This window comes from Pleurodeles waltl, chromosome 1_1, assembly GCF_031143425.1.
Source record: "Pleurodeles waltl isolate 20211129_DDA chromosome 1_1, aPleWal1.hap1.20221129, whole genome shotgun sequence".
In the NCBI taxonomy this organism is placed as follows: Eukaryota; Metazoa; Chordata; class Amphibia; order Caudata; family Salamandridae; genus Pleurodeles; species Pleurodeles waltl.
Window position 1 is genome coordinate 720,753,086 of NC_090436.1, and position 72,089 is coordinate 720,825,174.

The window sequence follows — 72,089 nt, forward strand, 5'->3', positions numbered from 1 at the left end:
ATTGGGTATTGGTCTATATGCGCAAGATGGGTTCACATACCGGACCAATCAGAACTCTATGGACATTTCTAATTAGGGTGAAACTTTTGAACCAGAGGAAAGCCTGTTTCTTGACACCATCGGAATCAGTCCTTTCCAACCATCCTCGGAGCTGTTGCCATTTTTCCCTCTCATGTTCACCTATCCCAATTGTTCCTATACTTATGCTGTTCAGTATTAATATACCCAACAAACTCTGAACTGCTCTCTTACCCTATGTGCCAAGTGTGTTCTGCACCACCCTGATGCTGCTGTCTTTTGATGCTGTGAAGCTGGGGGCACTCTGGACTGATGAATCCTTCCTGGCTGCTGCCCCATGAGAAGAGACATATAACCTGCAATGTGATGCTTCTTAAGTTCCCTTTAGCTTAGGTGACTTTCACCAGTGTATTTTAGAGTAAGTTACTCTAGTTAGCTGATTTTGCAAATTATTTGGCTCTTCCTTTTTTAATTGCCCGTATGTGTTAGCCCGTCCCTAACATGCAAGTCCAAATTCGTAATAGGAGTAGGGATGGCCCAGACCATATTTTGAGAACTATTGCTTGAACTTGACAATGTCACCATCAACTGCTTTGAAATCTTTTTCTGTTGTGCAAATCATTGTTTTATTAATGTGTGTCATCTTATTGGAGTGTTTAATAGTATTGATGTTTAGCTGGTTAAATTGCTTCAGACATTTCGGTCAGCCTATGGTTTTCATGTATGTTTATAATTTATTTTTGCATGCAATTTACATTTTCTTTATCCTGTGGCTGTAATAAAGCTTTGAAACTAAATTCAGTTTGGAGTTTTGTTCCAGTGGCCACATTGCTCATGGTGTTTAAATTGCTCGCATTTCTCATGTTATTGATTTGTGTTGAATGCATCTGATTACCCACTCTTCCCTGAGTCCAAATATACCATCCACCTCCAGCGTAGGTAGGATAATCTGTTGTGTCATACCACCGAGCATGGTTCTTGAATCCAAATATTGGAGGGAAGGGAAACATGTCTCCAGAAGATAAACAATGATAGTCATGTGAAGACCAACTAAGCACACACCAATGTCCCACACACAATCAGAAGTTTACCATATTGTGTATGTATCAAATAGACTACTGTACTGTACAGGAAGGAAGGAAAAATACCTTGCTGATACTAACATGATTAAATCACTTTGCCACAGAATGAGAAGAATCATCACTACCCTCACATCAGACATGGCAAGCCTGGCATCTGTCTCTGTAGGATTGCCAGAGACAAAGCATAAATGATGCTAACATAACTGAAACAACAACTGCGATGCAAGCCAACAGTCAGGTCACACTTACCAACCTACACACAGGTGTTCATGAATTTCCACCACTTGACCAAATAAGTTTATTGTTAAACATGAAGTTCCCAAATACCCCGGACTCACTTGTCATATCCTTCATAGCTACAACAAGTACACATTATTAATTCCAACAGTGAGGCATGGAATTTTTCTTCAAAATACACATGATGTTGACACAGTTCTGTCTGCGCCATAGCTTTGAGTGGACAACCGTTGCCTATGTATCATACCTGCAAAAGTCTGCCATGGACAAAATATGTGACTAGTTTCTGCTAGGACATCAGCGTGGAAAACACATTCTTATAGCTGATAATAACAGCATATGTGTACCTGTGGAAATGTAGCATATGCACACTGGTAAACAACATACATATTGTCAACTCTGATGGGGCATCACACATGTCAATGTACATTGCTCACTTACCAAGGGGAATTACCTTGCAACAAGTATGAAGATGTTAGCTATGTATGTCATGTGGCTTGTCTGATAAGCACCACTGCATCATATAATGCTGTGACACATCAGAAACAAACAAACACTGGAGATGACTTGTCCCTGCCTGACTTCAATTCACACATATACATACCCTCTGGTACATAGCAGAGGACAGAAAGCAAGAACCGACCCACCTTTCTACTATGACATTAGGGAGGAGTGATCTTTTGGTGGGAACTAACACCCAGCAGGGTAGTAGAAGCAGATTACTGGAACACAAAAACACTATCATTTGTGCTCCATTCTCTACTATAGGACTAAGGGGTCCCCATAGTTGAGAACCATGTCTCAAAACAAAACAAAATAAATGTGCACACCTGTTGCCAGTACATGACTTGTGTACATCAATGTGATCACAGAAGATATGTGACACATTACACTTACCACATTTTCAGATGTAACATCCAACCCCTCACTCAATCACCTGGTAAAGGGGCAAACATGAGTTTGGTATGCACTTACCCCCTTGTGGCTGCTGTGCTGCCCTCAAACCCCCATCCAACTCAGGGTAGGCCACTGCCAAAATCCAGACCATTAAGGAGGTCACGGTCTGACAGGCACCCCATCTCTGTTGGGAGGACAGCCCCAGCTGGGCCTCTGCGATCTTACGGCCCAGCGTCTCAGGTCCTCCCACCTCTTCTGACAGTGGGGGTCTTTGTGCCAGTCCAAACAATTTGCATTATACTTCCAAAACATGTGTGCACACAAAAACTATGTCTAAGAAAGATGCACCTCGCCTTGCATGTGACATGTCCCACAACATGTTCAATACTCTGGGTTAAATGTCATGGAAAATCTGTTCACAACACACTGTTTGCAGAAGTTCAATGCCCAGTAAACTAGGAGTGTACACAGTATGCATTAGAGATGGATAAAGGAACCAACAGGGCGGTATGATCATGGGACCTTTCAAGGAGATGTAACACAAATGGTCAGAGTTGTTATGAGCACATCTGTTACAGCTCTCCACCATGCCCCCAATGCCATAACAATGAAAAACACTGGGCATAGGCTGAAGTCGATACACCTTAGTAGTGAAGCATGATTTTTAACTATCTCAGGCTGTATATGGTTGCAGGGTGTGGCTACAGGCTCACACTTGTAGTGCAAAAGCTATACAATAACAGTCCAGATTGCAATATTTACAGAAAGTGGCAAGTGAAAGGCAATTTACTCTGCAGGCAGACAACACAAATCAACACAAACTACAATGTCCCAAAAAGTTAGATGCATCACAATGCTCCATGTATCCCATAGCTGATTTGGCAAGGGCTGTCACTGTATGGAGCTCAGGGCCACAGAGTGTCATTAGCTGGCTTTCGTACAGCACTAAAACAATGCCAGATGTGGCCACAAATGAATGTGCAGAAACAGTCAGGGCAAAAGTATGGTGAGAAAATGACAAACACCATGCATCAACACCTCCTGTTGTCATGTTAGCAGATATGTTCACACATCATGCACATCTGATGATGGGATTACCTGGTGATGGCTGGCATTACACCTCAGCTAACCATGTGCAACAGTGACAAGGTGGGTCAGGGAACACTCATTGCACACTGTCCACAATGTCTCAGGACTCTAAACCTTTTACTTCACATAGGTACATGCCCAGGAACTCAATCATTTAAGCACAATGATAGTACCTACAGGGCTTTAAGGACACATTCTGACATTTTGCTCATATGCCTAGGCTTACCAAATCAAAGCTTAGTCAAGCTACAGACACATATGTGCACATGTTACTCTTATCTGCTCCTCTTGTGCACCATAGAGCTGCCATACAGAGGTAGGACCTCATCCACCAGCTCCTCCAGCTCTTCAGGTGAGAAGACAGGAGTCCTATCACCTGTAGGACGTGGCATGATTGCTCCCAGAGGCAGTACACAGCAGCTCAGGCTGTGGAATTCTTGCTGGCAGCAGTGTCAGGAGTCAAGTGAGAGATTAATCAGGAGATGGCGATCATGTCCACCACCAGTGGCTGATACTGCCATTGGCCCAAGACTACCATGGACAGCAATGTATTCCAATGGCAATGTCCGCCGTAGTAGCAGCCGCCTACTGTCATGACAACTTCCACTGCTGGTCGCGGTCATTTCCTATTGTCCAGTGTAGTCGGTCATGCAGTTGCCATTTTAAAGCCTTTCAATGGTCAGAAAAGTAAAATATATGATGCGTCACAATGTGGGAAACATTTATACTGCATAATCTTCAGTGCTGGCATTGCCCAAAGATGTATATTTGCCCAGATTGAAGGGACATGGTGTCCTGCTAAGTTTGAGAATGTTTTTGTGGCACAATCACCACCCTCTTGGTAATGGGCAAAATGTTATTTGGGGCTTTTAATTACAGGCATTGTTTGATGTCTGTATCACATAGTCTCAATGATGCATCCATTTATACATACATATCTTAATTGAGGCAAGGGGATGACATGTAAATAATGTGCCACTATTACCATTGGTATGTGCTGTGTATCATGTTTTCACTGATTAAATGGCATGTCACTTTTTTGTGTGGCATATGTAGTGTCACTTACAAGGGATCCAATGAGTGGTAGACATACCTTCTTATTTTCTCTCACATAGTTACCTTGGAATTAGAAGGGTCAGACAACCTCCTGTGTATGGTCCACTAGCAGGTTTGCAGAACATGGAGGAGAGACATGCCATTCAGATCTACCACCTGGATAGGCAGACAATCAAGGATCTCTGTCGTTGGTTGAAGCCAGAACTGATGCCTGACATTTGTCATCCAGACAGCATACCACCCATTGTACAAGTCATGTCAGTGTGGCACTTCCTGGCCACAGGCTCCTTCCAAAATACAGTGACACTAATTGCAGGGATGCCCCAGCCTATGTTCATTCTGTTCTTGAAGGCTGTACTGTCTGTATTGTGTAAAACCCGTGGACAACTACATCCGATTTCCACAAAATGAGGATTTTGCCCATGTGTAGGCAGAGTTCTATGGTTTGGCACACATCCCACATGTAGTGGGAGCATTTGATGGTACCCATGTAGCATTGGCTCCCCCACATACAAATGAACAGGTCTATAAGTACAGGAAGAACTTCCACTCCATAAATGTCCAAGTAGTTTGTTTGGCGGACCTCTACATTTCTCATATTTGTGCACGGCACCCAGGTTCAGTCCATGATGCCTTTGTCATGTGGAACAGCGCTATCCCACAGCTGATGACGCAACAGTATCCAGAGAGGGCCTGGCTGGTTAGTATGTTACATATGTCATGTGTGTTTGTATGCTGTGTCTGTTGGCAAATGTGATGATGCCCTGACGTATATTTACACACGTCATGATTCCGTACAGGGGACTCTGCCTACCCAAACCATTCCTGGTTGTTGACACCAGTGAGCAACCCAACCACGCCAGGGGAAGTTCGCTTCAACGAGGCCAATGGAAGGACACAGCATGTCGTGTGCAGACTTTTGGTGCCCTGAAGGAAAGATTCCTCAGCATCGATAAGTCTGGTGGAGCCCTCCTCTACTCACCTACTAAAGTCTGTCAGATCATTGTGGCCTGCTGCATGTTCCACAACCGTGCCCTGAGGCAACAGATCCCATACATCCCAGATGAGGGAGAGCTAACAGTTCCACTGGGCGAGAATGCAGAAATGCCAAGTGAGGATACAGTCATCAAGGTGAAGGTGGAGACATTTTGGCAGATCTCATCAATTAGTACTTCACCTGAGTGTGAATATGTTATGTTCTGTAATTTCTCTGACTTTTTAGGGTACTGTAGGGGGCAGAATTGGTTGAGAAGGGTCGGTGTGTGACTATCAGACAGGTCATTTTATGCTTTGCAGTATACAGCTCAGGTTTTCAGGCAAGTTTAGACTAGAAGTGAATCTTGTGAGGATCTCCTTTGTTTGGGGCAGTCAAAATGCACAATCGGAGACACTACAATATTTACTACAGATTTGTATAGGTTATGTAAGTCTTTATCTGTTTCAACTCCTTGTATACCACTGTTGCTTCCTTGTCTGTTCACAAGTTGATTTAGTAGGCATGGTATAGGTATGTGATAAGGTTCTAGCTGATGACAATTTCTACCAATCTGTGAGCCTATTCGGAGGGACACAGTCTAACATGTCCCTTACTTCAGTGGTCTGTGGGATGTTACTTACTGACACCACGCAGAAGCAATAAATGTTTTGACATACTTGACTATGACATTCCTGACATTTGGTCAGCCTATGTGCTGCACAGTGTAATAAATACTGATTGGTGATTGCTCACTTGTGTTATTGTGTTGGAATTAATCACCAGCATAACACTACCTGTGGCATGGCCCTCCTCACATTTCCTTCTTCTGCGTCAATAATGAGCATGAAATATATTTCAGATTAAATTACTCACATGGATGAAAAATGACTATCATACTTAGGGGGTTATTCTGACCCCGGCGGGTGGCAGGAGCAGCCCGCCTGGAGGGAACCGCCAGAATACCGCTGCGCGGTCAAAAGACCGCCGCAGGTATTCTGGGCTTCCCACTGGGCTGGCGGGCGACCGCCAAAAGGCCGCCCGCCAGCCCAGTGGGAAACACCCCTCCATGAGGATGCCGGCTCCGAATGGAGCCGGCGGAGTGGAGGATGTGCGACGGGTGCAGTGGCACCCGTCGCGTATTTCAGTGTCTGCAAAGCAGACACTGAAATACAAAGTGGGGCCCTCTTACGGGGGCCCCTGCAGTGCCCATGCCATTGGCATGGGCACTGCAGGGGCCCCCAGGGGCCCCACAACACCCCTCACCGCCATCCTGTTCCTGGCGGGCGGAACCGCCAGGAACAGGATGGCGGTGAGGGGGTCGGAATCCCCATGGCGGCGCAGCAAGCTGCGCCGCCATGGCGGATTCCCATGGGCAGCGGAAAGTCGGCGGTACACCGCCAACTTTCCGTTTCTGGCCGCGGCTGTACCGCCGCGGTCAGAATGCCCGGCGGAGCACCGCCAGCCTGTTGGCGGTGCTACCGCCGACCCCAGCCCCGGCGGTCCATGACCGCCGGGGTCAGAATGACCCCTTAGTGTATTAGTTCTGTCTATTTACAAGTGCACACAAGATTAGGATGAATGTGAGCAAAGAAATAATGTTCAAACAGTGAAGGGATCAGTCATGGTGGATGTTATCATTTGAGTATCTGCCACAACATTTTAAGTCCCAAGTCTAGTGTCCGGCTATCCTGGTAAATTGACAGTGGTTGTAGAAAAGTCACCAAGCTGCATTTGAGTCTCAAAAAAGCAATCTGTCAGTTGGGGGTTATTTCTTGGCAGTGGTTGTTGTCTTGCCATCTGCACCTCCTGGTTGTTTGGGTAGATGCCCACTCTTGCACGGGGGTATTCTCCAGCAATAGAGGTAGGGGTGTCTGAGGCATGACCTTCTTCGTGACAGAGCCTCCATTTCACTGGCTGCCACAGATGTTGAAGGGGTTGGTGTAACTTGGCCAATGGAAGGGGTCTAGTGTTGTGGATGTTCCTTGCTCAGGGTGGTGTTGATGTCTTTCAGCACTCCTGTTATGGCAGCCAGCTGGGCTTTTTGGGCCTTCTACTGTTGCATGACTTCCTGGTGGATGTCCCCCTGCAGCTGCTTGATGTCCCTCATCATGGCAATTACCTGGCCCTACAAACCTTGGGACTATTGGTAGGCTCCCAAGACTTCAGACATGGGCCCATATTTATACTCTGTTTGCGCCGGATTTGCATCATTTTTCTTGACACAAATTCAGCCCAAACTTAACTCCATATTTATACTTTGGCGCTAGACCCGTCTAGCGCCAAAGTTATGGAGTTTGAGTAATTTTTTGTATATGAAAACCTACCTTGCGCTAATGACATGCAAGGTAGGCGTTCCCATGCAGAAAATGACTCTAAGGCATGTGCGCCTTATTTATCCTCTGGCGTCAAAATGACGTACAGGAGGAGGCGGGCCTTAAAACATGACACCCAGCCGGATTTGTGCCTTTTTTAACGCCTGGGTTACGGCAGGTGTTAAGGGGCCTGTGGACTCATTTCCATGGAGGGAGACCATGGAAGCAGTCCACAGGTGCCCTTTCCTGCACCCAGGTGACCCCCTGTCACCCTTGCCCACCCCTGGAGGACACCCATGGATGGGGGGACCCATCCATGGTGAGTGCAGGTAAGTGCAGGTAAGTATATATATATTTTTTTTAAGTGGCATAAGGGGGCCTAACTTGGGCCCCCTTACATACCACTGTGCCCAATGTCCATGCCCAGGGAACACAAGTCCCCTGGGCATGACCATTGGGCAGGGGGCATGACTCCTGTCTTTGCTAAGACAGGAGTCATTTCCATGGGGGTTGTGCATCAAAAAATGGCGTAAATCAGGTTAGAGTCAATATTTTTTACTCTAACCTGACTTGCACCATTCTTTGGCCACAACCCCCAGTCTTCCCTTCTCCTCCGCTGCCCGGTTACCGTAATTTATTATGACGCTAACCAGGCCACAGTGCCAGCTAACATCATTCCATAAATAAGGCACCCGGCTGGTGCGTTGGAATGGCGTTAGCCGGGCGTGAACTTTTTTATGCAAATCTGCCCTAACGCTGATTTGCGTCAAAAAGTATAAATATGGGCCATGGCGTCTTGGCCAGATGTATCCTTAGCAGCCTCATGCCGCTGGCCATTGCACCCTACCTCCACATGCCTGCACCCTTGGCATAGTTTGGCCACTGGCGCCGGGTCCATCATTGTCAGAGATTTCGAGTTGTGACTCTGGTACCTGGACTAAGGGGGCACATGAAGATTGTTACTGTCCTTGGGACACAGGTTTAGGGGCAACAGGTTGCCTAGGATGTAGATGCAACAGGGCTGGGAGGAGTCAATGTGGGCAGGGTAAGGCTGACAGTTGTCGTCTGACCAGGTTGCCCAGATGAGCCAGATCTGTCCTTAACATCCATATATCCAGGAGTGCTCTCCTCACAGAGGGCTTCATCCAGAGGGGAAGTGGCTGTCTCAGGAGTGCTTTCCATGGTCCCAGTGGCAAGTAGACCTGTTGAAGATGTGAAACAAACAGTTACAGGTTGTTGTGTGACATGGAGCACCAAATTTGACAGGTAGATATGATTTGGGCCATGCAGAGACTGGCTTTGCTTGATGCCCTTATATGATAGTGACACCTGCTTTCAATTATGGAGTCCTGACATATGGGGTACAGACAAATCCTTTTTAAGTCACCTTGCTGCAGAATGTCAGAGTATCTTAGCACTTGGATGCCTGTTCATTGACTCATATCTTGGCAGCAGTGTAGCAGTATATGTTTCATGGTACCTCCCAGTTTGCAAGAACTCATTATTGAGCTAACAACTGCACAATGTCATGTGAACACTGACCTGACTATCACAATTGGAGTTACCATTCTAACTGGCCATATGTGATTGATTACAATGAGTACAGCACACATGTGAGATCCCCCCAGGTGAGTAGAGTCCAATAGGTGATAGTAGGTAGGAGGAATAGAGTAGTAGAGGACACAGTTGGAGCTGTGTGTGTGGGGTGTGTCAGTGGCAGCTGTCCTTGGCGTGCCTGTCAATAGCTGTCCTATGGCAACAGAATATACTGTTGTTAACCCCCTGGGTGAATACTGTTATGTAGATAAGGGGATGTAGAAGGTACAGCTTAGTAGAGAACACAGTTGTATCTGTGTGTTAGTGTTCTTATACTAGCAGATGTCCTTAGCATTGCTGCCATTCCGACAGACTGTAAAATTGTGGTGCATTCAAGTGAGCATACTCCATTGTTTAGTTTACATGCAAGGACATTTTCAATATGGTACACTGTTCTGGTTTTCTGAATGGTCGAACAGTGACTGCTGGGAGTTGTAGTGCTGTTATTCCCTGTATTACCCATGCCATACACATTTACTGTGTTCCCAGGTGAGTTAAGTTCACATATGCGATTCCAGACAGGGGTATTCAGACAGTTGTAAACAGGAGTGGTGAGTGGGTTAGCTGTTAAGGTAGCAAAGGTGATCAATGAGTATGCATGACAAAACATTTTAGTGGCATTATTAGTGTAGTGACTTACCCAACTCAACTCCCCCAGGTACTCCTGTCAAGCCCTCAGGATGCAGAATGGCCAAGACCTTCTCCTCCCATGATGTGAACTGTGGGGGTGGAGGGTGGGGACCACTGCCAGTCTTGAGTACCACCTGTTGGTACCCGACTGACATGGGATTCATTTTCTCCCTGAAGTCAATCCACATCTTCCTGATATCCTCCTGTGAGCGCGGATAGCTGCCTATGGAATTCAACCTGTTGACTATTCATTGCCACATTTCCATTTTCCTCGCAGTTGTGGTCTGCTGAACTTGGGCTCCAAATAAGTGTGGCTCTACTCTGATAATTTCATCCACATTGACTTATAACTCATCATCTGTGAAATGGAGATGTTTTTGTGGTGACATTGCGGTGGTGGATAACACTGAAAAAGGGTGATGGGATGTACGTTCTGTGTGGTGAGGGTGAGATTGTTCATAAATGTAGAGGTGTTATTTTGTGTGGTGGGTGTGTTGTACGGTGTGGGATAGCTGCTGTGTGAAAGCTGGAGGGAGGCCTAATCTATGGTACAGTCTCTGATTTTGGGCTCTGGCTTCCATGTGTGGCATTGTAGATGCAAAGGATTGTGGTGTGTGAAGGAGTATGTTTTAAAGTGCAGTTTGTGGGTGTGTCGGGTGTGTAGATGTGTGTTAGCTGTGTGGATTTTGATCCATCCAATGTGGTGTTTTGTATTACTGTGGTGACCGCCGCAGTTTGTGCCACCATTGGATGTCCATCATGGAAGAACTGCCATTGTGATGTGTGAGTCGTAATAGGTTCAGTGGGTGGTTGATGGGCTGGGGGTGCTGGTGGTTGGATCACCTCTTTCCTGCCCTCCAGAGCCCTGGCGGTGTCTGGATATTTGCTGTCTTATGTCGGTCTTGGCTGTGCAACTCATAATATGGCAGTCTGTATGACTGCAAACATGGCAGTAATTTGGCGGCCGCCACAGTAGTGGTCTGGCAGACCGCCAAACTTGTAATGAGGCCCTTGGTGTTTGGACAAAATATTGATTAAAAAATATGGAGTTACAGAAATATCGAGTTTTTAATATTGTGACACAGAAATGTTGTGTTCAAAAAAATCGTTGACAGAAATATCTGTGTTTTAAGGTAAGGAATATAGGGGGTCATTCCGACAGGCTGGCGGTGCTTCATGGGCCACTCTGACCGCAGCAGTAAAGCCGCGGTCAGAAAAGGGGAACCGGCGGTTTCCTGACGGTTTTCCCCTGGCCCAGGGAATCCTCCATGGTGGTGCTGCTTGCAGGGCCGCCAAGGGGATTCCGACCCCCTTCCCGCCACCCTGTTTCTGGCGGTTGTTACTGCCAGGAACAGGATGGCGGGAACGGGTGTCCTGGGGCCCCTGGGGGCCCCTGCACTGCCCATGCCACTGGCATGGGCAGTGCAAGAGCCCCCTAACAGGGCCCCATAATGATTTTCAGTTTCTGCTTTGCAGACACTGAAAATCGCGACTGGTGCCACTGCACCCGTCGCATCCCAGCAACTCCGCCAGCTCCATTCGGAGCCGGCTTCATCGTTGCTGGGTCGTTCCCGCTGGGCCGGCGGGCGGCCTTTTGGCGGTCGCCCGCCGGCCCAGCGGGAAAGCCAGAATGGCCGCCACGGTCTTTTGACCGCGGTGCGGTCATTCGGCGGTTCCGCCAGGCGGACGGCTACCTCCGCCCGCCGCGGTTGGAATGACCGCCATAATTTGTTGAGTTTCTTTATGTGTTTAAATTATATTTTAATATGTTTTACATTATTTGTGTAATTGTTGTTAATGCTTTTTAAATATAGTTACTAGTTTTAAGTTATTTATAGTTTTCCTTTAATTGTAAAATAGTAATTTGTAGTTTTCTAGTGGGTTGTGAGATTTGTAGGGGTACATGGAGGGAAGTTAATTAAGTATAATTAATTTATATATTTTTTAAGTTAATGTTAATTCATTATTTAATTATCAGTATATAAATTGTGTAAAGAACTTTTTTTAAAGCTATATTTTAGTTGCAGGTTGTTAGGTTTGTAGGGGCATATGGGTGGAAGTTAATTAAATAATGACTGATTAATTATCATTATCAATAAATTATAAAGTAATTGTTATATAATTATGTAAATTGATTATTATAATTTTGCAATTTATATTTTAGGTGCCGGTTGTTGCATCTGCAGGGGTATGGCATGGGAAGGTAATTAAATATTAATTATTAATTATTCATAAATTATTAATCATGTGCATGTTAATTAATTATGTAAATTGTGTAATTAATTCAATTTGTAATTTACATTTTGGTTGCAGGTTGTTGGATTTGTCTGGGTATAGGGTGGGAAGTTAATTAAATTATAATTAATTAACATTATTTATTTATAACTCATTAAATAATTGTTAATGTATTATTTGAATTGTGTAAATATTATAATTTTGTAATTTAGATATATATTTAAAATGCGACTATTGTGTGGGAATTTAATGAAATAATTAATTCTTACATTAATTATTTAAACAATGTATAATCATTTCAATTGTTTAATTGTTGTTTTTATGTTTATATTTAATTTTACAGTATGTTAATAGTTTTATAATGTTAAGGAATTAATATGTGTATTAAAATAAGGGATGTATCTGGCATACTTTCCCTACTGTTGCAGCGACTGAAATTGGAATAGTAAATTTCACCCCTCCTGAGTCCAACGCATGCCCTACCGTTGCACTGAATGGAGAGGCAATAGTAAATGTTATCTCTCCTGGGTCCTATGCTTTCCAACCTGTGGTACAGAATAGAGTGGGAATAGCAAATGTTATCCCTCCTACGTCCCTCCTACACCAAATGCTTTCCCTAATGTTGCACTGACTGGCGTGGGAATAGTAAATTTTACCCCTCATAAGTCCAACGTTTTCTCTACTGTTGCACAGACTGGAGTGGGAATAGTAAATTTTCTTCCTCCTGAGACCAGCGTTTTCCCCACTATTGCAGCAAATGGAGAGGGAATAATACATTTTACCCCTCTTGAGTCTGATGCTTTCCTTATTGTTGTACAGCCTGGAGTGGGAATAGTAAATTGCACCCCTCTTGAGTCCAACACCTTATTCCCTATTGTAGCACTTACTGGAGCTGGTAGAGTAAACTTTACCCCTCCTGAGTTCAATGCTTTCCCTACTGTTACACAGACTGGAGTGGGAATAGTAAATCTTTCCCCTCCTGAGTCCAATGCTTTCCCTACTGTTGGACAAAGTGGAGTAGGAATATTGCATTTTACCACTCTTGAGTCCAATGCTTTCCCTACTATTGTACTGACTGGAGTGGGAATGTTAAATTTGACCCCTCTTGAATCCAATGGTTTCCCTATGGTTGCACCGACTGGAATGGGTATAGTATATTTTACCACTCTTGAGTTCAATGCTAACCCTTACTGTTTCACAGACTTGAGTGGGAATAGTAAATATTACCCCTTCTGAGTCCAACTCTTTCCCTACTGTTGCGCAGAATGGAGTGGGAATATTATATGTATTATTCATAGAAATGTATAGTTTTTTTAAAAATATAGTTTAACATTACATTACTATGATTAATATATTTCTGTGTAGTTTAATCTATTTTTTAATTAGTAATGTTTGTGAAGTATAATATATAATATATTTTTAGTAAAATGTATTTTTATATATTTGTAACTTTTTTATGTGTAATTAAATTGTTGTTGTTTTAACATTTTTTTTAAATTTATTGTTAAGTTTTTTTTCTTCTGTATTGTATATAATAATATATATACTCAGCCCAGCCACCCTTACCGTAATAAATGTGTAGAAGGAAAGGACCGGTAAGCACTTAACTGTTCCACAGGTCAGTGTTTGGTAATTTGAAGGATTTGATTCAGCCGAGGCACTGGATTCATAAAGGAAAGAAACAGAACTGTGCTTCCTCATAGTAATAGTGTTGGTTTGAATACCTCTCTAAGTTCAATAGTGTGGATTTGAAGATCAACCATTGATATTTCATTGTTACGGATGTAAAATATTAGAATAAGTGTCAAGGTTATGAAAATACCATCAGATCGAGGGCCCATTAGTAGTTAATGTTTCAATTATCATCTTTGATTGCAAGGACTCTGAGAAAGGAAATGAAATAGAAGTTGACATAGGAAATATGATATATCTGAAAGAACTTGTAACTTATAAATCTTTTAAATTGTATACACTTTAATTATTAACATGGGGGATCATAGAGTCCTGTGGTAGAGAGCAGCAGCAGATGTATTTGAGAAAAAAAATGGACAACAAGATACAAGACAAGTGAAGGGTTCTGGCTTAAGAACAGCAACTAATATGATGAGAGAACTAGAAAAAATGCACATCTCTAAGTTAACAAAAATGGTGGAAAATTACATCACCTACTAAATATTGAATGTGAAGGGCACCATGGGGTCTACACATTTTAATATTGCCAACATTTGGAGACATGGATCCTAATTTATTAGAGGAGTGGCAATCATACACTGCTAAATGCTCATTGAAACTCATGGGAACACTAGCCACACATGTGAGATGCCATAGGGAACAACAGACCTGAGTCATTGAAGAACTGATGAAAGAGTTGGAAATGGTGTCCAATCAGGAAGAAGTAAAATGTATTAATGAAGATGGAAGAACACATCTCGAAACAAGAAGAAGAAACAAGAACATGAAAGGCACACACATTTAAGCGAGATAGACTTGATTATGAGTAGGGTAGGATCTACACTTTAGCTCACAAATATGACACCTCATGAGCCAAAGAGAAATTTAACACTGTGCACAGATCAGATGTCACCCTTAGTAATACATATGTAAGCTCAGATCCAGTATGCTCAGCTGATGAAGTGCCACGACACAAGCTGGATTTTCAAGGGGAAATGAAATGAATGCAAATGACCATGCCAAAATCAACCAGAGGCAGAGAGCGAGCCCACAGTGGCACAAAATGAGGAGGGGAAAGAGGAAAAGGAAAAGATACCAAGGAATGGATGGATATTCTGCTTTGCAGGCAGATTCCCCGGTGAATGCAAGAGTAGTAAACATTTCTAAGACAATATTAACTAATAACCATGAGTGAATCTTAAAACTTAGTCTCAGTTTCTGCCCTACTACAGATTGGGACTGTGGTAAATCTTGCATTGAAACATACATTTGTGAGGAAACTTCATCTGAGCAAATGTTATGCTATGAAACCTCCTCCAATCAAGCAAACACAAGGAACATGAGATAGCCAATACTTTGGTTAGAAAATAAGAGACATTCTGGATCTTATTGTCTTTAAAGATTTAGGTGGTCATTACAACCCTGGCGGACGGTGTAAAAGGTGGGGTAATACCGCAAACAGGCCGGCGGACAAAAAAAGGGAATTACGACCCTGGCGGTAACCGCCAACAAAGACAGCCACTTTAACACTTCGCCCGCCACGGCGGTACAGACAAACAGCGTGGCGGTCACCGCCAACAGACAGGCGGGAGACAAAGTACCGCCCACACTATTATAACACACCAATCCTTCACCTTTTCCGGGGCGGATTCACCGTGGATAAAAAAACGGCGGAAACAGCCTTTGCTATGGGAAAACGCTCACCTCAACACACTCCACGAGGAACGACGACTCCATGGAGCCGGAACTCCAAATACTACCTGCCCTTGTCTTTCTGCTCCTCTACGAACAACAGCGATGTAGGAGCAGAACATACCGGTGAGTACTGCATCTATGACACGGGGGAGGCAAAAGTCAGGGGGACACCCACCAAACACCCCCACCCTCGCATATTAAAACATACACACCAATGCAGTCAAAAATATCACATTAACAACCCACAATCCCCCCGGAAGAATGCAAAGACAAAGCGAGATCCGTTCAAATATTGTAATGTGCCAATATACATGTCATATAAAAATATACTGAATCATATCTCGAAATCTGTCATATTTATATATACAATACAAGAAGTAGTGCAGATATGTACACAACAATGTTGGTGCAACAACAGTCCAAAAATGCATGGGCAAGGCCCACAATAGATACCTGACCAAAATCCGAGAGAACACTGCCGGGGCATCAGATTGAAACACTACAGGCACCTCAGGGGGAAGGGAAGGGGGGCACCTCAGCCACATGACTGCAAAGCCAGATCCACGACGGGGCTCCATGCCCATTGATGTATCCTGGGGAGTGCAAAGCCACAGTCTCTCAAGCCTTTACAGTGGGTGTGTTGCCCACTGGACCATCCTGGGGAGTGCAAAGCCACAGTTTCTCAAGTCTCCCAAGTAGGTGGGTTGCCCACTGTACCATCCTGGGGAGTGCAAAGCCACAGTCTCTCAAGTCTCTACAGTGGGTGGCTTGCCCACTGTGCCATCATGGGGAGTGCAAAGCCACATTGACGCAAGTAGATGCAGTTCTCAACTGGTACTGGGTGGGACTGGTGGCCAGACTGGATGAGTCTCCCCGTGAAAGTTCCTGTCCTGGCACTGTCCCAGCTTCACATGGGAGAAGGATGCCTGATGTGGCGGCCTATTCATACCCACACGGTGTTTGCCCTGATCAGCGATCTTCACCATGGCGGTCTTGGCCTTGTTCAGCGGTGCTTTGCCATGGCTGGCTATGGACTGTTCAGCGGTGCTTTGCCATGGCGGTCCTGGCCTTGTTCAGCAGTGATTTGCCATGGCTGGCTATGGACTGTTCAGCGGTCTTCACCATGGCTGGCTATGGACTGTTCAGCGGTGCTTTGCCATGGCGGTCTTGGCCTTGTTCAGCAGTGCTTTGCCATGGCTGGCTATGGACTGTTCAGCGGTCTTCACCATGGCGGTCTTGCCCTTGTTCAGCGGTGCTTTGCCATGGCTGGCTATGGACTGTTCAGCGGTGCTTTGCCATGGCTGCCTATGGACTGTTCAGCGGTCTTCACCATGGCGGTCTTGGCCTTGTTCAGCGGTGCTTTGCCATGGCTGGCTATGGACTGTTCAGCGGTCTTCACCATGGCGGTCTTGGCCTTGTTCAGCGGTGCTTTGCCATGGCTGGCTATGGACTGTTCAGCGGTGCTTTGCCATGGCTGGCTATGGACTGTTCAGCGGTCTTCACCATGGCGGTCTTGCCCTTGTTCAGTGGTGCTTTGCCATGGCTGGCTATGGACTGTTCAGCGGTGCTTTGCCATGGCTGGCTATGGACTGTTCAGCGGTCTTCACCATGGCGGTCTTGGCCTTGTTCAGCGGTGCTTTGACATGGCTGGCTATGGACTATTCAGCGGTAGCCTGAGATGGCGGTTCAGATACTGACATTGGTGTGTGGCATGACGAACTCCACACTGGACATTGGTGTGTGGCATGACGAACTCCACACTGGACATTGGGGTGTGGCATGACGAACTCCACACTGGACATTGGGGTGTGGCATGACGAACTCCACACTGGACATTGGGGTGTGGCATGACGTTCCATCATCGCCCAGCGTGGCTGTGGGATCCTGGTCCCTCCTGGGCACTGACTCCGGCGGTGGTCTCCTGACCAGTGACGATACTCAGGCCCTCCTGGGCACTGACACCGGCGGTGGTCTCCTGACCAGTAACGATACTTGGGCCCTCCTGGGCACTGACTCTGCCGGTGGTCTCCTGACCAGTAACGACACTTGTGCCCTCCTGGGCACTGACTCCGGCGGTGGTCTCCTGACCAGTGACGATACTTGTGCCCTCCTGGGCACTGACTCCGGCGGTGGTCTCCTGACCAGTAACGATACCTGGGCCCTTCTGGGCACTGAATCCGGCTGTGGTCTCCTGACCAGTGACGATACTTGGGCCCTCCTGGGCACTGACTCCGGTGGTGGTCTCCTGACCAGTGACGATACTTGGGCCCTCCTGGGCACTGACTCTGGCGGTGGTCTCCTGACCAATGACGATACTTGGGCCCTCCTGGGCAATGACTCTGGCGGTGGTCTCCTGACCAGTAACGATACTTGGGCCCTCCTGGGCACTGACTCCGGCGGTGGTCTCCTGACCATTGATGATACTTGGGCCCTCCTGGGCAATGACTCTGGCGGTGGTCTCCTGACCAGTGACGATACTCGGGCCCTCCTGGGCAATGACTCTGGCGGTGGTCTCTGGACCAGTAACGACGGTGCTGGCGGTTGTGTCTGGACCACCGGAAATGATGGCACACTTCTCCGCCGTGACACTCACAACAGGCTGGGCAGACTTCCTCTGAACCTTCCCCACCTTCTTTGGAGTTACAGCTGACTCACCAATCACCTTCGATCCCATTTCACTTGTTGTCCCACCAGGAGTCTTGACACGGTCCCGTCGTCCACTGTCCAATTTCGGTGCCTTTACAGGGGGTGGGCTGACAGTGCCTTGGCTCCGGGTCCTACTGCCTGCCCTGGTGGACGGTGCACTCCAAAAACCTGGAACACGCACCACTGGTACTGGAGGCTTTTTGGTTGAGGCGCTACGACGGGACTGATGAACTGGAGGGGTGGGGTGGGGGCAAACAGGTCAATTTGACAGAGGGACAGTTTCTGACGGACACTGGGATGGGTAGTTGGAGGGGGTCTGGGAGTGGAGGTAAAGGAGGTGGTTGTAGGAGGTGTCACTTTAGGTGTTTTGGGTGCAGGTGCAGGTACTGGAGGCTGTCGAGAGGTGGATGGATGTTGGGTGAGTGATTGCCGGCGTTTGTGTACTTTGGGAGGGGGCATCACAGACACACTGGGAGAGGACACAGGAGACGTGTAAATGGCAGTGGAGGTGGTGAGTGCAGGTGAGCGGCTTGTGGTGCTGGGTGTTCTGGTGCGAGTCCTAGTGCCTGTAGAAGTGGTGCATGCAGGTGTGTGTGTAGACGAGACTGGGAGGGAGGAGGGAGAAGAGGAGGAGGGGGACACAGTGGAGACAGTGGATGTTGCTGTGTCTGTATGGGTGTGATGCTTGTGTGAGTGCCTGTGGTGTGTGTGGTGCTTATGTTTGCTTGAGCTACTTTTGGGTGTTGACTTTTGTGCCTGCTGGTCTGTAGGTGTGCTTGGGATGGGCTGGGGTACAGGGGATTGGGTCTGGGTGGAGGAGGTTGGAGGGGGAGGCTGGACACAGGGACAATGGCTGCCATCAGTGCTGAAGCCAGAGATTGCAGGGTTCGCTGAAGGACAGCCTGACCAGAATGAATGCCTTCCAGGAATGCATTACTGTGTTTCAACTCTCATTCTACACCCTGGATGGCATTCAGAATGGTAGACTGCCCAACAGTGAGTGACCTGAGGAGGCCAATGGCCTCCTCACTGAGGGCAGCAGGGGTGACTGGGGCAGGGCCTGAGGTGCCTGGGGCGAAGGTGATGACCACCCTCCTGGGTGAGCGGGCATGGGACACACGCTGAGGGGCTGCTGGGAGGGCGGTGCTGGTAGGGGAGGTGGCGGCTGTACCTGTAGAAGTGGGGAGCACAGATGGTGCCGCCACCACAGGGGAGCTCCCATCGGCGGATGAGTCTGTGTCGCTGGTTGGTGATCTGGTGGCCGACGTGAAGCTCCCCTCGCCCTCCGTCCCACTGGTGAATTCAGAGTCTGTGGAGTGGCCCTCCATGGCCATGTGGGATGCAGCTCCCTCGTGCTCCAGTGCCACTGTACCTCCGCCTGTTGATGCTGATGTACAAAAGGACAGGGAGAGCAGGAAAAGGGGGGAGACAGAAGAAAGAGAGTTTTAGTGGATGGCATACCGCTACAGTTGGCGGACAAGACAGACGCAGCAGCCCCATGCATTACGCCGTGCTCCTGACCTCTGCACATGCTACTTCTGGGATATGGCCTACATGGCAATGGTAGTAATTTGCCCACATGGATGGCAAAGGGGCAACTATACATCAACTTCCCTCTGTTTTGGGCTGGGGTAGAGTGCCACATGGCCTACATAACGGAGGGGCCTTGACTACCTAACTCGCCCTGGCCTAGGGACACCCACAACTCACCACCCCCACCCAGACACCTCCACTGCACACAAAGTCTATATGATGAGGTAGTACTCACCCCCTTGTGTCTGCTGTGATGTCTTTAAGCGCCCATCCAACTCCGGGTAGGCCACCGCCAGGATCTGGAACATCAGGGGGGTCATGGTGTGACGGGCACCCCTCCCACATTGGGAGGCCATCCCCAGCTGAGCCTCCGCCGTCTTCTTGCTGCAGTGGCGAATGTGCTCCCATCTCTTACAGCAGTGGGTGCCCCGTCTCTGGTGGGCACCCAGGGTCCGGACTTCCTTGGCGATGGCACACCAAATGTCCCTCTTCTGGTGGGCGCTGACCTACATGATATGCACAAGGAAAGAGGACAGTCATTACCTACTGCACCGTCGTTGTGATTGGCCCCCTCCCAACTCTATCCGTGTGGCCCATTCATCCCCATGCACAACTGTTCTATGTACTCTGCCCCCTTCCCTCATCCACCCAGCCCTCTCCACCCAAGCCTAGCCCATACAACGTGCTCCCTGTGTACTAACCTGTTGGTCTGGAGGACCGTAGAGTAGCGTGTACTGGGGGAGGACCCCATCCACAGGTTTCTCCAACTCCTGTGCAGTGAAGGCAGGGGCCCTTTCCCCATGCGCAGCAGCCATCGTCGCTTCCCGACCGAGGTCACAGCAGCACTAGCAGTGTAGGTCCTCTCCTGTCGAAGGTCAGGTATCTAGTGATTGAAGAGATAGAAAATGGTGGTGACGTCCGCGGCGGGCGCATCATCACCGCCAGCGCACCTGTTCATTGGCTCCTGGGACCCATAGGGTCCAATGTTAACCAATGCTGCATTGCGCCGCGCTCTACGAATGCCTACCGCGACGGTGTCCAACGCCAGCGCAGTTACCCCACAATCCCATTGTCCCAGTTTAGAGGTCAGGCAGCCGCCATTTCAGGGGCCCACATGGCTTCAATTACTACTGCGTCACACATACCGAGGCCTACACTCAAAACCTTTCCCGGATGGCTTAATTGTCTTTTGTAGTCTTGTGTGTGACTGTGGGTACATACCTGGAGGAATGCTGACAGTTTCTTCGCTGTTGTCCTTCTTAGGCACCGTCAGTTGGGACATATTGGAAGATGGCGGAAACCTGCATGTGTACCGACCGCTGGTGGGCCTGTTGACAATGGAAGAGCGACATGTCATCGTGACCTACCGGTTTGACCGTGCCACAATCCAGGAACTATGTACCCAGTTGGAGCCAGACCTGATGTCACCAATCCGCCATCCGACTGGAATCCCCCCTGACGTGCAGGTGCTGTCAGTGCTGCATTTCCTTGCAAGTGGGTCTTTTCAGACAACAGTGGCTATGGCATCAGGGATGTCCCAGCCTATGTTTTCCAACGTCTTGTCCAGAGTGTTGTCTGCACTGCTGAAACACGTAAGGAGATACATCATTTTCCCTGAGGTGGAGGATTTGCCTACAGTGAAAGGTGATTTCTATGCCCTTGGACATATCCCCAACGTCATAGGTGCCATTGATGGGACACATGTAGCTCTGGTCCCCCCCGCAGGAATGAACAGGTGTACAGGAACAGGAAGAGTTATCATTCGATGAATGTCCAGATGGTCTGTTTGGCAGACCAGTACATCTCGCAGGTAAATGCTATGTTCCCTGGCTCTGTGCATGACGCCTACATCCTGCGCAATAGCAGCATCCCTGATATGATGGGTCAACTCCAGAGGCACCGTGTATGGCTATTGGGGGACTCTGGTTACCCCAACCTGTCCTGGCTATTGACCCCAGTGAGGAATCCCAGGACCAGGGCAGAGGAACGGTACAATGTGGCCCATGGGCGGACTAGGAGGGTGATCGAGCGGACCTTCGGCCTCCTGAAGGCCAGGTTCAGGTGCCTCCATATGACTGGTGGATCCCTATTCTACTCACCAAAGAAGGTGTGCGACATCATCATCGCCTGCTCCATGCTCCATAACTTGGCATTGCGACGCCAGGTGCCTTTTCTGCAGGAGGATGATTCAGATGACGGTGTTGTTGCAGCAGGGGAGCCTGGGGAGCCTGTGGACAGTGATGATGGAGGAAGCTGATGAAGATGAAAACAACAGGGAGTCAGTCATACAGCAATATTTTCAGTGAGACACAGGTGAGTACATTTTCATGTTTCACATATTATTAACTTTCACACGTCTACCTCTGTCGTGTACCTACATTTCACTCCCTATTTGTTAGCTGGGTTGGCCCCTTCCATTTCAGTTTCACTATTGTCGTAACCTACATGTCAACAGCTTGCACCCTAGAAAGGCTTGTGATGTGTGACATTGGTATGTTGGCCTTCCAATGGGTAACCTTTTTTAACACTGTAATTGACAATACAAAGTTCACAATCATTGACTGACTCCAGTTTTATTAGTGTTTCAAGGGTGTTTATTTAAGTGCATAACAATGAAGGGGGGTTGTGAAATGGGGATGGGTGATGGTGGAGGAATGTCCATGGCAGAGTCCAGTCTATTCGTCTCACAGGTACATTGCACATCTGGCCATTGGAAGTGGAGCTGGGGCAGTTCCGATTTGGACAGGGTAACAAAGTGGGACAGTGGGAGGACGATCAGGGTGGTCTTATTTCCTGGCGGGGGTCTTGCCATCTTGCTCTGTCCTGTTCCTGGATCTCAGGGCCCGCTTGTGTGGTGGTGGTCCGTCTGCAGGGGATGGGGTGCTGGTGTGTTGGTCCTGTGGCGGTGCCTCCTGTCCACTAGCGCCGGCAGAGGTGGTGGGCATTTCATCGTCTTGGCTAGTGTCAGGGGCCCCTTGGAGTTCCACGGTGTCCCTCAAGGTCTTTTGAATGTCAGTCAGCACCCCTACAATGGTGCCCAGGGCGGAGCCAATGGTCCTGAGCTCCTCCCTGAACCCCAAATACTGTTCCTCCTGCAGACGCAGGGTCTCCTGCAACTTGGCCAGTACCGTTGCCATCGTCTCCTGGGAGTGGTGGTATGCTCCCATGATGGAGGAGAGGGCATCGTTGAGAGTAGGTTCCATTGGCCTGTCCTCCCTCTGTCGCACAGCAGCCCACCCAGTTCCCCTGTGTTCCTGTGCCTCCATCCCTTGGACCGTGTGCCCACTACCACTGCCCCCAGGTCCCTGTTGTTGTTGGGGTGGTGGGTTCGCCTGGGTGCCCTGTAGTGGTGGACACACCGCTGATTGACCTGTCCTGGGTAGGGAGGTTTGGGCCCGCTGGGTGGGTGCTGTGCTGGTGTTCCCAGAGGGTGACAGTTCGGTGTTGGGCTGTGGCTGGGCAAGGGGAACCGACTGTCCTGAGGCCCACGATGGTCCGGGCTGGTCATCAAGATCCAGTGGGGCAGAGCTGCTGTTGTCACTGTGGGCCTCTTCTGGGGGTGGAGTGGTGTTGTCTGGACCCTCTGGTGTGGTGACGTTCCTTCGGGTTCCTGCGGGGGTATGAGTACATGATTATTGCATGTGTGTGTTTCATGATGTGCAATGTTTGGGTGTGCGTGTACCCCAGTGCAGGCATTCCTGTGTGGGGGCTTGTGTGGTGATAGTTGGGGGGTGTTGTGGGTCTGTGCAGTGGGCATGCTTTAGTGATGGGTATCCATGCTTAGTTAGGTCATGCAGGTTTTGGGGTTGGGATGGGTGGTTGGTGTCATGGGTAGATAGGTGAGGATTTGGAGTGATAGGGGAGGGTGTGAGGGTGGGGGTGTGTGATAGCATGCAGGTAGGGTGGGGGATATGATAGTTGAAATTTGATTTACCAGTGTCCGTTCCTCCAACGACTCCTGCGAGGCCCTCAGGATGCAAGATGGACAAGACTTGCTCCTCCCATGTTGTTAGTTGTGGGGGAGGAAGTGAGGGTCCGCCGCCAGTCCGCTGTACCGCGATGTGGTGCCTGGATACCGTGGAATGCACCTTCCCCCGTAGGGCGTTCCACCTCTTCCTGATGTCCTCCCTATTTCTTGGGTGCTGTCCCACAGCGTTGACCCTGTCGACTATTCTTTACCATAGCTCCATCTTCCTGGCTATTGATGTGTGCTGTACCTGTGATCCAAATAGCTGTGGCTCTACCCGTAGGATATCCTCGATCATGACCCTGAGCTTCTCCTCGGAGAAGTGGGGGTGTCTTTGGCGTGCCATGGGGTGGTGTGTGTGATGTGTGGGGTGGTGTATGTGTTGATGAGTGTGGTGAGTGTAGTGGTATGTGGTGTTTTGTGCGTAGGTGTTGTGTGGGTGATGGTGTAGTGTGCCTCTGTGTGATGGGGTTCTCTATTCTGTGCTGTCTCTCTCTGGCCTTCTCTCAGAAATTGTGGTCGTAGGGGTTTGTGGGTGATGTGAGTGTGTGTTTTATATTGTATTGGGTGTGTGGGAGTGGTGTGTGTATGTGTATCAGGTGTGTGTATTTCGAAATGTCCAATGTGGCGGTGTTTTGGAGATGTGTGTGTATTTTGAGCGCGGCGGTGTGTACCACCAATGGAATACCGTGGTTGAAAGACCGCCGCGTGGATTCGTGGGTCGTAATAGCATGGGCGTGTTTCTGTTGGCGTGGAGGTGGAGGATTTGTTTCTGCATGTTTATCGCTGACCTTTGGTGTGGCGGTGTTGTGTGGGTGTCTGAATTTCTGCGGATTCCGAGATGTGTGTCATAATAGCTGTGGCGGTCTACCGCAGCCGCGGCGGTGTATTGGCGGTCTTCTGCACGGCGGTAAGCACCTTATACCGCCAAGGTCGTAATGACACCCTTAGTGGATGAAAGTAACAAAGGTGTCCCATCTGGAACTGAAAGTAATGAATCTGTTGTGGAAAGACTGAGATATATGGGTTTTGTCATGGATCACTCCACTGTAAGCCATTTGAAGCTATCCAGTAGATTTAATATCCAACTATAGAGTGGTAATTTAGCTGACATTTTTTATTAACTAGTCATTGGAGATAGCAATAAACTACAGACAAAGACAAAAATCGAAGAATGTGGCAATTTCATTCAAAATGACTGGAAGGAAACTATGTTTTGAAGAAAAATGCCTCCATCATTATGAAGCCCTCAGATAAGGGTGGGAACATTGTGATTATGGGCACTGCTCAATTTGTCAGGGAATCTCAGAAGCAATTACATAACTGTGATCACTATGACAGTCTCAAAGGAGACCCTACCAATGTCCATCAAAAATGTTATCATGAGATGTTGAAAGATTGGATTCATAAAGTGTGAGGACTATGTATATCTGAAAGTGGACTTCCCAAGGATTGCCTGTGTTTATTTTCCACCGAAGATCCATGAAGATAAATGTCTTCTTCCCGGCAATCCTATTGTTAGTATGATGGGCTCCCTCTTATAAAATACATCCAGATAGTTAGATCTTTTCTTGTGTCCCTATGTCACATAACTTCCATCATATTTACATGACATCAAATACTTTTTATCTAAAATTGACAACGTTCCTTAGCAGAGCACTTATCTTTTAGTGACTACAGATGTAACATCTCTACATACGTCCATTAAACGTCAATTTGCTATGGAAGCATTTAGATATTTTCTAAAGACGTGCTCCATAGAGAATGCACAACATACTGAAATGTTGATGACCATGTTGTCATTTTGTCTGACACCCAATGTATTTCTGTTCAATAATGAATATCACCTCCAGAAAAAAGTTACAGCGATGGGATCTTCATTTCCACCAATGCATGCCAACCTCTACAAGGGATGGTGGGAGCAGGAGGTAGCATGGTCAGACAAATTGAGGGCATCCATGGAGAAAGTGGTGCTATGGGTGCACTTAATTCTCATATGGGATATGAAAGAGTGGATGCTACAAGATTATATTAATACACTGAACAAAAACAATTTGAACATATAACTTGTAGCAACCTGGAGTAACACCAGAATTTAGTTTCTGGATGTCCTGCTTGAAGTGAAAAGTTAACAATTGGAAACATGTATTTATCATAAATCAACAGCATGCAATTCGATTCTGCATGGTAATAGTGGACATCCAAGATCTCTAAAATGGAATATCCCCTACAGTCAATTTCTGCGAGCCCGTAGGATATGTTCATGTGAACTGACATTTGAAAAATAAATATCTGTGATGAGAGAGAGATTTTCTGAGAGAGGATGTTGGCATAAGGTCCTCATGGATGCATACAAAAAGTTAAAAAGTAAGAAAAGAGAGGATTTGCTTTTCAAACATCAACATCCTAGAGAACAGGGAAATGTGGAGCCGAGCCTTCCCAACTCAGATGCTTTCTGGAGTTCGATAAAGTTCACAAGGCACTCAAAACTATCCTGACTCATAATTGGCATGTCTTGCAACAGGATGAACATATTAGGACAAGGATTGGCATGCAACCTCAGATTACATATTGAAAGACGAGATCATTGAGAGAATTGTTAACCAGAAGTTTGTTTATGAAAAAGGATAATTCAAAGTGGTATGCAGTGAATACAAGGTCCATGGCGACATTTAAGGGGAGGCAGTGCCACATTACAGAGAGGATTATATGTGAAACCTAATTTGTAGTGTATGCCATCCAGTTTGCTTGTCAGAAAAAATATATTGGGATACCGTTTACAAGGTTAAGATTCAATTCTTGCAATACCTTAAAGCCATCACAAAACAAGATAGATCATATCCCATGGCGAAACATTTTTGGGATGTTCACGAAGGAGATTGCAAGAGTCTGACTTTTTATGGTATTAAACATGTAACAATAGACACTAGGAAGGGAGCTGGAGCACTGGAATTAAGAAGAATGGAGTCCAGGATGATTCTGTTGTTGGTGCAGAGAAACCATGGGGGCACAATTTAGATGCAGAATTACATGGGTTCAAATAGGGGACACAATGTGAATCTGTTAGTACTGGATAAGGCTATGACACTGAGATATTGAAATTTCCATCTGGAGGTTTCCTTATCCAATTACAACCAATTATTTGAACAAATTGCCTCCTATGGGTTCAACTAACAATTACTTGTGATTCTTGACAATGTGAAATGCAATATACATTTAGAGAAATAGTAGCAATTAGTATTGCAATGAGGCATTCACACATGTGTGCATCAATGTATCACGTACGCGGCGGGCGCATCATCACCGCCAGCGCACCTGTTCATTGGCTCCTGGGACCCATAGGGTCCAATGTTAACCAATGCTGCATTGCGCCGCGCTCTACGAATGCCTACCGCGACGGTGTCCAACGCCAGCGCAGTTACCCCACAATCCCATTGTCCCAGTTTAGAGGTCAGGCAGCCGCCATTTCAGGGGCCCACATGGCTTCAATTACTACTGCGTCACACATACCGAGGCCTACACTCAAAACCTTTCCCGGATGGCTTAATTGTCTTTTGTAGTCTTGTGTGTGACTGTGGGTACATACCTGGAGGAATGCTGACAGTTTCTTCGCTGTTGTCCTTCTTAGGCACCGTCAGTTGGGACATATTGGAAGATGGCGGAAACCTGCCGGTGTACCGACTGCTGGTGGGCCTGTTGACAATGGAAGAGCGACATGTCATTGTGACCTACCGGTTTGACCGTGCCACAATCCAGGAACTATGTACCCAGTTGGAGCCAGACCTGATGTCACCAATCCGCCATCCGACTGGAATCCCCCCTGACGTGCAGGTGCTGTCAGTGCTGCATTTCCTTGCAAGTGGGTCTTTTCAGACAACAGTGGCTATGGCATCAGGGATGTCCCAGCCTATGTTTTCCAACGTCTTGTCCAGAGTGTTGTCTGCACTGCTGAAACACGTAAGGAGATACATCATTTTCCCTGAGGAGGAGGATTTGCCTACAGTGAAAGGTGATTTCTATGCCCTTGGACATATCCCCAATGTCATAGGTGCCATTGATGGGACACATGTAGCTCTGGTCCCCCCCGCAGGAATGAACAGGTGTACCGGAACAGGAAGAGTTATCATTCGATGAATGTCCAGATGGTCTGTTTGGCAGACCAGTACATCTCGCAGGTAAATGCTATGTTCCCTGGCTCTGTGCATGACGCCTACATCCTGCGCAATAGCAGCATCCCTGATATGATGGGTCAACTCCAGAGGCACCGTGTATGGCTATTGGGGGACTCTGGTTACCCCAACCTGTCCTGGCTATTGACCCCAGTGAGGAATCCCAGGACCAGGGCAGAGGAACGGTACAATGTGGCCCATGGGCGGACTAGGAGTGTGATCGAGCGGACCTTCGGCCTCCTGAAGGCCAGGTTCAGGTGCCTCCATATGACTGGTGGATCCCTATTCTACTCACCAAAGAAGGTGTGCGACATCATCATCGCCTGCTCCATGCTCCATAACTTGGCATTGCGACGCCAGGTGCCTTTTCTGCAGGAGGATGATCCAGATGACGGTGTTGTTGCAGCAGGGGAGCCTGGGGAGCCTGTGGACAGTGATGATGGAGGAAGCTGATGAAGATGAAAACAACAGGGAGTCAGTCATACAGCAATATTTTCAGTGAGACACAGGTGAGTACATTTTCATGTTTCACATATTATTAACTTTCACACGTCTACCTCTGTCGTGTACCTACATTTCACTCCCTATTTGTTAACTGGGTTGGCCCCTTCCATTTCAGTTTCACTATTGTGGTAACCTACGTGTCAACAGCTTGCACCCTTGAAAGGCTTGTGATGTGTGACATTGGTATGTTGGCCTTCCAATGGGTAACCTTTTTTAACACTGTAATTGACAATACAAAGTTCACAATCATTGACTGACTCCAGTTTTATTAGTGTTTCAAGGGTGTTTATTTAAGTGCATAACAATGAAGGGGGGTTGTGAAATGGGGATGGGTGATGGTGGAGGAATGTCCATGGCAGAGTCCAGTCTATTCGTCTCACAGGTACATTGCACATCTGGCCATTGGAAGTGGAGCTGGGGCAGTTCCGATTTGGACAGGGTAACAAAGTGGGACAGTGGGAGGACGATCAGGGTGGTCTTATTTCCTGGCGGGGTCTTGCCATCTTGCTCTGTCCTGTTCCTGGATCTCAGGGCCCACTTGTGTTGGTGGTGGTCCGTCTGCAGGGGATGGGGTGCTGGTGTGTTGGTCCTGTGGCGGTGCCTCCTGTCCACTAGCGCCGGCAGAGGTGGTGGGCATTTCATCGTCTTGGCTAGTGTCAGGGGCCCCTTGGAGTTCCACGGTGTCCCTCAAGGTCTTTTGAATGTCAGTCAGCACCCCTACAATGGTGCCCAGGGCGGAGCCAATGGTCCTGAGCTCCTCCCTGAACCCCAAATACTGTTCCTCCTGCAGACGCAGGGTCTCCTGCAACTTGGCCAGTACCGTTGCCATCGTCTCCTGGGAGTGGTGGTATGCTCCCATGATGGAGGAGAGGGCATCGTTGAGAGTAGGTTCCATTGGCCTGTCCTCCCTCTGTCGCACAGCAGCCCACCCAGTTCCCCTGTGTTCCTGTGCCTCCATCCCCTGGACCGTGTGCCCACTACCACTGCCCCCAGGTCCCTGTTGTTGTTGGGGTGGTGGGTTCGCCTGGGTGCCCTGTAGTGGTGGACACACCGCTGATTGACCTGTCCTGGGTAGGGAGGTTTGGGCCCGCTGGGTGGGTGCTGTGCTGGTGTTCCTAGAGGGTGACAGTTCGGTGTTGGGCTGTGGCTGGGCAAGGGGAACCGACTGTCCTGAGGCCCACGATGGTCCGGGCTGGTCATCAAGATCCAGTGGGGCAGAGCTGCTGTTGTCACTGTGGGCCTCTTCTGGGGGTGGAGTGGTGTTGTCTGGACCCTCTGGTGTGGTGACGTTCCTTCGGGTTCCTGCGGGGGTATGAGTACATGATTATTGCATGTGTGTGTTTCATGATGTGCAATGTTTGGGTGTGCGTGTACCCCAGTGCAGGCATTCCTGTGTGGGGGCTTGTGTGGTGATAGTTGGGGGGTGTTGTGGGTCTGTGCAGTGGGCATGCTTTAGTGATGGGTATCCATGCTTAGTTAGGTCATGCAGGTTTTGGGGTTGGGATGGGTGGTTGGTGTCATGGGTAGATAGGTGAGGATTTGGAGTGATAGGGGAGGGTGTGAGGGTGGGGGTGTGTGATAGCATGCAGGTAGGGTGGGGGATATGATAGTTGAAATTTGATTTACCAGTGTCCGTTCCTCCAACGACTCCTGCGAGGCCCTCAGGATGCAAGATGGACAAGACTTGCTCCTCCCATGTTGTTAGTTGTGGGGGAGGAAGTGAGGGTCCGCCGCCAGTCCGCTGTACCGCGATGTGGTGCCTGGATACCGTGGAATGCACCTTCCCCCGTAGGGCGTTCCACCTCTTCCTGATGTCCTCCCTATTTCTTGGGTGCTGTCCCACAGCGTTGACCCTGTCGACTATTCTTTACCATAGCTCCATCTTCCTGGCTATTGATGTGTGCTGTACCTGTGATCCAAATAGCTGTGGCTCTACCCGTAGGATATCCTCGATCATGACCCTGAGCTTCTCCTCGGAGAAGTGGGGGTGTCTTTGGCGTGCCATGGGGTGGTGTGTGTGATGTGTGGGGTGGTGTATGTGTTGATGAGTGTGGTGAGTGTAGTGGTATGTGGTGTTTTGTGCGTAGGTGTTGTGTGGGTGATGGTGTAGTGTGCCTCTGTGTGATGGGGTTCTCTATTCTGTGCTGTCTCTCTCTGGCCTTCTCTCAGAAATTGTGGTCGTAGGGGTTTGTGGGTGATGTGGGTGTGTGTTTTATGTTGTATTGGGTGTGTGGGAGTGGTGTGTGTATGTGTATCAGGTGTGTGTATTTCGAAATGTCCAATGTGGCGGTGTTTTGGAGATGTGTGTGTATTTTGAGCGCGGCGGTGTGTACCGCCAATGGAATACCGTGGTTGAAAGACCGCCGCGTGGATTCGTGGGTCGTAATAGCATGGGCGTGTTTCTGTTGGCGTGGAGGTGGAGGATTTGTTTCTGCATGTTTATCGCTGACCTTTGGTGTGGCGGTGTTGTGTGGGTGTCTGAATTTCTGCGGATTCCGAGATGTGTGTCATAATAGCTGTGGCGGTCTACCGCAGCCGCGGCGGTGTATTGGCGGTCTTCTGCACGGCGGTAAGCACCTTATACCGCCAAGGTCGTAATGACCCCCTTAGTGGATGAAAGTAACAAAGGTGTCCCATCTGGAACTGAAAGTAATGAATCTGTTGTGGAAAGACTGAGATATATGGGTTTTGTCATGGATCACTCCACTGTAAGCCATTTGAAGCTATCCAGTAGATTTAATATCCAACTATAGAGTGGTAATTTAGCTGACATTTTTTATTAACTAGTCATTGGAGATAGCAATAAACTACAGACAAAGACAAAAATCGAAGAATGTGGCAATTTCATTCAAAATGACTGGAAGGAAACTATGTTTTGAAGAAAAATGCCTCCATCATTATGAAGCCCTCAGATAAGGGTGGGAACATTGTGATTATGGGCACTGCTCAATTTGTCAGGGAATCTCAGAAGCAATTACATAACTGTGATCACTATGACAGTCTCAAAGGAGACCCTACCAATGTCCATCAAAAATGTTATCATGAGATGTTGAAAGATTGGATTCATAAAGTGTGAGGACTATGTATATCTGAAAGTGGACTTCCCAAGGATTGCCTGTGTTTATTTTCCACCGAAGATCCATGAAGATAAATGTCTTCTTCCCGGCAATCCTATTGTTAGTATGATGGGCTCCCTCTTATAAAATACATCCAGATAGTTAGATCTTTTCTTGTGTCCCTATGTCACATAACTTCCATCATATTTACATGACATCAAAGACTTTTTATCTAAAATTGACAACGTTCCTTAGCAGAGCACTTATCTTTTAGTGACTACGGATGTAACATCTCTACATACGTCCATTAAACGTCAATTTGCTATGGAAGCATTTAGATATTTTCTAAAGACGTGCTCCATAGAGAATGCACAACATACTGAAATGTTGATGACCATGTTGTCATTTTGTCTGACACCCAATGTATTTCTGTTCAATAATGAATATCACCTCCAGAAAAAAGTTACAGCGATGGGATCTTCATTTCCACCAATGAATGCCAACCTCTACAAGGGATGGTGGGAGCAGGAGGTAGCATGGTCAGAGAAATTGAGGGCATCCATGGAGAAAGTGGTGCTATGGGTGCACTTAATTCTCATATGGGATATGAAAGAGTGGATACTACAAGATTATATTAATACACTGAACAAAAACAATTTGAACATATAACTTGTAGCAACCTGGAGTAACACCAGAATTTAGTTTCTGGATGTCCTGCTTGAAGTGAAAAGTTAACAATTGGAAACATGTATTTATCATAAATCAACAGCATGCAATTCGATTCTGCATGGTAATAGTGGACATCCAAGATCTCTAAAATGGAATATCCCCTACAGTCAATTTCTGCGAGCCCGTAGGATATGTTCATGTGAACTGACATTTGAAAAATAAATATCTGTGATGAGAGAGAGATTTTCTGAGAGAGGATGTTGGCATAAGGTCCTCATGGATGCATACAAAAAGTTAAAAAGTAAGAAAAGAGAGGATTTGCTTTTCAAACATCAACATCCTAGAGAACAGGGAAATGTGGAGCCGAGCCTTCCCAACTCAGATGCTTTCTGGAGTTCGATAAAGTTCACAAGGCACTCAAAACTATCCTGACTCATAATTGGCATGTCTTGCAACAGGATGAACATATTAGGACAAGGATTGGCATGCAACCTCAGATTACATATTGAAAGACGAGATCATTGAGAGAATTGTTAACCAGAAGTTTGTTTATGAAAAAGGATAATTCAAAGTGGTATGCAGTGAATACAAGGTCCATGGCGACATTTAAGGGGAGGCAGTGCCACATTACAGAGAGGATTATATGTGAAACCTAATTTGTAGTGTATGCCATCCAGTTTGCTTGTCAGAAAAAATATATTGGGATACCGTTTACAAGGTTAAGATTCAATTCTTGCAATACCTTAAAGCCATCACAAAACAAGATAGATCATATCCCATGGCGAAACATTTTTGGGATGTTCACGAAGGAGATTGCAAGAGTCTGACTTTTTATGGTATTAAACATGTAACAATAGACACTAGGAAGGGAGCTGGAGCACTGGAATTAAGAAGAATGGAGTCCAGGATGATTCTGTTGTTGGTGCAGAGAAACCATGGGGGCACAATTCAGATGCAGAATTACATGGGTTCAAATAGGGGACACAATGTGAATCTGTTAGTACTGGATAAGGCTATGACACTGAGATATTGAAATTTCCATCTGGAGGTTTCCTTATCCAATTACAACCAATTATTTGAACAAATTGCCTCCTATGTGTTCAACTAACAATTACTTGTGATTCTTGACAATGTGAAATGCAATATACATTTAGAGAAATAGTAGCAATTAGTATTGCAATGAGGCATTCACACATGTGTGCATCAATGTATTGTAAGTTTTGCACTTTGCTGGTAAAATCATATAAACAGTTATCCTCGAAAAATATCCCCACTATACTTTAATTAATGATCACAGCTATGTAATTTCCTTGGTATTGGACTATGCCATTTAGAGATGTCAAGAATTTGTAGAGTACCATATGTAGCATTTTGGTATTTTTATTGTACAGCACTTGCCACTTTATATAACAGGCAATGGGGTATGGTTATGTGCAATTCAGGAATAATGGCAACTGTTATAATGTTGCAGTCTGCACAATATATGTCACTTTAATATCTGTTAACATAGAGGTGCCATATAGAGATGATGACTAGTTGTTCAGTACTCTACTTGATACATGTACTGGCTGATTGCACATGAACTGTGAGAAAACTGTGCTGATTGCAGAGGCTACTTAATTTTTTGCCCTCGTTGTTCACTTTTTGCTGGTATTTTCCTGACACAGATGGCATCCTGAGTACTGCTAACCAGTCCATGGGCCTGTGCTCTGCGTAAAATGAATATGCAAATTAGGATAATTATAATTGGCTATATCAACCTACCTATAGGTCCCAAGTCTATGGTTGGGCATGTAGGTTTAGAGATCCCAGCATAGGTGATGCACCCATAGGTGCACCGCTGAGGTGCCCAGGGTCATTTTAAAGGCAGGCCTGCTTTGCTGGCTGCTTTTAAATTAATGGCACATGCTAATTTGACTTTGGAATTCAAAGTACTTCCAAATCCTTAAACTACCTTATTTTTACATATGTCACCCCGAAGGTGTGCCCTATGTGCCCCCAGGGTTGCGTGCAGTGTAACTATCAGCAGGGAACTTATAAAATACATTTTATAAGCCCTGATGAGGAAAAATAGCCACATTTGTTTTTCCCTCAGTTTAGTGAATAGGCTCCTTAGGCTAAAATGGGGAGACTTTATTTTTATTAACAAAGACTCCAAAGGAGCTAGATGTGGCAAGTTTGGTCTCAAACTGATTGTTATAATAGGTGAAACAACTTACCATTGTTGGGTTTAATATAACTAATTCAGTGAAAGAGTTTTAGAACTCTTCCTCAAAGTTATCATTTTTAGCTATGTAGTGCCCTTCTCTGATTGACCAGCCTCTGGCAGCTCAGGCTGTCTTGATGAGGTGTGAGGTGGACTGGGCTGAACACAAAGGAAGTGCCTGGGGGAGGAGATCTGCCTCAGCAGATGGAGGAACAGTATGGGGTAAAGCAGTCAAGCTGGTCTTCAAAGGAGGAAAGGACATTTGGAGCAGCTCAGGACCTCTTCCATTTCCTGCAAACCCAGAAAAAACAGGTGCCCTCTTGTTTAGATTAGGAGAGGGCAGGGGAAGGGTGTGTTAATGATTTTTAGCCACACCAGTGGGTGGGGTCAGCCATACCTAACCTCCAAAATTCAGTTTCTGTCATTTTGGATTTTAAAGGAATGTTACTCCCTGGGATTGACTGTTGCCCCACTTTCCAGGAAGTGTTCAGCCAAGAGGCTAGTGGCCTTCCTGTGATTTGACAGTTGCCCCCCACCTGCTTTTCACCCCAGGAACAAGAATAATTTTGGCAGAGCGGCACCCACAACTCAGATCCCTATTGGAAGAAGATACCTGAGAAGAAGGACTGCCTTGCTGTACCCCTAGCCTACACCTGGACACTGCTCTATCAAGGACTGCACCAGCTTCACACTTTGGGGTTCAACAAGAAAAGGACTTTGCCTTGCTTCTGCAATTCCAGGTGTGGACTCCCTGTAAGTTACAGGTACAGAAAGGAGCAACTCAGAGTCCCCTGCATCAAGTCCTGCGGGAAGAGCCCAGCACCCAGTGGCCATTTGAGGATTCTGTCCAGGTGCCTTCTGGGAATTGTAGTCCCAATTCCCAAGGAGCAATTCAGAGCTTCTGGAACCTTGGATCAAGCTGTGGACACTTCAAGGACCCAAAAAGGACGTCTGGAAGAAGACACAGACATTTGGGGACATTTGGAACAACTGTTGTTAATACCTTCATAAGTTGAAGAGGTGCATTGTGGGAGTCATAGTCGCAGACCCCAAGAGGCAAACCAAATCCTCTGAACCCTTGGCTGGTGCTGTGGACAACTTTCATGTATGTATTAAAGTGAAAGTAAGTATAACAGTGTTACATCGTGGGTGGCCTGAGCTCTGGACTTTGTCCCTGTCCAGTGTGGCCTTTTTTAACCCTTGCAGTGCTATTTGAATCTAAGCACTTGAATTACTTTTAATCTTTAAAAAGTCACATCTCTGGCTCCCTACATTGGATTTTTGTTGTTTTAGTGTCATTTCAAAGATAACAATATAATCCATTGTTGTAAATTATTGTTGGATTTTTATTGTGTTTTGTGTTTTACTTATTTTCTACTTTGTGATATTTGAAAGCTTTACACACTTTGGGGGTCATTACGAGTTTGGTGGTCTTTGGGCAACACCGTTGCAGTGGCGGGTGCCGAAAGACTGCCATGTTGATGGTCATCCAACCGCCGTATTAAGAGTCACACTGTGAAGACTGCCAAAAATAACAGTGAAAAATCTGAAACCGCCAGGACACTGGAGGGTAGAAAAGAGGTGGTACCATCACCAGCACTGCTAGCCTGACAAAAATCCACCCACCAGATTACGAGCCACAAATCACCACATTTGTTCTTCCATGGCGGTAAACCATTGGCAGTGCAAACCGCCGTGGCGGGTGGTCAAATCACACTGAACAAATCACAATGGATAGTTTGAATACCCTACACCTGACACACATCCACACACCTGACACACTGCACCATAAAACACACCCCCACGCAACCCACAACCTTTTACAACAAAAACACCATTCAGAGACACCAAGAACAGGCAAATAAATTGAGTAAGCACCCTAACACTATAGACACACATTTACATCACACTCAGCACACACCCCACAACAGCACAACTAACACATTACACACATAATGAGCATACACAATCGACAACAAGCGTCTCACCCTCACAACGCACCACCGACACCTCACCAGTCACTCAAGCCTGCACACTTACGTTCACAACACTCTCACACACCATCTATGCAACCACTACCATGTCTACACAAAACCACCCAGGTTTCACTGATTAGTTGAGGGTCATGGTGGTTGAAATTGTCTCTGTAGAGCCACAACTGTTTGGAGCACAGGTCCAACAAAGATTGATTGCCAGGTAAATGGAGTTGTGGCAAAGGATAGTCGACGGGGTCAATTCAGTAGGCAGCTATAAACGCACAACGGATGACATCAGGAAGAGGTGGAACGATCTACGAGGGAAAGTGAATTCCATGGCATTATGCCATCAGATCACCGTGAACAAGACTGGTGTTGGGCCCCCACCTCCTGCCCCACAGTTCACATCTTGGGAGGAGAAGGACTTGGACATACTGCATCCAGAGGGCCTGACTGGAGTACTTGGGGGCTGGAGTCTGGAGTCTGGTAAGTACCAATGACATCCATGTCATACATTTGCCTTGTCCTGCATGCTACCTCAACACCCAAATACTCCCTAATTAACTGAATGTCCCTACACCTACCACCTATCCACACAATGGCCTTCACCTGCATGCCCCCACCCTATTCATCCCAACTGCCGACACAGCCCCGGGCAAAGGCACGTCAACTACTGGCTAATCATGGCATTACAACATGTAATGCATGTACATCTAAAGTACCAGCCACACCATCTAGATTATTCTAGTGAGGACCAGTAATAGGAAATAACAGCAATGCAAAGGCACACTCACAATAGCAACAAAAGCAAAGCACAGCTCCAGCTCACTTACCATTCCTAATGGGCCACTGATCTATATCCCCATGCCTGAAATAGACTGACCATGGGTTGGAAAGTAAGATGGCAGACTCCATGCACAGGCACACTATTACCCTAGCATACTCACATACTGTGTTCCCAGTAGGACACTTTTGGGCAATGTGCTGTAATAATGTGTGACATCTAGCAAGCCGATTGATCACTAGCTAACAGAGCTGAACAGTCATGTCAAGTATCAGACAAACCCATAAACCATCCCAGTGCAATATGTACCATACTTGAATGACAGCTCCCAACATGGGATTTGGAAATCAAGTCAGAGGCCCTCATTATGAACATGGTGGCAATCACCGCTCCGCTGGCAGTAACTACCACCAACAGGCTGGTGGTCCGAACTGCCAAATAATGAAGCACACACATGAGAAACAAGTAGCGGTCCATCCACACACTGCCATGATTGTAGTGACGATGGAAGAGGCCGCCCACAGGCCGACCAGAAAGGCCCCACCCGCCCAACAAATAATGAAGCACAAGACCAAATAAAAGGAAACACTCACCATGAGCACACACAACACGCTGAAGCAGACATGTAGAGAGAGTTACAAATAATGCCAGTCCTGCTCCTTGCAATATACCTCCACAACCGTGACAGCCGTTGAAGACGACATTGGTAAGTACCACAGCCTATTAAACATGGGAAGAAAGGGCACAGTTACACACCGACACACCCCACCCACCCTACAACGCACTCCCAACCCCTCCCACTTTCTCAAGCCATACACACCAGAATAAGAGGTACTTACCCGACACAAGGCAACAAAGACCTGCACCAAAGTACACACATGTGCACACCACAGCCCCACAATGAAACGATTAACCACGTCTCCATACTGTGCCAACAGCACCACTGGGCACACAAACTGTAATAACAAATAAGGCCATTGGCCAGTCCATGCAGAATACCCTGAAGGGCCCAAATAGGCTGGAATTGACTCCCACATGTGCACAAGGTACTCCACTGTAAAGGGATATCAATGTTGCAGCGAGGCACCTCAGGGAACAGGGGCCGGGGATGGCAGGGGTGGGGACATACACCTGGAAGGGGGGGCTTGGGCTTACGCTTGGGAGGTGGAGGGGGTTTGGGCTTGCCCTTGGAAGGTGGGGGAGTGGGCTAGGACCGGGGGGGGTGGTAGATGGACCTGGGGGACACACTTCCTCTCTAGTGAATGGGCACAGGAAGGGGAAGGGTGGATTGGGGCAGACTTGGACGAGGAAGGAGTGGACAGGGTAAGGAGGGGGGCACGTTTTGGGAGGAGATGGGGTGGGCCAGTGGGTTCACACAGCTCAGCACCGGAGAGGAAAAGTTTATTTGGGGCAGTTGGGTTGGATATGGAGTAAGGTATGGGAATGGAGGTAGAGGGGTTGCTTGTACCAGGTGTAGGTGTGCTGGACGTGGATGCAGGTGCCTGTACAGTATGATGATGTGTGGTAGATGTGTGTTGAGTAGGTGTCTGGGAACATTTGAGTGTCTTGGGAGAAGGGGGGTGGACACAGTGGGATAAGACAGGCTGCCAGTGTAAATGGATGTTGTCTGGGTATCTGTAGTTTGGTGAGTGTGCTGCATGTGTCAGTCACTGTAGTTGTGGTGAGTGCAGGTGTGGTGTCTGGGGTGGATGACTGGATGTCAGATGTTGTGGTGACTGCAAGAATGGGGCAGCAGCAGTGACGGAGGGTACAGTGCTTGTGGGTGTGCATGTTGAGGTAACAAACAGGGAGGCGGGAGAGGTGGACACACTAGGGAAAGTGGATGTTGTTGAGTGTGCCTTTGTATGTTGGGTGTGTGTATGCCTGTGGTGGTAAGTGTGGTGCTTGTGTTTCTCTGTGTGCTTCTTGTGTGTTGAGGTGTGTGCACGGCTGTCTGAATGTGCACTTTGGATGGGTGAAGAGAGTGGGGTGCTGGAAGGGGTAGAGGTGCTGCGAGGTGGAACGGAAAGGCCAGGGACCCTGGCTGCCATCAAAGAGGAGGCCAGATCCTGAAAAGATCTCTGTAGGCCAGAAATGGCACAATGAATGCCTTCCAGGGATGCATTGCATTCCTGCGTCAGGGATGCTAGCCCCGGGATGGCATTCACGATGGTTGTCTGCCCTACAGAGATGGTCCTCAGGAGGTCAATAGCCTCCTCTGTGAGGGCAGCAGGGCTGACTGAGGCAGGGGATGAGGTCCTGGGGTGAAGGAGATGCCCCCCCTTCTGGGTGAGCGAGCACTGGCAACTGGGTGGGGAGCAACTGGGAGGGCAGAGATGGCATGGGGGTGGTGGAAGATGACAAAGAATGGGTGGGCCCACTAGGGTCTACCACCGCCAGGGAGCTGCCTTCGGAGGAGGTATCAGAGTCACTACTGCCAATGGTAGTTGCCTCTCCCGTGGTACTCCCCTCGCCCTCTAACCCACTGGTCCCCTTGGGCTCCGCTGACTCTGCCTCCTTGGAACCGTGGGCCTCTGCATCCCCACTCGCCAGTGCCACTGCTCCCTCACCAGATGATGCTGATTAACACAAACAACACAAGAGCACAGGGGTGGGGAGACAAAGCATGTGAAAAATCTGTAAATACCTGTATGAATGTACATACTTGGTGCACACACACCCACATCCAGCTTACACACCTACAGGCAGCACCTACAACAATAGTCATGACTATGCCCCTGAATAGTGGCCACTACCCCAGAATGCAACTAATTTTCTACATGAAACATGGACCTTATGAACTGTGTGAACTACACACATGGGGGACCATGGCCAGCCAATGCACCCACTAGTCCATGGTCCCACAAAGAATCCTGCAGTATGGGAAGATCAACCCCATGGGCCTATTTGGACCACCAACACCATTTCTGTGCCTATTGGGGGCAGGACTGCAGGAACACACCTGTCAGAGTGCCAGGCACTATACAGCATACATACCACAGAACCCAAACACATCCATCAAAGTAGCATTAAACAGTATTGGTACTCAACCCCTTGTGGCTGCTGTGCTGCCTTCAAGCGCCCATCCAAATCCAGATATGCCACCTCCAGAATGCGGGCCATTAGGGGGGTCAGGGTCTGATGGGCACCCCTTCCTCGTTGGGAGGCCTTCCCCATCTGGGCCTTGCAGGTCTTCCTGGCCCAGCGCTGCAGGTCCACCCACTGCTCCTGCAATGGGTGCTCAGCCAGTTGTACACCCCCAGGTTCCGCACCTCCTTAGCGATGGCTTGCCAGAGTCTCCTCCTCTGATGGGCGTTGACCTGAATGGGACACACAGAGAAGAAAAACAGATGTCAGGATATGCCCATCTGATACAGCTGACATGTCGTCCCATATGGGACAGAAACTTCATAGGATCATTTTACCAACTCACTAACAGTACATACCACACAATCTACACCTGTGCAGTTACAAATCGAGCACACATGCATATAGGCATCCACCACCATCACACACATCCATGCAAGGCTAGCACCGACTCACCTGCTCCTCTGGTCACCCATATAACTTGGCATACAGGGGTATGACCCCGTCCACCAGCTTCTTGAGCTCCTCCATGGTGAAGGTTGGGGCACGTTCCCCTGTGACTCGTGCCATTGGAGTAACCAGAGTCAGGACACAGCAGTACACTCAGTGGAGTACTTGCATGCACGGGAATTGGGAGTCAAATGAAATTGAGGTGATGACATGGCGTACGCTCCGCGGCGGTGTGCACCATCACCGCCGGCAAAGATCATGATAGGCCCAGTTTCCCCATTGACAACCATGTAAACCCATGAATGGGTACATGGCGGTAAACAACGTCTTCTGCCATAACAACTAATGCCAGCAGAACTATGTCACTTCCACTCCTTCATATCTAGATGGCAGGAGGTTGCCATTTTGCTAGCACCATGTACATATTTCCTGGTCACAGACCCATTCAGGGCCTACAGATCCCAGCCCTTAGTCGCCTGCCCACATGAGTGTCTGTTCCTCACATTCACCCATCTCATCTAATGTATCCACACTGGCATGCCATTAGACCAGAGGTATCTCTGCATACATATGCCTAACGTTGTACATCATATATCACATGTGTGTGTGTAACCTACGTATTGCACACAAGTTATTCATTCACAACATGTTTTGCATGTGTATGTGTGTCCCTCATACGAGTTCTTTCTTCCATGTGGCGAGGAAGGCCCTATCTGTGTACAGACCTCTTGTTGATTTGGATACCATGGAGGAACGTAACATCATTGTCACCTACAGACTCAATCGTTCAACAATCCAGGTCCTATGTGCTTTACTGGATCCTATACTGAGACTGGCTAATCGAAATCAGCATACCATCCCTACTGAAGTGCAAGTTCTATCTGTACAGCATTTTTGTGCTACAGGTTCATTTCAGGTGACAGTGGACATGGGTGCAGGGTTCTCACAGCCAATGTTTAGCCTCACCCTGTCCAAATTCCTGGATGCATTTGTACAACACATGCAGACATATATACAGTTTCCCCAAAGGGCTGAACTCCCTGCAATCAACTCTGGATTTTATGCCTTTGCTAACATACCTCATGTGATAGGTGCCATTGATGCAACCCACATAGCTCTCAACAGGTGTACAGAAACAGAAAGAACTTTCACTCAATGAACAAACAATTGGTGTGTTCTGCTGACCAGTACATATCACATGTCAATGTCAGGTTTCCAGGTTCAGTTCATGATTCCTTTGTCCTGAGGAACAGGAGTGTGCCACACATGATGGAACAACTACAAGGGGACAGAGGTTGGCTCATAGGTGAGTGTGTATGATACTGGATCAGTACATAGCTGACAGCCAGGCTATATGCAAATAATGGCAGTTTGTTAAAGTCCTCTTTCACCCACACTTTTGCAGGTGATTCTGGCTACCCCAACTTGCAATGGCTCCTGACACCTGTGAGGAATCCAAGGACAGATGCAAAGAGGAATTATAATGAGGCCCATGGATGTACTAGGAGGGTGATTGAGCTCAATATAGACCTTCTGAAGGCTAGATTTTGTTGCCTCTATCTCTCTGGTGGATCCCTGTGATATTGCCCTGAGTAGGTGTGTAGAATAGTGGTGGCCTGCTGCATGCTGCACAACTTGGCTGTGAGGAGAGCTATCCCCCTTCTAGAGGAGGAGGGTGCTGTACATCCAGACTCGCAACCTCTGAGAGGGGATGAGAGTGATGGTGAGGGTGAAGATTGGGAAGATGTCAACTCCAGGAACCAGCTGATCTGCCTATACTTCTAGTGACTATGAGGCACTGTTCACTGATGCTGTTGTTGTCTGCACTGCATAATGTTTGTGTGACTCATTAGATTGGGGATGTGGCGTCTGTAGTCATTTACAATGTTACCTGAAGGCTGAGTTGGCATGTGCTTGGAAACAAACATGGTGTTCATTTTGACTTACTCCAGACACTGTTGTGCGTGGGGTACCATTCCTGCAATAAAGGCATGATTATGGAATTGACTGGCTAATGCATTCACACTAACTATTGACTACTCATAATGACAGAGGACATACAAATTGGTATAGATTTGTTTTATTACGTGTCACAATTTCATAGGTGCCCTGTACAGTGATAGGGAGTGGGCTCATGGTGCATATCCATCCCATGTACATGGGCTCAGCGATTGGTGGCAGTGGGTATTGGTCCATATGTCTCTTGCAAGTTGGTATGTTGGTATTGGTGGGTCAAGATGGTAGTATAGTGGCACACAAGGGGGACAGTTCAGGGCAGGGTCACTTCTTAGTGGGGGCTTTGGCCTTGGCAGTTGTTCCAGTGCCATATCTGGGTCTGAGGGCACGTTTGAGTGACAGGTGCTGGGCTGCGGGGCTAGGGGTGCTGGTCTCCTGTGTGTCCTCTGCCAGTGCCACCAGTCCAGGTTGCTGCAGATGTGGATGGCAGGTCTGTGTCCTGGTTAGTGGTGGGGACTTCGAGGTGCGTTGGGGTCTCATGCTGGCTAAGGTAGTGGTGCTGCAGCACCCCTGCAATGGTGGCCATGGGGGCATTGAGCTGCTTCCATTGCTCCATGGCCTCTTGGTGTTGTGCTATCTGCAGCCTTTGATTCTGCTTCAGGGTGGCCAGGATCTGGCCCATCCTGTCTTGGGTATGGTGGTATGCTTCCAGGACCTCAGATAACACCTCCTGGGCTGCAGCATATATCCTTTGGCCTCCCCCCCTGGGCCACTGATGCCCTCCCACTGGGCCTGGCCCTCTGTGCCTGTGTCCACCTGAACCGGTCTCTCAGTCCTATTGGCACTGGGGCCATCATCATCCTGCCTGTTGGTTGGTGGATACTCTGTCCTCTGTATATGTGGCCTGCCAGTCTGCGGCCTGGAGACACTGGTGTGGGGTCATTTGGGCAGAGCTGATGTTGGTGGCTGGGTGGTAGAGGTGTCAGTGGTATCCTGGGTGGGGCTGCTGGAGGGTGACAGTCTAGGACTGTGTGACGGGCCAGGGTATTCCTCACTGTCCATACATCCCTCTGCAGTTTCCTGAGTGGGGCCTCTGTCTTTGTGTGGGGTGCTGGCACTCCTTGGACTTTCCGTCCAGGTGGCATAGGTGGTGGTGCCTGTGGGGGGAGTGGACATGTATGTTACATGTACAAAATCAGATACAGATGCCCAGCCCTGCCCTATTTTGTGCTGTTTATTCCCCTGTTGGGCCATGCAGGGACCTTTTGCAGGATTATCCTTTCATTTTGCATGGGATGTGGAGGTGCATTGTGGGTGGTAGTGCCATTGTGAATCCTTGCAGGGGTAGGTGACGGTGCACAGGGGGAGGGATGTGGGCCTGTTAGTGGGTTTATGGGCATGCAGGGTGACTGTATGTGGATGTTGTGGCCTGGGTGGGGATGTGGTCCTGGTGCTAGTGGGAGGGGTGGGGTGGGGTGGTACATGCATTACAGGTGCAGTGGATATGAAGTAATTTTAGATGACTTACCCGAGTCCATTCCTCCAGTGAGCCCATCACCATGGTGGTCGGTGGTGTTTCCCGCCATGTTCGTAATGACCACCACAGAGTTGTATTTACAACAAAGGTAAAGCTGGGCAGTGTCTGTCAATGTCATTTCAGGGAATCATGTAAAGGCACTGTCTGCATCTCACAAAAAGCTAACCAAACACACTATCTAAACTGAACTCTGTGTCCCATATCTTCGCAGGTAACCTTGCCTTTGCCACCATGGAGAGGATACCAGAGACTACCATTCTCCCTCAGGATGAAGGCCCCATTGAGGAGAATAAGCTTGGATGTCTGGACAGTGATGAACACCCTGGCCCATCTGGGCTATCTGGTCAGTCAATGACTCCCTGCCTCACCCTGCCCACATCAATCCCTCCCACCCCTGGGGCACCCACATCACAGCCAACTATTCGCCCCCAAACCTTTATTCCAAGGCCTGTTCAATCAATTGTGTGCTCCCACAGTACAGGGACCTGAGTCAAACCTTGACACCCCAGACTATGATGGTCCTGCTACCACTGGAAGTGGACACACCATGCCAGGGACACAGACACCTGCGGGCCGGGTGTTTGGAAGGGATACTGTGGGCAAGGGATGGGGCTTCCAAGGGACTCAACTGACCAGGAAACCATCTCCCAAGTATTGGGAGCATACCAAAGTTCCCCAGACAGGATGGGCCAAATTATCACTATGTTGGGGGAAAATCAAAGGCTGTAGAGGGAGTACTACCAGGCAGTCATGCAGCAGTGGCAGGCACATAATGCCACCATGGCTTCCATTTCAGGGGTGCTGAGGGACATCAACACACAATCAGACCCCTTTCACTAGCAATGTTACATCTGCCCCATCTACCTCAGCTGCAGCTAGTGGAATGGATGCCCTGCCAGAGGAATCACGTCTCAGACACCCCAACCTGTACAACTAAAATCCCCCCCAACAAACATGGACATCCGCCCAGACATCCGGCTGGAGCAAATGCCAAGACCAAACCCACTGTCAGGAAGTGAACCTCTCCTGATTTGTCACCCTTGTGTGCCACTGAGACACCCTGTTGACTGTTCAGAGACATTGCTCCATTTTCCCATGGTACAAGGACACATGACCTGTGTAACTTAGTGTTGTATTAAATACTCTGACTAATCCATCTACCATGACTTCACTCATCACCTTTTTATTTCTGTGTTCACATTTAATTTGACTATTTCTAAAATGCACGGTAAATCACATTTGGGCACAGATACTGTATTTGTGTTTTCAATGATACAACATCATTTGTCATGCTTGTCAACTGTGGTCCGGTAATGCCCCACTGAATCGAACAGACAGTTTAATGGCCATCACATTGAGGCTCCCTCAGCAGGGGACACATGACAACAGAAATGTCATTGGACAGATGTCAAAGAGGTTGAAATCCAGAAAAACAGCAGGGTATAGTTTATATTCCAAACTGCAATTAGAGCATGAAAGAGGGTACATTCAGGAAGGAAGGCATGGTGGTACACTAAGCACATTTACATCTAATAGAAGTCATGCCCATGGTAGACTACCTACAAAGCAGGGGCATCCAGATTGGACCAATACATCACCAGGTACAGGCTTTTCACATAACCATACCATAGCTACACAATCACACATCCCATGGAACACACAAAGATCAACACAGAGGAACGCAGTACTAAAACCATACACAAACATAGGCCCCATACCTGTAGGATTGTCAGTTGCCTTTGTCAGCATTCAGTTACCTGTACCTTGGACAACAATGTCAATGTACAAACACTACTAGGTGCCAAGTTCATCACTAAGTACCCCATCCATTGTGAAGACACAGGCCATCATGTAAACATCACACATGGCTCACTAACTACAACTGACACATAATAGACCATTTCACAAGCCCCCCAACCCTACTGGTAATAGGAAAGGATTAAGCTGCCACAACCCCAGGTTCATGGAGGAAGTACTAACAAGGTACCAGCCACTGTACCTGCATCCATATTATCACCCGTCTGTCTGGTGCACCTCTCATGGCTGTCAGCAATTAACAATGCCTAATGACAATGAAAACCCCAAGCCTAGTTTTCATGGCCAAACAAAACATGGCCATAACCTTGAGTGGAAGGAAAAAGGCATAGGGGAATGCCAGACACATAGCTTTGTACTGAGTAGTCCAGTACAGAAGTGTGTGTTAAGATCTGATGTAACTGTATATGACAAAGCTGAACAAAATGTACTGTACACATTAAAATCTATCAGTCAGCATCCACAACTCACACTTAGGCATGGGAACTCATGACTACCCTACTGATGAAGCAAGTCAGGAGGAGTATTTGCTGACATCTACTTCAAGTTGTGAACATACAACACATCAATAGGTCCACTTCACATACCTGTATATCAGTTGAACTACTGATTGATGAGATCTGCCCTAGAGTCACCTGCTCCTTCTTCCTCTGGCTCTTCATCACTTGTCATCTCTTCATTTTCACCCACAGCTCCAGCTGCCTCACCCTCATCTGCAATCAATGGTATCTGACATCTCAGGGCTAGATTGTGGAGCATGCAGCAGGCAATGATTATTTAACATACCTTTTGGGATGAATAGAGGAGGGCTCCAAATGTTCATTCGATTACGCACCTTGACCTTCCATGGGCCTTATTGTAACTGAGTTCCCCTGGCATGGCTGAGTACCTCATTGGTGTCAACAGCTAAGGACAATTTGGATAGCCGGAGTCATCTGTGTACACAATGGTCAACAAATAAATGTTTTGTATATGGGACTGGCTCGATTGTGATGACAGGAGACATAACTCACAGATACATACCACAAAGCAAACTTACCAAGCAGCCATGCCCTCTCTGTTTGTAGTCATGCCATTTGATGTGGGACATTGCTGCTCCATATGAGGTGGGAATCATGCACAGATCCAGGAAACTTGGCTGTTACTTGTGAGATGTATTGGTCTGCCAGACCCACCAACTGCACGTTGATTGAGTGGTAGTTCCTCATGTTCCTATACACCTGGCACTGGGAGGGATGAGGACTACATGAGTGTCATCTTCCACCCCCCCCAACTTTCTCTTCCCAATCCCCTCTCCCCCGACCCAGCCAAAGCACACAGACAGGCAAGCATGTATCCACCTTAACATCCAAGGCCCTCCACTGGCACACACATAACACACACCTGCAGACACATCAACAGTCACTTCCTGCCCTGACACCCCATTACACCCAGCATCACAGATGCTACACCTGACATACCTGCAGTCACCACACCAACATTCACCAATACAGCCACAACACCTATGTTACCCACAGTCATCATGACAGCAGACCCTCAGACATCCATCCCAGGCACCACATCTGCAACGACCACAACTACCAACACATCTACATGCAGCACATCCACCATGCCTGTAGTCACCTCCCCAACAGACAGTCACTCATCCACCACGGCATCTCCCTGTACATCCACCCTGCTCTTTCCAAGGAAAAACAAACACCCACATTCACCCATCCAACAGACACACATCCATCCACAAGCCTACCTCGCACACATTTGCACCCAAGACATCCCTCAAGACACCTCTTAGAACTACTCCCTCTCAGTTCACTCCCAATCCCTTTTGCCATGACTATCCCCATGTGAGTAAAAGGTTTTTCCTCTCAGAGTTGTGCCTTTTTCCTACTCCTCTCCCATCCTGTGATATCCCTAAATGTTCTGTGTCCCTCCCCAAGTCCTGCCCTTCCACCTCCAAGACATCTGCCACCTTGCAAATTCCCACGCTCCGCTCTCTGCCAAGAAATCAACCACTTCTAAGAATTCCCAGCTGTCTCCTAAGCCTCGACCTAAGACCCCCCTCTATATCCCAAGCCCGAATATGTGTGGGGATAGGTATCAGATCCGGTGTGATGTGTGTTTGCTGGGCAAATGGTATGGCTCATTGTTTGGATGGGTGATTGTGTGTGTTTGTTCTCTGGTATTGTTACATTGTGTTGTATGTATGATTTATCAAGTGGAGGTGTGTATAATGGGTGCTTGATGGTGTTTTGTGGTGTTGCGGTCTAGTTGTGTCATTTGGTGGTGTTGTGTGTTGTTTTCTGTGACTGTGCCGGTGCTGTGTATCTGGGGTTTGGTGTTTGCTTTTGGTGTGTATGATGGCCGTATTGTGTGTGTATTGTGTATGTGCGTGTGTGTATGTGGCTGTGTGTGTAGGTGTGAGGTCACATGCTTGTGTGTCGCCCTCGCCAGCCATCCTGGATGTGTATGTTGTGTGTGCATAGGTACATTGGCACTTTCCAACAGTGACAGGTAAGTGTGTCTCATTGGGCGAGAAGGAGCAGAGGGAAGACATGCCGTTCAGTTCCCATGGCAGCTATAGACTGGTATGTGTTTCTGAAGGTGAGTGTCTCCTTTTATAGAGTTAATTTCCACAAGGGTTTCCGCGGCATAAACCTGAAACCTTGGCAGTGTGCAGCCTCCTAATATGTCCAGCGGGAACATGCTCGCCACAGGCTTGAAGGTGGCTGCCGTCATCTGGGGTAACCTGACTGCACTGTATTCTGTTATGGTCATAATTTGTTAGTCTTCTCCGCCAGCCTGTTTGTGGTACGACTGCCACCGCTAACATGGCGGCACTGCGACTGTCAAACTCATAATGAGGCCCTTTGTCTCCCAAGTAAAGCCTTGCCGCTTGTTTTTAATCTACCAAGGGTTGAACAGAGATTAATTTATTGAGACCTGACTGGACCTAGTGTTTTTTTTTTGCCTATTCCTAAGTAAAGGTCATTACCTGCCCTTACCAATAATCCACTTTCCAACATGAAGAAATTACAAAGAAAGGGAGTGTTGCTTAGTGCATATTACTGTGAAATTTGTCAATACATTATTGGAACTTATTGCTCAATACATGCCAGATGTTTTGTACTTTACTTTCCAGTATTGTAATTTGTACAGCATAAGCCACTTCAATTTTTGATCCTGGATGGGTGTCATCTAGAGATATTGATGAGTTGCACAGCAATTCCATACGCATTTCATGTGCAATTTAGAAACATTGACTATTGTCATAATCTTGAAGTTTGCACAACATATGTCATTTTGGTATCTGGTAACATGTAGATGTCATATTGAGATATTGAAAAGCTGTACAGTAGTCTGCTTGATACATGTGCTGGCTGATGCATACGGACAAATTGCATAGCAATGGAATTTTGCACAGTGCATATTACCGTGATAATTGCCAATAGAGAATTGGAACTCAGTTCTCAATATATGCCAGATGTTATACACTTTAATTTCCAGTACTGTAGTTTGTATGGCATAAATCTCTTTAATCTCTGGTCCTGGATGAATGTCATCTAAAGCAATATCCGATGTAGGATATTGGTTTATCGAAAAATATTAATGATTTGCAGAATAACAGATTTTGAACAATAGATTTCACGCACAGCATTTGTCACTTTATAATTTAATATTAATTTATGAGCTGGGCATTTGCATTGATTACAATATAAGTTTAATGGTGGTTACTCAAAACTTTTTGGCTCCGCATTTGGGCGTCCAAGAGGTATTGTTCATTTGCGAAGTAACACTACTGATATAGTACGACCTTTCCTTATCTGGCACCCGTACACATTGTATAACATAGACCACATGGACAATTAAGCACCGTTAGGGTGCTCGCAATGTATACGTTATGTCAGTTGCCACTACTAAATTTAAACAATAGATCATCACTGAGATAGAGCCGTTAGATGGTAGCTGCTTAGCAATAGAAGATATAAATTATGTGCACGTAAAAGATGGTGTTTATTTAACAATATGTGATATATTTATGTATTCGTATAAATATGAATTTTAAGCATCAATATGAATGATTTTGAATATCACACAGGTATTTAACACTCATCTGCAGGAAGAAATGTGCCCTTATTGAAGTTCATGGCTCTGTGAATGAAGTTAAATTATGAAAATTATCCAGTGCTGAATAATGATGTTCATATTAGATGAATGACTGGATTTAGAGAAAATCTAAATGAGATTTTGAGCACTGAAGCAGTTTTTTATGCATTGTATTTTAAATGCTACTGCATGATTGTAGCAATTCAAGTTTCCAAGATGGTGTACACGATGTCCTTGGTGGAAAAAAGACGACAAATAAGGTAGTAAGGGGGTGTAAAAAGAAACGATGGACAAAAGGCTCATATTGGGAAGTTGATTGTCAGTGTGGGCACTGTCCTGTGGAAGGCGCTAAGCCAAAACGCTTTGAGGTGTTTTTTGAGGGGAGCACTTTGGAAAATAAATGAAAAGAATCGATCTTTTGCTGCCCAACTGCCTGTTTGGTTAAAGAGTGGCGCTGTGAACTGTTGCTGTGTTCCGGCTGACTGTGGTGGAAAGAAACTCACAAATATATATATACTTGTTATATTATTAACTTTTGAAAATTATTAAATTATTATATAAATTAAAATTATTATTTTAATAATAGTTTTACACTATATGTGTGTAAATAAACATACACATATATATATATGTGTGTGTTTGTATGTTTGTTTAAATAATATTCATGTATATTTTTTATATTGTTTAAATATATTTAATTTACATTCTATCACTGTTCCATGTTAATACTTTTAAAGTCTGCTATTTTTAACTATATCTATTTTTAAAACAATTTTTGTCTATTTTTTTATATCAGTGTTAACAATTTTTTTTTCTATATTATTGTATTTTCAGTTATAATTATAGGAAAATAATATTTTCATGCACAATATTTTTGACACAATATTATTGTATCCTGATATTTAGTTTTCCAATATTTTGTCAGTAAACCACCAGATGTCTCATCATTTTTTAGAAGAGAAACTGAATGCAGGGATTCAGATGCTGGGCAAAATTAAAGCTTGCTTAGTGTAAATTCAGGACGAGTCAGGAAACTTCATGGACCTTGACAAATGAGGAAATAGCCTGACTTTGCCTGACTTCATGGGCAAAGTGATATCATAAGACACACCAACAGCTAATGTGTGTCTTGGTGGTATTCCTTAATTGCAGGGCTTTTTTCTTATTGACAATAGGTTTTCAGAAGGTAATTAGGTACTTAATAAAATATACTAATTATTAGTTCCTGTACAGCTCTTTCCAGGAGACAAAGGGCCTGATTAGGAGCTCGGCGGACGGAATTCCATACTGGCTGCCTCCCCGCCAGATCCATTAGGACTTTCCCGCTGTTCTGACTGGCAGAAACGGAGGTTTCTGCCAGTCAGCCTAGTGGGAAAGTGGAGGCAGCATTGTCTCTGGCTCATAATCAAGCACAGCAGGCACTGAACATTGTGAGGGTGTTAGGCAGGGGGACCCCTGCACTGCCCATGCCCCGCTGTGGTCCCCTGCACCCGTTCTCCACCATGAAAAGGCTGGCTAAGAACCAGGTTGTAATCAGCAGGGTGGCACCGCATGTATTTCTGCCACTGTCAGCCTGTCGGGATCACTGATCCCAGTGGAGTTGGCGGTACCCGGGTAGTCTTACTGCCAGAGTCTTAATGTGGTGGTCCGACTGCCACAGCAGCAGTGGTCCTGACTGTCACTGCAAAGCTGGTGGTCTCAAGACCACCAGCCACATAATGAGGCCCAATATGTTTGAATGGCTTTATATTCTTCATTAAAGGCATTCTGTCAAATTTACTGTGTGTTTTGGATGTGAAACCTTTATTTCAATTGGTTTGAAGTTTTAGTGTATGGCACTGATCTTCATCTCATGAGACAAAGGGAAAATCTCTGTAAAGGGAATACATATGATGAGGAGCATACAAAACTATCAAATGGCATGCTTAATTAAAGGTAAACAATGAATTAAAATGGTTTGTAGAACCGGTAAAAGATGAACACCTAAGGAAGAATATAAGAATGAGCTTCTCTGTGCCGGCTGCATAGAGTCTTAGGGCACAATCACGACTTTGGAGATCGGACTGCCAGACTGCCATGTTGGCTTACCCACAAAGACCGCTGTGCTGGGGGTCCCCAGACCACCATAGTATGATGCAAACAGGCAGGACCCCCGCCCGCCAAGCAAAAAAGCCAGACCACCAGCAGAGCAGTGGCTGGTATCTAGATGGGCTGACCTCTAGTGCCGTCAACACAGGTGGCAACCAAAAGTTTATTACAAACACACAGAAGCTGTACTGATTTTCTCGCAGCAGTTAGCCAATGGCGGTCGACCACTGTGGTACACGTACAGCAAAATAGCAGACAAGAGCACATTGGATGAATTCAAAAACAACACAGCTACCATATATCGCTCCAGTGGATACACCTGCAAATCACACTATAAAACACACTCCTTCACAGACCACAATCCTTAGCATTTCCACAGGGAGGCAAATAACTACATCCACCATTTATTGAATTTTTCATAGTTTAGACACCCCTTTTTCAACCATCCCATAGAATACCCTGTATGTACTTTTGTATATTCACTCCATATTGCATTTCAATTGTTAAGTGAATCCTTGTCAACCCACTTTTTTTAATTCACCATGTCATTATTCAGCTGATGAGTTGAGAGTCATGGTGGATGAAATCATAAAAGTAGAACCACAATTGTTCGGAGCTCTGGTCCAGCACATTCCTCACAGTAGGAAAATGGAAATGCGGGACAAGATATTCGACAAAGTGAATACTGGAGACACCACACTGCGCACAAAGGAGGACATTAGGAAGAATTGGAACAACCTTAGGGGCAAGGTCCATTCCCTGGTTTCCAGGCAGCAACTGGAGGCCAAGTTGGCTGGTGGTGGCCCTCCCAGTGCCCCGTTAAGACTCTTTCCCTGGGAGGAGAAGGTCCTGGCCATCCTGCATTCTGAGGGCTTGACAGGAATACCTGGAGGAGTGGAGTCTGTTAAGTTAAAACACAAAAACTGTCACTAACCTGCAATGTCATGCATGACCACAGCTCAGCTTTTGCTTCTGTCTTGTTCATGTACCTCACCAACATTCATTACCCGGAGTATCTGAGTTTGAACACTGTCAATGTGTATTAATTGAACCAACATCACGGTTACCAAGAACTATTAGATGCCATTTGTCTAAATGGTACCTGTAAATCTCACAATACCAAAAACAAATTCCAGAATTCATGGTATGTCCCAAAATGTGAATGTATACTCAAAGCTAAATACACCCAACATACAGATATGTAATAAACAACGTTTGTTAAGTGCTGGGGAGTAGACGGAGTGACCTGACTGCAACTCCTAGAAGGCATTGTTTCACTACCTCCAAAAAACAGCCCAGTGTCACTGGGCCAAATAAATCTGTAAGTGAACTCCCAAATAACGTTTAAACACCTGGAAGGATACCATTTGCATATTGTGTGTAGTAGAGGGAGTGATCTGACTGCAACTCCCAGGAGGCCTTGTGTATGTAACTCCAAACACCAGCCCAGTGTGCACTTGGCCCAATACACCTGTTTGTAATCTCTCTAATGCTCTTCACTCACCTGGGAGGATACCATTTCTAAAGTGTGTGTAGTGGAGGGAGTGACCTGACTTCAACTCCGAGAAGGCCCTGTTTCTCCAACTCCATACACCAGCCCAGTGGTCACTCGGCCCAAAACGAAAATGAAGGGTACTCACCATTTGTATAGTGTGCTTAGTAGAGGGAATTATTTGATTGCAACTCCCGGGGTCCACCGTTTCACTAACTCCAAACAGCATCCCAGTGTGCACTTGGCCCAATACACCTGTTGGTAATCTCTCTAATGCTCTCCACTCATCTGGGAGTATGCTATGTGTCAAGTGTTGGGAAGTAGAGGGAGTTACCTGACTACAACTTCCAGGAAAAATTGTTCCTCTAACTCCAAACACCAGCCAAGTGGTCACTTTGTCCAATACATCTGTTTGTAAACTCGCACATGAAGAGTACTCACCTAGGATGATACCATTTATATAGTGTGTGTAGTAGAGGGAGTGACCTGACTGTAACTCCCAGCAAGCCTTGTGTCTGTAACTCCAAACACCAGCCCAATGGTCACTTGGCCCAATTTATCTGTTATTGAACTCCCGCATGAGGTTTACTCATCTGGAAGGATATCAGTTGTATAGTGTGTATAGCAGAAAGAGTGGCCTGACTGCATATCATGCTTAACTCAGAGATGTGTCTGTCTACCTAGCTCCATCTTGACCTGTTAACCCAAGATGAAACTATTGAGGACAGGAATGATACCTTACCCAGTGTGAACAATAAATATTCATAAGGCCTCAATCTGCATCATATGATTGATATCGGTTGTAGATACATTGACACAGCATTGTGCACATGATGACTCCAGGCACATATACGACAAAGGCTTGAGTTTGGCAGCATCTCACTCAACTAGGCCTCCAAATGTTGAAAGCCATATGTTGCCTATCCACTATGTTGGCTTCACTGGTGGTAAGAAGTCATTTTCAGGCCATCTTCCTAAATGCAACTGATATGCACATATCATTAGCTGTTTGAGTCAAATAGGTTTGGCAGGCTTCACACGTGTCAGGTCAAATACCCCATTACCATGGTAACTTTGCACAATTGAATTGCCTACAACTTAACTATGTCCAAAGTCTCTGCTTATTGTGACACAAAACCTCTGAAGGTAGATGTCACAATTGAACCAGCAACAATGTAAATCTTTCATCAACAGGTGGATCTGCCTCTGGGCACATTGAGGCCTCAGAACAGATGACCCCTACCCCCCTGTATGAAGCCCTTAGTGACGACAACACTCCTGACTTGTGAATGTGAAGGAAAGTCTGGCCCATCTGCGCAACCTGGTCAGATGGCAACAGTGAGCCTCAGTGTGGCCACAATGTCACCTCCAAGCCCTGTTACTTCTACATCACAGGCAACCATGTGCCACCCAACCTGTGTACTTAGCACAGTTTCCACCATCTTGTGCTGCCAAGTCCTGTATCCTGAGGTGCAACTCAAGTCTTTGGCCACAGAGAGTCCAGGACCCAGTTGGAGAGGGCACCAAGGTCACCAGCTCATGGGGGTATGTGGGTATGTGGGAGGGATCCTGTGGGCAGCAGATGGAAGCCACGGGAGCTGCTGTTGACCGGGACACCATCAGCCACATCTTGGAGGTCTATCAGGAGTCCCAAGGCATGATGGTCTAGGTTTTTACGAAACTTCAAGAAACCGAGCAGTTACAGAGAGACATGCGTAGGGACGTGTGTCAACAAATGGAGGCCCACAATTCCAATATGGTTTCCCTAACAAGGGGCCTGAGGGACATTCACAAAACCCTGTGCAGTGCTTTTCAAATCTTCCCCTTCCTTAGGTTCATCAAACATTTACATTGGTACCATCCACAGGAAGGGAGGCCCTGGCACAGGAACAACCAGCCACAGACACCCCTACCTCTGCAGCAGTTGATCCCCTCCCCCTCACAAGTGGGGATGTCTAGCAAAGAATGAAGGAGGTGCAAATGGAAAGACACCCACTACTGCCAGCAATAGTCCTCTTCTTTAAGGTCCTCCTTTGTGTGCCACACATTCACTCTGTGGACTGATCCTGTACCACCTTCCATTTCGAATAGGAGGGAGAACTCTAGACTTTGGAGTTCCAATGGTGTGGCATCTACTCCAATGATTTTATCCTCCATGACTGACACCTTCACTTCACTTTTATTCACATTTCTGTCCCAATTTTATTTTATGCTTATGCTCTGAAATAAATACACATCTCACAAACTCATTGTCTGCTGTCTCTGCGACAATGATCCAAGGTACTTGTTCAAGATGAGGTATGTTGCATGTACACAGTGTCCAGCTCAGTATTACAACTATCCCACACAAATACATAAATACAAGTGTTTGGTCAAACTAAAAATGTTATTACAGTGTTCAGCACATAGGCTATCAATATGTTTGAACTATTGGAAATCATCAATGATTGACTCATTCTCAGCAAATGTACATATTTACAGATACAGACCGCCAGACTACAGAAGGAAGGGATTTGCCAGACACACTCCTGTAGAATAGGCAAACATTCAAGAGGTTGATGTCATCAGCTTGAGCAACGTCACATACCATTCCAAAATAATCCAACGCCACATAATCCAAAATTCAGACAGATGGCAGTACAAACGTTTCTGATCATAAGGTCCTTATATTCCAGTGCTCATGCATTCGTCTGACATTACTCATGCATGCATATGTCAGTGTTTTGATACAGGCACTGTGACCTACAATGATGAAATATTACAGCTACATACAGGTTATTCAAAAAGAGTATTTAGCCAATGTGAAGGGGAACTGACATGGTCGTCACCTAGGACTAGTTATTTTCTGAACACATGATGACACACATGTTGCATCAGGCCCACCACAGGACACAAAACAAGTCCAATGTACACTTCTAAACTTCCATCAAAACACTGGGTAAGCTGTTTTGGCACAGGTCTCCTACACCCAAACTCTGTGATCTACATTACATGGAACAATCCATGTCCACTTCTTAGCTCAGAACAGCATCCCATACCTGCCAATGTCATAACTCTGAAATGCCCACAGAAAGATGTCATGGTCAAGGAATACAGGCATGAAACCATACATATGGTACAAGAGACATAGCAAGCATCTGGAAAACAAAGTACATTGCAAGAAATCTGGCACAAACAAAGCAACGTCATCAAGGTGGGGATGTATCAAAAGCTCTCTTATGAATCAGCATTTAGCTCATTTTATCAGAGTATCAACTCCCTGTTTCAAATAACTCAACTTCACATATTCTCACAACTACAGTACATTGGACAGTCACAGTCATGACATCACATGACATACTTACATTCATGAGAAGAAGCCGTGGATGAGATCTACTTGCAAGTCGCTCCTTCCTCTTCACACTGTCATCTTCATTTGGCATTTCAGGATTCTCACCTGGGGGCACTGCAGGCTCCTCTTCCTCTGGTATGTATGGGATATTCCTCAGCCGGGCGATGTTGTGGAGCATGCAGTGATCTGACACACTTTTGCGGGTGAGTAGGCGAGGGCTCCATCAATCCTGTCCAGACAGAGAAATCTGGCCTTCAGGAGCCCAAAATCCTGCTCTTCTGCTTGCTGTTTTTCTTCCATGGGCCTCATTGAAGCTGACTTCCCCAGGCGTAGTTGGATTCCTCAGAGGCATCAATAATCAAGGACGGTTTTGGATATACTGAGGCTCCTGTTAAAGAATGGGAGATAAGTGCACCAATGAGTCACTGAGTTCATGATTGTAGCACCTGACATTGCTCACACACAACCAGAACAGACGTGACTTACCTACAAGGCCCTCTCTAGTTGAAGTTTTGAGATCAGCTGGGATATGATACTGTTCAGCATTATAAAGGAATCATGGGCTGATCCAGGGAAACAGGCACAGACAGGCACAATGGCTCCCACCACATGTGTGAGATAGGCAAACCCGTAGAAGTCAGCATTCACATTGGCTAATTCCTCATGTTGGGAGAACCTCATATAGCTGTCAATGTTTTTCAACATTGCTGAGAGGAAATCCCTCAAAACTAGACTGAACATAGGTCGGGACATACTACCAGATGAGATAGGGAACCTGTATGTTAGAAGGACACTATGGCCAGGAATTTTAATACTGCCATGACTTCAACAGTGGGTGGTATGCAGTATGGATTACTATTAGATCTGGCAACAACTGACAACATAAATGCACTATTGTTTGCCTATCCAGATGGTAGAGCTGGATAATGTGGCATCCCCCCGTGGCCTGAAGGTCTGTAAATGGATGGAAGACAGGAGGTTGTTGCATCCTCCCTCTCCCATGGTACCTATGTGTGAAAACCATGATTTTGAACATTAGTCACTGTGTCCATTCCAACATAAATGAGGCATACCATCAGTCATGTGACAAAACATTTCTGACTGGAGATACATTACAACCAGTACACCTCACAGCTGTCCACTAAACAAACATCAAATGTGACCCCCATGATTGTGAACATGTGTCCAGAACATGGATTTGGGCGACACCCAACTATCTGCTACTCAAGTGCCCCTCGAAATGTGACAGTCTTTTCTGACTGTCAAAAATAACACCATCAGTGGTGAATAGTGGACAGCCATCATATGCCATCTGTGCCCTGCAAGACACTACACTGGTAGTTGAGTAGTAGGACTGGGGCAGACCAAGTCTGAAATAATGTGTTAGAGGCTTGATATGGTATGAAACCTTGGAAGTTTTTATTTCTTTCAAGATGTGCAAAAATAATGTACACGTATACTGCAGGATTTTCTACGCAAGGATACTGTTAATGACAGTGATGTAAGCTTCTTTGAGTTGTTCTGATCCTTGAAGTTCTAATATTTCTCTTCTTCCTTTTAGGCGTACCAGTGCAGGTTAGGAGAGGTGACTACCACTGGAATCTTGTCATGCGCGACCAAGCCAAGAGAGAAAAGGAAAAAAAATCTGTAGTAAGTGTACCAGGAAAGATTCTGGGTATTGCTCTATCACCAAGATACCAGAAGTGAATACTTTAGTGTGTTTAAGTGATCCTATAGTGTCATACAACAGCTGGGAGTGTGGAAGAAAAACTCACATAGTAGAAGCGGTGCTCGTGACATCCCTCAAAGAACCTTGACAACTAAAGGACTTACCTGCCCACTTTCACAAACTATTCTCAGGGTGGGTAAGCTTTGCAGAGGGCTTCTCTTTACTAGATAGATTTTAGTCTCCGCACTCATATGAAGGGAAAAATTTACCAAATTTTATTGAATCTGGCCGCCCTCTTTCCCCCCCATTTCCTGTTCTTTATCCATACTGTGCACAAAATATCTTGTTAAGATAGTGCTCTCTTGTTTTCATGTCCTCCCTTTTTGCCTTTTCCAGCCCGGGTCACTCACCACAAGTACCACGGTTCTCCAGGACCATGGTGGGCACCGTGGCTTCTCCAGTGGAGTCCTAGGACTCTGCTTCGAACCACTCTTCGCGCTCCTCGTTGTCTTCCTCCTCTCTGCTCCGGCCATCTGCTTTTTGTCCTGGCGTCACTCTTCTCTCGTCTGCTTCGTATCCTCGCTCTGCTCTTCCTTCATCTTCTCCTTGTCCTCAATCTTTCCTTTCTTGGTTTCTGGTTCCTCCTTTACCTTCTAATGTCTCCCTCATTTTTTTCTTGTTGCTCTCCCCTGACGTCTCAGTTCTCCTTTTTCTCCACCTTCTGCGTGCCACCCCCTTCACACCTCCCTTTCTTTATTGCTCTCTGTCTGTCCTCTCTTTTCTTCTTCCAGGCCTTCCTTAGAGCTGCTCTCATTCTGAAAAATACCATCTGGGGTTAGGGTTGATGCTTCCTCTAATTTTTGTTTTGTTTTCTTCTGCAGATGTGGTGCCATGGATCCCTCTGCAGAAGTCTCAGGCAGGTATTTGGGATGGGTGGGGGTCACACCACAAGGACCTACACAACAAGACAGATTTAGGATGTTTGTGATGAACCTACACATATATTGTTGATGTGACACTTTTTACAGGGCCATATACAGTATTTTAAACCACTAAAATGGGGGATGCCTGACCTACTCCACTGGACATCAGGAACCACCCGCATCCAGCGGTAGAGGTCATCTGGCGGTGATGAATGTGCATGTGGCATACATGTACGCTGCGGTTTGCAAAATTTGTAACTTGACTTCTGACACTGCTGCCATCAACACCTCCACCACTTCCACTGCAGTGTGCCGCCTTTGGGAGCAATCATGCTGTGACCAGCAGGTGAAAGGGCCCCTGCCTTCTCTCCTGAGGAGCTGGAGAGGCTTCTGAACGGGGTCCTTCCCCCCAGTGGTTAGCTCTATGGCTCACCAGAGGAGCAGGTAAGTACCTTAAGGACAACTAACTCTGTTCAACATCATCCTTTCCTCCTCACAGGCTACAATGTGCCCCTGTGTGCCAGTTAGACTTCTTGTGTGCCTGTTGTTGCAGTTTGTGGTGCATCAATGGTATGCACATGGTGCAGGTTTTGGAGATGTGTCTATGTGTTGAGGACATTCACACTGTGTTGTGTGATGTTCTTTGAGGCCCTAGATCCTTCTTGTGTTGGATGCACATAACTAGACAAGGAGACTTTCCTGCCATATAATGATATTTCTTCATTTATGATGGTTGTAAATGTTAGAGAACATGTATGTGCATGACCGCATGAGCTGCATCTTGTTCAAGTCATATAAAGATTTTGAAAGCAATGTGTTTACATGAAAGGTCCCTGTTTACCTAAAAAAAAACTACCACAACCCCCTACCTACCCTGAGCCCAAAAACCTCCCCCACCCCAAAACACTAAAATCACTTACGGTGCCCTGAGCTCTAAAACCTCACCCCACCCCTATTAACTAAACTACCATGACTCCCTCACCCACCCTAAACCCTAAAAAATAAAATACTCCAACCTCCCACCACTGCCCCTAGAAAATAAGCTACGTCGACACCCTCACCAATCGTGAGCAGTAAAACCTTCACCCACACCTAATAACTAAACTACCCCACCTCCCACTGACCCTAAGCCATAACAAATAAACTACCCTGACCCCCGCCTCTAAAAAAACTACCCCAAATGCCCACCCACCCTAAACACAAAATCCACCCCACTGCTAAACACTACCATAACCCTGCCCCAACCCCGCCTACCTCACTGCATCCTCTCATGATCCTTCCGCTTGTCTGCCATTCTCCTGCCCTTCTTAAACCGTCCCTGCCCCTAAAACATAAACTACCCGACACTCCAACCCGCCCTGAGCCCTAAAAACTTTCCCCCACCCACAATAACTAAACTATCCTGAACCCCCCCCACACACCCTAAGCCCTAAAAACGAAACTTTGGGCAGTGCAAAACTAAACTACCTGACCCCCCACCCCACCTCTAAAAAATTAACTAACCCTGTCCCCCACGCACCCTAAGCCCTAAATCCACCCCAACTCTAAAAACTACCCCCAAACCTTGCCAGAGCCCCACTTACCTCACTGCGTCCTCTCGCGATCCTTCCTCTTCTCCTCTCTTCACTTCTTCCACCCTTCCTTTAACCTTCCCCCGCCTCTAAAAAATAAACTACCCTTACACCCGGACTCTCCTGCTAAAAAATAAACTATCCGAAAGCCCTAAAACATAATCTACCCAAAGCCTGCATCTGGCCCCTTAAAAATAAAGTACCCCGAAATTCCCCACACACCCTAAGCCCTAAATCCACCCCTCAGCTCTAAAAACTACCTGTTAGAAATGGGGTCTTTGACTGGCAGTCAGGTTACCCCCTGTCCAAGCAAGGACCCTCACTCTAGTCATTGTCAATCACACATAATCCAAATAATCCTGTGCCCACCCTCTGGTAGCTTGCCACTGAGCAGTCAGGATTAACTTAGAAGGCAATGTGTAAAGTATTTGTGCTATAAATCATGCAATAACACAGTATAACACCACAAAAATACACCACACAGTGTTTAAAAAAATATATGATATTTATCTGGTTAAATGCAGTTCAAAATGATCAAGATTTGATAAGTACATGTAGAGATATCACTTTAGAGAATGATAAAAAAGAGTCTTTAGTCTTTAAAAAGCAACAAGTGTCTCTTGCAAGCACAAAGTAACTGGTTTGCGTTCAAATTCTCTGCAAGGGACCGCAGGGGAAGAGATGTGTGGAAAACAGAAAGGTGTGCGTCGGTTTCTCTGGGCGCACACAGACGATGCCTTGATAACTTTCACACAGGGATGGCTTTGCGTCTATTTCCGGTGCACTGACTTGGATCTTCTTCAAATTGTGGGCTTTTTTGGACACCCCAGGGGTGATGTGGAGAGATCCTGGGTGTGCAGGATGAAGTCACAGGAGCTGTGTCGATACGGTGGGCGATGCGTCGTTCTCCTCTTGGGGAGCCAGGCTGCGTCGTTCTGGATCGGCGTGCAGTGATTTTCTCACCGCGATGCAGGCTGTGCATCGTTTCTGGCAGGCTGTGCATCTAATTTTCACCACACAAGGAGTTCTTTGCAGGAAGCAATCTCTATTCAAACCCTTGGAGAGCACTACTCAGCAGAGCCAGAGGGCAGCAAGGCAACAGCAGGGCAGCAGTCCTTTGCAGAAAAGCAGTCAGGCGAGTCCTTTGGGAAGCCAGGCAGTTCCTCTTGGCATGTTGCAGGGTCTAGTTCAGATATTCTTTACCAGTGGTATCTTGTCCAGAAGTATCTGAGTTGGAAGAGTCAGAGGCCCTGTTTAAATACCAAAATGTGACTTTGAAGGGGGGGAGACTTCAAAGAGTGGCTTAGAAGTGCACAAGGTCCCTTTTCAGTTCCATCCTGTATGCCAGGGTCCCAGTAGGGGGTTTGGCAGTCCATTGTCTGAGGGCAGGCCACTGTCCTTTGACATGTAAGTGTCAGGCCCTCTACCCTTCCAGCCCAGGAAGACCCATTAGGTACGCAGGAGTGACTGAGCATCCTGTCTTTGAGGTTTTCTGAGTGAAATACACACGGGAGCTGTCAAGTAACCCAGCCAGACGTGGATTGTAAGACAAAGAAAGATTTAAGTGCAGAGAAATGTTCACTTTCGAAAAGTGGCATATCTAAAATAGTAATATTAAATACAATTTCACCAGTCAGTAGGATTTTGTATTACCATTCTGGCCATTCTAAATATGGCCTTGTTACTTCTTTCAGATCAGAATCTACCACTCAAAAAGTATGTGAGTGTAGCCCTAATGTTAGCCTATGAAAGGAGCAGGCCTCACAGCAGTGTAAAACAAATTTAGGAGTTCTAGACTACCAGGACATATAAACTACACAGGTATATGTCCTGCCTTTTACCTACATAGCACCCTGCCCTATGCGTTATCTAGGGCCTACCTTATGGGTGACTTATATGTAGAAAAAGGGGAGTTTAAGACTTGGCAAGCACTTTTAAATACCAAGTTGAAGTGGCAGTGAAACTGCACACACAGGCCTTGCAATAGCAGGCCCGAGGCATGGTTAAGCGGCTACTTATATGGGTGGCACAATCAATGCTGCAGGGCCATCAGTAGATTTTAATCTACAGGCCCTGGTGTCAAGACCACACAAACTTGCCAAATCAAATCAAAGAAATGCTTGAGAAAAGCAAAGAGATATCCTCAGTGGAGACAGCAAAGCCCAAACAGGAAGAAGGTTTTCAGAGTAATCTTACGCTTATTTCAAAGGAAGAATCAAGAAGAGAAGATTCAAGATGGCCGTCGTGAGTCCTGAAGGTTAGTTATAGCTCTAGTCTTGCAATCGGTTGATTGCTACGTCACGAGCTCACCAGCTGGAAGCTTCGCTCTTCAGCTGAGGTCTGACAGGAATCAGCTGTGTGGAGAGAGAGCGCGCTTCAGAGCAGAAACTCCTGTGAGGTAAATTACCCTTGAAGACTATTTTACAGAAAACGTGATAAATATTGTCATGGTTTATCCGAGGAGTTTGATAGTAGACCGTTCCAGTGGAGGTTTGGCAAAGCTACAGAGTTTAATGTATGAATAAACCTTATGTTTACAAGGTTCCTGTTTAAGATACCAAAGTCAAAAGAAAAACGAACTTTAACAGGCAAGTATTTACAAATACCAAGGTTATAAACGAAGGCCGAGTTTAACGGAGAAATGAATGTTAACAAGTAAGCATTTACAAATGCAACGGTAATAAAGCAAAGTAGAGTTTAAAAGAGAAACGAACTTTAATAAACAAGCATTTACAAATACAAGTTATCGACAGATGTCGAAGTAAGAAAGGAGAAACTAACTTTAATAAACAAGCATTTACAAATACAAGTATTGACAAAAGTCAAAATAAGACAGGAGAAACAAACTTTCACAAGCAAGAATTACCAATGCAATAAAAGTAATTGAACTCTCTAATATAAAGTAGAAACCAACTAACATCAGCTGATTTGGAGAACGCATTATCACCAACTATATATATATATATGTATATATATATATATATATATATATATATATATAGCAACATAAAACCAATCTCTAACAAAGGTTGAGAAGTTCTTCCAGAATCAGTAATAAGCATTTTTTAGAAGAGCTTATCATTCCTAGAGAGAAGCAAGGCTACAGAGAACTCAGGGTGAGTGAAGAAATAATAGAATTAAAGAGAATTAAGTGTTAAGAGTAGAAAGTGTAAAACTGATGTTGTATGTCCCTAGTAATTGCGACTGTGACTCTTGCAGGTGCTGCATCCAATCTTAGACGTGAAGAGGCAGACTGAGTACTGACATTCATCATCTCTCTGGCAGTCTCTCTACAATCCCATTCCCTTTTCCCCCTCCGGGGTACTCAGCACGAAGGATTAAAATTTGTTGTGAGTAGCTCGGGTCGGGACTGAGGAGTTATCTTCTGCTTCTGAGGAAATCGAATTGAAGTATCCTGACAGATTGAAGTGCCTTCACCCTAATTTTAGGGAAAAAAACTGATTTCCTCCTGAGCCGAATGGCAGAAGGAATTGATATAAAAGCATTAGCCACCGTTTTGGAAGGGTTACAGAAACAATTAAATAACACCATAGAAGAAACAGTCCAAATAAAATAGCGAATAAATGAGTTGGGGAACACTGCTAAATCAAATGAATCTGTGTTTTCACAAATCCCTAGCCCTTCACAGTCTGCAGGTATATCCACTCAAGTAATTCATGCGGTTTCCCCTATTATTCCTTTGGCTCAACCCGAGCGCTTCGGTGGGGATCCAAATAAGGCGCAGATTTTTCTGACCCAATGTTCATTGCATTTTTTATGTAGACCAGTAATTTTTTCCGAAGACCAGTCCAAAGTGGCATTTACATTGTCTTATCTGACAGGTGATGCGGCCGCATGGTCCATGCCAATAATTTCCAGAAATGATCCTGTTTTATATAATTTCCAAAATTTCAAGGAAGAGTTCTTAAGAATATTTGATCGGCGAACTGCAGCTCAAGCCACTGACAAAGACCTATTGGAAATCAGGCAAGGTAATAAAGATCTAGTAGCCTATCTGGCTCATTTCAATAAACTCATTGTAGAGACTGCCCGGCCGGAGTCAAAAAGAGCCGCCATATTTTATCGTGGACTGAGAGATGAAATGAAAGATGCCTTAGCACAAGTTCCAAATAGACCCACCAAAATTTCGGAGTTAATTGATCTTGTGTTACAGATTGACCACCGGTTAAACGAACGAAGAGCAGAAAAGAGAAGAGAATATCAACCATTTCCCCTGAGAATTGATCATGTAAGAAATGATCATACGAGAGCCAGAGAAGGGATAATGATAGAAGAACCAATGCAAATTGGTTCCATCCGAGGTCCTTTATCTAAGGAAGAAAAAGAGAAAAGAAGAGTGAATCAACTATGTTTATATTGTGGTGCATCTGGGCATTTTGTTAAAAACTGTCCCAAGAAACCCAAAGCTCTTCAGTCGGGAAAAGGCCAGCTTCATCAGTAGTGGGAGTTGCCCTGATGAAAGCAGAACCCAAGACAACTCCTTTAGATCAACGAGTGGCAAATACCTTATAAACCGCAGTGCCACATTTGGTACAAACAGTATCAGTTAAGACCCTTGAGAAGGAAATTCAAGGGATCTCAGTTATGATAGACTCTGGAGCTACAGGCAACTTCTGTGATATCAAATACGCTCATAAAATGGGTATTCGATTTATCAAGAAATCTACTTTGGAAGTAGTAAGAGCTGTGGATGGAACCAATCTTTCTTCAGGACCCATTTCCCATGAGACCGAACCAATTCAGATGCAAAGTTTTGGTGGGCATCAGGAGCCAGATAATCTTTAATTTGATAGATGCTCCACAATTTCAACTCATTTTGGGTCTGCCCTGGCTTACAGAACAAAATCCACAAATTGATTGGAGCAAGAGAACGATCAAGATGAATTCCTCTTATTGCAAAGAGAATTGCTTTCATGATGGAGTGGAAGTGACCACCAAGTCCCAAGCGGCCTGTTTATCATCACACTCTTCAATGATCTGTGCACTAAAAACAACAGAAATCCCAAAAGAATATGAGGATTTAGTTGCTGTTTTTGATGAAAAGGAGGCTGAGAATTTGCCGCCACATCGACCCTACGACTGCAAAATTGAACTGGAGCCAGGTGCGATATTGCCATGTAGCAGAATATACGCATTGACCGAAGCAGAGAACCAACATTTAAAGGAGTATTTGGATCAATATCTTGCTAATGGTTGTATTCGTCCTTCTGAATCCCCAGTGTCATCCCCACTATTTTTCATATCAAAGAAGGATGGGGGTCTTCGATCTTGCATTGATTATCGAGCCCTCAATCAGGTTACCAACAAGAATCGATAGCCACTGCCTTTAGTGTAATTTTTTATTAGATCAAGTAAAGTAAATGCTAGAATCTACACCAAATTGGACTTGCGAGGAGCATATCATTTGATACAAGTGGCTTCAGTGGATGAATGGAAAACCGCTTTTCAGACTCAATACTGATTATTTGAATATCAAGTGATGCCTCACGGGTTATGCAATGCTCCCGCTGCCTTCCAGCATTTCGTTAATTATATATTACGAGAATTCCTCAACTGGATTACCGTGGTTTATATAGATGACATTTTAATCTTTTCCGACAATCTACAGGAGCACATTTCCCATGTTCGATCCATCCTCACAAGGTTGCAAGAAAACCATCTCTATGTGAAATTGGAGAAGTGTGCATTTCATGTGGAACGAGTTGAGTTCTTAGGATTCATTTTGTCACCAGAAAGAGTTAGTATGGATCCTACCAAGACAAAGACAGTGCAACATTGGCCTTTTCCTTGCAATGTCAAAGAGATCCAGAGTTTCTTGGGGTTCGCAAATTTTTATCGAAGATTCATATCCAATTTTTCTCAAACAGTTACACCCATTACTCGATTGTTGAAGAAAGGAGTGAGGTTTGAGTGGACAAAGGAAGCTGAAAATGCTTTTAATTTTTTGAAGAATTCCTTCGTCTCAGCTCCAATCTTGCTCCACCCCAATCCGGATGAGGCATATTATGTGGAGGCAGATGCTTCAGATGTTGCCATAGGAGGTATCCTTTCCCAGCGTCATAAAGATACAGGTCAGTTACATCCAGTGGCCTATTTCTCTCTAAAATTAACACCACCAGAGATACATTATTCAATTGCGGACAAGGAGCTATTGGCAGTCAAAGAAACTTTTTGTGAGTGGAGGCATTACATTTTGGGAGCTAAGCATAAAGTGACCGTTTACACGGACCACCGAAATTTGCAGTTTTTAAAATCAGCTCGAACTCTAACAGCTAGGCAACTGCGTTGGTCCCTATATTTTGCAGACTTTGATTTTGTTATCACTATCAGACCAGGAAAAGTAAATGGGAAGGCAGATGCTCTATCTCGAACTGATACCGGTGCAGTTGCAGAGCCTCCAGAAAAATAATTGATTATTCCACAAGAGAAGTTCATATCTGCCATATTGTATGAAGATTTGACCAAAGAAATTCAAGAAAACTTAACATTCGAAGGAATGCTGAAGTGGTCCAAAGAAGGCCAAGGAAGAGAAATCAAAAATGGTTTGCCATACTTTAAAGGTGCACTGTATGTTCCGACTGTGGAGCTGCAAGAAATAATTCTTCAGGCTTATCATGATGATCAATTGGCTGGACACAAAGGAATAAAAAAAACTCCAAATCTGATACAACGAGAATTTTGGTGGCCAAAAATGAAAACTCAGATAAGACAATATGGTGGTCATTCCAACCTCGGCGGTAAAAGGCGCTTACCGCCGTTCAGAAGACTGCCATAACACCGCCGCTGCTGCGGTAAACCGCCACGGTCATTCTGACCCACAACAGTCAAACGCCAAAATACAGACATCCACAAAAGTCTGCCACACCAAAGGGCAGCGAGAAACTGGCGATGACCAAACCTCCACCGTCACGCCAACAGAAATACGCCCACACTATCACGACACACGAATCCACGTGGCGGTCTTTCAACCGCGGTATTCCATTGGCGGTACACACTGCCGCGCTCAAAATACACACACACTTACAAAATACAACCACATTGGACAATTCAAAATACACACACCTGATACACATACACACACCACTCCCACACACCCATTACAATATAAAATACACACCCACAAACCTCCACTCCTAGAGATTCGTGAACACGCACTGAGAAAAGACATCCGAGCACCCAGACGCCCAATTCACTGTCACCCAGCAATATTTGCACGCACTTCACACAACACAACAATACACATCACCACACTTAGCACCACACAATCCACCCTACACATCACCCACACCACCCCATGGCACCGCAAAGACACCCCAGGTTCGCTGATGATGAACTCAGGGTCATGGTGGAGGAAATTGTACGAGTAGAGCCACAGCTGTTCGGGGCACAGGTGCAGCACACCACCATTGCCAGGAAGATGGAGCTATGGAGCAGAATAGTGGACAGGGTCAACGCAGTGGGGCAGCACCCAAGAAATCGGGACGACTTCAGGAAGAGGTGGAACGACCTACGAGGGAAGGTGCATTCCATGGTATCCAGACACAACATCGCGGTGCAGCAGACTGGCGGCGGACCCCCACCTCCTCCCCCAGAATTTACAACATGGGAGGAGCAGGTCTTGAACATCCTGCATCCTGAGGGCCTCGCTGGAGTAGCTGGAGGTATGGACTCTGGTAAGTCTCATCTTCACAACTTCTTCCCCCCCACCCCATCTGCATGCCAACTCATACCCCCACCCTCACCCCCACCCCCATCACACCTACTCCTTGCAAATGTCTCACCATCACAACCCACCCATCCTAACACCTAGCCCTGCATGCGTCCACAAAGCATGGACACCCATCACCTAAGCATGCCCACTGCACATACACATACAACCCCCCCCCAACCACTGTCACAACAGCCCCCACAAAGGAATGCCAGCACTGGGGTACACGGGCACCCACCCATTGCACGCTATGGCACACACAGAAGCAATAACCATACTTTTATACCCCTGCAGGACCCGAACACTAGGTCACCGTGCAGGAGGGTCCACAAATGTCCACTCCACCCCCAGAAGAGGCCCACAGTGAGGACAGCAGCTCTGTCTCCCTGGATCTAGATGACCAGCCCGGTCCATCGGGGACCTCGGGACAGTCGGTTCCCCTCACACAGCCACAGGCCACAGCGGACCTTCCCCCCTCTGGAAACACCAGCACAGCACCCACCCAGCGGGCCCATACCTCTGTCCCCAGGACACGTCAATCAGCGGTGTGTCCATCACTACAGGGAACCCAGGCTAACCCAACACCCCAACAACAACAGGGACCTGGGGGCAGTGGTAGTGGGCACACGGTCCAGGAGACAGAGGCCCATGGAGACAGGGGAACTGGGAGGGCTGCTGTGCGACAGGGGGGGGGACATGCCCAGGGAACCCACTCTCCACGAGGCCCTCTCCTCCATCATGGGAGCATACCACCACTCCCAGGAGACGATGGCGACGGTCCTGGCCAGGTTTCAGGAGTTCCAGCTTCTGCAGGAGCAACAGTATATGGGGTTCAGGGAGGAACTAAGAAACATCAGTTCCGCCATGGGTACCATCGTAGTGGCCCTGAATGAGGTATTCACCACATTGCGGGACACTGTGGCAACTCAAAGGGCCCCTGACAATAGCATGCACCAAGAACTGCCTACCACCTCCGCCGCGCTAGTGGACAGGAGGCCCCGACACAAGACCAACAGGCCACCAGAACCCCACCCCCTGCAGAAGGAGAACCACCCCGCAAGCGGGCCCTGAGATCCAGGAAAAGACAGAGTAAGATGTCAAGACCCCCGCCAGCAAAGGATACCGCCCTGATTGTCATCCCACTGTTCCTAATTGTCACCCTGTCCAACCATAAACTGCCCCTGCTCCACTTCCTACAGGCATTTGGACAATGCACCTGTGATACTGATAGTCTGGACTCTGCCATGGACAATCCTCCACCATCACCCCTCACCGATTTGCAACCACCCATCCAATTCAGAGCACTTGAATAAACACACTTATTGCACAAAACAATCTGGAGTCTGGCTGTGATTTAGAACAAATGTATTAGACATGACCGTGCCAAAATGTTCATTCACATTGTGATGCCAACAAACCGCTGTCACACAGCTGTAGTCCATGGGGAAACAAAGCATATGTCACGCAGTGGGGCCCACATCTCTGAAAACGGAAGGGAAAGTCACAACTCAGTTACCATACACTGGGGGAAAAGGACAGACAGTAGAGAGGTAGTAGTGTTTAAGTATATGTAATATGCCGGTGTGTATTCTTACCTGTGTGTCATTGAAAATACTGCCGTATTACTGTGTTCCTGTTCTCTATGTCGTCCTCTTCGGCTTCCTCCTCTTCACTCTCCACAGGCTCCACAGCTGCTACAACACCACCATCTGGACCTTCCTCCTGCAGAAAAGGCACCTGGCGTCACAAAGCCAGGTTGTGAAGCATACAGCAGGCCACGATGATCTGGCACACCTTCTTTGGTGAGTACATTAGGGATCCACCAGTCATATGGAGGCACCTGAACCTGGCCTTCAGGAGGCCGAAGGTTCGCTCGATCACCCTCCTAGTCCACCCATAGGCCTCATTTGTACCGTTCCTCTGCCCTTGTCCTGGGATTTCTCACTGGGGTCAATAGCCATGACAGGTTGGGGTGACCAGAGCCCCCTAATAGCCACACCCGGTGCCTCTGGAGTTAACCCATCACATACGGGATGCTGCTATTCCGCAGGATGTAGGCGTCATGCACTGACCCAGGGAACTTGGCATTAACATGGGAGATGTACTGGTCAGCCAAACACACCATCTGGGCATTCATGGAATGATAACTCTTCCTGTTCCTGTACACCTGTTCACTCCGGTTGGGGGGACCAAAGCAACATGTGTCCCATCAATGGCACCAATGATGTTGGGAATATGTCCAAGGGCATAGAAGTCTCCTTTCACTGTGACCAAATCCCCCACCTCAGGGAAAATGATGTAGCTCCTCATGTGTTTGAGCAGGGCAGACAACACTCTGGACAACACCTTGGAAAACATGGGCTGGGACATCCCTGATGATATGGCCACTGTTGTTTGAAATGACCCACTTGCTAAGAAATGGAGTACTGACAGCACCTGCACTAGAGGGGGGATCCCTGTGGGTTGGCGGATTGGTGACATCAGGTCTGGCTCCAACTGGGTACACAGTTCCTGTATAGTGGCTCGGTCAAGCCTGTATGTCAGTATGACATGTCGTTCCTCCATTGTCGACAGGTCCACCAGCGGTCTGTACACGGGAAGATTCCTCCATCTCCTCGCATGTGCCAGCGGACGGTGCCTATGAAGGACAACAGCGAGCACAGAGTCAATCGACCCACAGGTACGTAACCACAGCTTGCACATAACACGATTCCCAATGCATTGAAAGGTTTGTATGAGTGTTGATGCAAGGCCTAGGTATGTGTGACGCAGTAGAAATTAAGCCATGTGGGCCCTTGAAATGGCGGCTGCCTGACCTGTGAAGTGCGACAGTGGGATGTGAGGTCAATGCGCTGGCGTGGCACACCGTGGCGGTAGGCGGTCAAAGACCGCGGCACGAAGCCGCATTGGTTAACATTGAACCCTATGGGGTTCAGGAGCCAATGACGATGTGCGCCGGCGGTCGCGGTACGCACCGCCGTGGGCGTGACTGCCATTTTCTATCTGCTTAATCACTCGATACCTGATCTTCCACAGGAGAGGACCTACACTGCAAGTGCTGCTGTGACCTCGGTCTGGAAGAGACAATGGCTCATGCGACTGGGGAAAGGGCCCCTGCCTTCACTGCGGAGGAGTTGGAGAAACTTGTGGATGGGGTCCTCCCCCAGTATGCGCTACTCTACGGTCCTCCAGACCAACAGGTAAGTACACAGGAACCATGCTTAGTGGGCAATGCCTGGGTTGAGTGGGGTGGATGAAAGATGGTGGGGAGGGGAGCGATTGAGGCATGCCTCAAACGACAGATGAGAGCATGTGCCACATGGCAAGGGTGGG